General features: G+C 42.4%; 3 protein-coding genes across 3 annotated transcripts in view; all 3 read left to right on the top strand.

Moving 5' to 3' along the window:
- Positions 1-23,339: 23,339 nt before the first annotated feature.
- On the top strand, positions 23,340-31,050 carry LOC147416243 (granulocyte-macrophage colony-stimulating factor receptor subunit alpha-like). The gene is made up of 9 exons (XM_086463430.1): positions 23,340-23,363; positions 24,768-24,897; positions 24,990-25,165; positions 25,949-26,088; positions 27,664-27,702; positions 28,627-28,765; positions 29,329-29,416; positions 29,920-30,001; positions 30,979-31,050. Exons 2-9 carry the CDS (start codon positions 24,770-24,772, stop codon positions 31,048-31,050), a joined length of 864 nt encoding a protein of 287 aa, XP_086319556.1. The 5' UTR covers positions 23,340-23,363; positions 24,768-24,769.
- Positions 31,051-38,496: 7,446 nt separating this feature from the next.
- LOC104347958 (granulocyte-macrophage colony-stimulating factor receptor subunit alpha-like) lies at positions 38,497-51,972 on the top strand. Its single transcript, XM_086464469.1, has 9 exons — positions 38,497-38,529; positions 42,031-42,160; positions 42,253-42,428; positions 43,803-43,942; positions 47,547-47,585; positions 48,974-49,103; positions 49,538-49,634; positions 50,509-50,590; positions 51,743-51,972. Exons 2-9 carry the CDS (start codon positions 42,033-42,035, stop codon positions 51,815-51,817), a joined length of 867 nt encoding a protein of 288 aa, XP_086320595.1. The 5' UTR covers positions 38,497-38,529; positions 42,031-42,032; the 3' UTR covers positions 51,818-51,972.
- Positions 51,973-69,908: 17,936 nt separating this feature from the next.
- The window catches only part of LOC104347957 (granulocyte-macrophage colony-stimulating factor receptor subunit alpha), an 11,772-nt gene continuing 9,886 nt past the window's right edge, over positions 69,909-71,794 (top strand). The window contains exons 1-3 of the mRNA XM_086481956.1: positions 69,909-69,986; positions 70,949-71,066; positions 71,242-71,375. Coding sequence (XP_086338082.1) covers positions 69,909-69,986; positions 70,949-71,066; positions 71,242-71,375 — 330 coding nt within the window. The remainder of the gene's footprint in view (positions 69,987-70,948; positions 71,067-71,241; positions 71,376-71,794) is intronic.

Raw genomic sequence — 71,794 nt, forward strand, 5'->3', positions numbered from 1 at the left:
AACAGCCTTTATTTCTAATGCCTTGTATCCAATCGCTCCTTTATTCTGGAGTTTATCAGACATAAGCTTAAGGTGGGGGTGTATAAAAACCATACTTTTCGAACAATGAACTAGATAAAGGGAGGTAAATGTTTCTTGAGAACTTTGACTATATTTAGAAGTACATTTTATTTAAGTGAGAAGTGTGGCTTAGAATCTCAAATCCAATGGTAATAGTAGCAAACCTGACCACAGGCCCAGTACTTAATTTTTAAAATGTAGAAAATTTACTGTCCTGTTGTGTCTTCTGCTTATTAGCAAAACAGGTAAATTTTACCTGGTTTAAGTGTGCTTTGTACATTGAATTGATAGTATCATATTAGTAATTGCAGCATGTTTCTTCCTGCGTTCTTACACTAATAACATACTACCACTGCTGACTTCAGAGAAAAGCCATTCATTACCGAGTGGTACGCATTATGGAATTTTCTTATAAGTTAAAAAAATCAAAGATAAAAAGGAAGAAACTACACCTCAGGAATTTTTTTTTCTTTAAATTTTCACACGTTGTTTATTTATTCAGAAAAGCAAGAATAGTAGGAATTCAACACTTTTTTCTGTCCTTAGTAGACTGTCTCACTGAACGAAATAATAGTTCCAGTTCATCAAAGTGCTGCACTGGAATGGATTTGGGCCGATCAAAACAGCGTGTCATATAATTAAAAATATCCATAAAATCAATGCACTCTGCAGTACTTCACTCAGGGTTTAGCTGCCTGCAATAAGGAATGACTGCTAACACATCCATAAAGCCAGCGCTCTAAGAAACTCAGTACTTAGCAGCCACTTCTTTCATAGTCATCTGAAGCCTATGTTGAGCTACTTCCAGCAAAGTCCCATGCGTGTGACTAAAGGACATGGGGTTTCCCTTCTCACATTCCCTCAAAGTCTAGTCTGTTGTGTTAACACCACTAAGGTTTGCTGGGGGCATTTGGGGTGTTCTTTAGTTCCACCTCTGTTTACATCAGAGAGGAAGAGGGGGAAATCTCATCTTTTGTTTAGCATTGATGTGAAAATGAAGTTTCAGGGATTTAGGCTGTTGAAGATTAAATGTTTCACTACAGAGGGGTAGTGAGGCAGGCTTAAAGGATATCAGTAAGTTAAAGGGAGTGTCCTGACAGTGGTATGTACTTGTTTAGCAGAAGGGAATTTTGACATCACAGTTTTCTACTGCAGTGACTGATTTACCACCATTTGGGTCTCTTAATCATGTTTTGAAGCTGGTCTCATGTTTCTGTTTTAAATAAAAGGGATGGCAGCTGTCCATATGAGCTTCTACTCTGATTCTGCAGTCTCAGAATGTAACGTTTCTTTTGTTGTGGATTACTTTTGTAACACTTTTCAAACTAGACAGATGCATAGGTACATGTATCAATACAAGACTGGTCAGAGAATGTCATTTCTTGAAGAAAGTGTCTCTTTCCTTTCCCAAAACTATCAGCTACAGCAAATAGCCATCTGTTGACAGTGAAAGTAATCTTCAGATACAATGCCTCTGTTCTAGTTTCTCTGCTTTTCTACATCTGTAAAGGTTAATGTCAATTACAGTCAAATCCTACCTGCAGAGATTTATGAGACAGCAATGTGCAGGTTTGGGCTACACAGCAGGGTGTGCTGACTTTGTGTCAGAGGTGGGAATCAGCTCTATAAAGGAGTGCGATATTATATAGGTATGCTTGTTTACAGATAGGGAATCAGCTCTATAAAGGAGTGCAACAGTATATAGGTATGCTTGTTTTCAGCTAATCAGGAGGAATCAGCGAAAGGTTGGAATTATAAACGTAGTGCTGATAGTATTGTGATTAAAAATCCATTAGACTAAATCAGGCCCTTTTGACACTTACCTTAGGATATGCACTGCTTTTAATGGGGGAGAGAAAGGGGGGGGGGGGGGGGGGGATGGGAGAAACCAGACCCATAATCTTTTCTAAGTGAGGAATTGAGGCAGGGAGAGACTATACAAGTTTTCGAAATCACACCAGAAACAGCTGAAATAGCTAGGGTTTGTTACTATTCTGAAATTTCAATTTTAAACTTTGTGAACTACATAGAAAAATTCAGAACACTGATCAGGAGCTGGTATCTCAAACAAATTCCCTCAGGAGTGGTGGTGAGATCAGTGATGAATCAGAATAACTGTGGTGACAAGCAGCTTAAGACACTAAGGCTTGAAAGAATAATTTATCTTTTAGCACAAAAACAATAGATATGCATCCTGAATATTTCTAGGAAGAGAGCCTGCTGTATTATACAAGATAAGCTGTATTTCATAACCATTTTCATTCTTTCAAGGGAACTGGTGAAACATAGCCTACCACAGAGAATGCAATGTCTGCTTCCCCTGTTTCGATAAAACCTTTAAAAATGTGCAGATTGAAAAAAGCAATGGACTCTAAATAAAAAAAAACAACATTTTTTTTCACTCCATTCCTTTAATGGAGCACTGTTAATTTCTCTCCATGCTTCCTCTACACAATTCATTTAAGAATGTCCTTCAAAATGGTTCATTCTATTTTCCTTCCCAGCTGGTATTTAGAAAACATTACAGGTGCTCAAAAACAATCCTTCTAGCTCCTTTAAACTTCAGGTCTTGTTTTTCATTCTTCCACCATTAAGACCTAGGACTGGCACTGGCAAAGCTTCTATTGATTCACAAATGGTTATCAAAAGACTGCTTCCTATCTAGATTACTGAAGACATTGTAAAGTGTTACCTTCTGCATTCTCCATCTGATTCTTTCAGCTCACAAACTGGTATTCTTCTGGAGTCTTCTATGTTACCTTGGGGCGCTCGTTACCTAACCAAGATTTACAACGTGTATGTGCAGATGACATTCTCATATCAGTGTCCTTTACACAGACAAATCTGAAGGGGAAAAAAGTCTATTCACCTGCTATAGCCATCATTTTAGGAAGAACTTTCTCACCCTTGTGACACTCCTCCCCTACCAAACTCTAGTTGCCCAACATCACAATAGTGAAGAACAGCTGAATTTACCACTCAGTTGAAAGAAAATTAACTCATTGTCAAACTGTCTAATGATAAAAAAATCACTATAGACAGGCAGAGGGAAAATGTTTATCCATCTGCCAAGCACAAGTAAACAAATGACTTTTTTGTGAAACAGCTTTTGCTAATGCCAGTTCCAAAAAACGTCAACCTCTTTACAACTGACCCATCTAACAAAATAATTGTCATTGGCCACTTCATCTAGAGAGATATTAAAAAATTAATTCTGTATTAGAGAAAGATACGTTCCTAGGTGGTCTGCTCAGCAACCTTAAATAGTGGTCGACATTGATAATTGTGCTTGTTCAGACTTCTATCTCCTTATTACTAATCTGGAGCTCATCAACAAAAATTATTCCATTGCGTTCCTCTGGTCTCTCAGTCTCCTATCAGTGAGAAAACACTGAGCAAGAAGTCACACTGAAAGGCAGGGAACCGTGTCTCTTCATCACAACACTTCTGACTTCTGAAGCATTGCTGCAGCTCAGCTTGGAGCAACCATTACACATGCTCTTTGTAGCAGCTCTATTCTGACTCAAAGGACTGACCTGTCGACAGACACTGTTACATGTCATTGGTAAAAAAACAATCAGGAAATATTTTTATAAACTCGTAAAATGTTAAACATTTAATGAATCTGATTTATTCTAAATTTCAAAAAGTTTTGTAAGGAAAGCCTTCTGAAATCAACAACTTTGCCTGAAAATAATTTGAGAGTTCTGGGTTTGGTTTTTTTTTGCAGTTTCCCAGTGGAGGGTACTTGATTTTTCTGAATAACATTAAGTTTTTTTCTTGAGAATCACTGGATAGAAAACAGAGGTGGAGCAGAAGCTGAGTTAAAATCTGCCAGTCAGAGGAGGGCTGCGTTAGCTCAGTCCTGACTTCCTCGACAGAGGAGGAAGTGAGGGTTTGTGCCCCTGGGAAGAATTTGAAAGAAGGCAATGAACTTTGCCTGAACTTTAAAAAAGGAATGCTGTTCGGATCTACCTTTGGCAGAGGTTCACAGCTGTTGCAGTCCATCGGTGATTCACTCCTTCACTCCCACAGGAAGGACACACACTTTTCTGATGGAGAAGATGAGAGGATACAGGCCTTTATGGTGCTATTTCCAGCTGTGAAGCTTAGGTAATTCCCCATTTAACGTGCTGGAGAGTCCCAAAGAGCCATGCTTCTCCTTTTGATGTGATTTCTCAAGGCTGCAGCTTGCACTATGGATCAAGCTTGCCTAATATTGCTAAATCCTCTCCTGCACTCAGTCCAACGTTACTTGCCCTTTTCCCACTGATCAGCTTACTCACCTCCCTGTTGCAACCAGATCAGCTAACTAGTAAATCAGTTAGATCCCTGTTCAGTCCCAGGCGCTACTTCCTTTTCCAGCCCTTACTAGTGCACTTGACAGTGCAAGCAGTACCAGCTCTCTTGATGCAAGAGGATGCAGTTTGCCCAGCTGAGTCAGGGTTGTCATCACTGTTAAACTGCTCCCTGTGTTAGTCTGTGTCACATTAATTTAGCCACTTCCGTTTCATTTTATCTGACTAGTGTATGTGGCTAGATGTTTTCCTTCCTTTTAAGCAGTTGTTCCTTAGTTTAGCAAAGGTTTATTTCTGAAGAATCACCATAAGCATTCCAACAGCTGGAAAAACCTAAGCGGATGATAAACACACTGCAAATATGACAAAGCTATTTAATTTGTAGTAAGCAACCTCGCCACTGAAACTACCAGTACGAGTGTCAGCAGAGAAGTCATTTGTGACACTGTGCAAAGATCTATCTCTACATCAGGAGGATAAGATTCGTCTGTTATTACTTAGATATCTGTCAAAGTTCAGGTTCATAATCTTGGGTTCCCTTCACAGAGAATAAGGATTAATGAACCTGTCATGACTTAGGGGCCTGTTACAGGTTTAATCTCATCACATAAGGCAAAGCTAATGAATTCTCCCCTGGATAATTCAGAGTTTTGCCCTCTTTGGTGAGACTCTGGGTCAGACTTGGATATAATTTTTAGATGGTTAACATTAGAGATGAATCACACTGTGGATTTGGAATAACTTTTCTAGTAACAACTGACATGTAGATATCTATTAGGATCTGAGCTTTGGGAAAATAACCCCATAATTAAACAAAAGCCTCTTTTTAGTACATCACATGAAAGCTATTCAACAGTTCATCTTCTCCTGAAATCGGTAGTAACCTGTCTGGTTAACTGGGTCATTAACTGGGTCATTATTTCTGTTAAGCATAGTATCTAAGCTAAGTAGCAAGAAATGTCCCTGCATACTCTGACCTGCAACAATTTTGCTGTTGAGAATGACTGTAACAGGTGACGTCCCAGAGAAAGTGTTTTGGAGCTCTAGCTCAATTTTAATTTACTCTTCTGTTTATTTTGGAAAGAAAAAGCAAATCACTAGAAACTTATTTTAACATGCATTGTGTGTAGGCGGCCAGATGTGTTGGTAAATGTGGCCAGGACTGTAGAGGTGGCAACCCCTGTGAGAAAACACCAGGGGCTGTCCTGTATCCTTTTCCAGCCAGCTCTAACAGACCCACAGCAGGACAGATCTAAGCGCGGTAGCCAAGGTGGTGATACCTGTGGGAAAACGTATTTAAGAAAGGCGGGAGGGAAATGCTAGATAAAGAAAGGAAGAGGGAGCAAAAAGAGTGAAAAAAGGCAGAGGGAGCACCAAGGTTGGAGGAGGAGGAACTGGAGATCCTCCATCATGGAGCAGAGATTCACTGCAGCCCATGGAGGACCAATGCTGGAGCAGAGAACAAGCATGAAGAGGAAGGGGCAGTAGAGATTAACCATTCATGTGTTGATCATGGCCCTCCAGTTCCCATTCCCCCTGCACCACTCGAGGAGAGAGGACTGTAAAGTGAAGGAGTGAGGTGGAGCCTGGGCGGGGGGGGGGGGGGGGGCGGGGGGGAAGTCAGATGTTGTTTTAATGTTTGTCTTTTTGTTTCTCACTAGCTGTATCTATTTTAATTGGCAATAAATGAAAGTTAATTTTCCCCAAGTCAAGTCTGTTTTGCCCACAGTGATAACCCGTAAGAAATCTCCTTGTCCTTACCTCAACCCATGAGCTCTCATACCTGTTGTTTTCCAATTTTCTCTCCCTGTCTCACTAAGGAGAGAGAGTAAGCAAGCAGCTGGTTGGGAGTTTGCATGTTAACCAAAGCTAAACCACCACAGTATTGCACCAAAATACGACTTTCAACAGATTTAGACCATATAGTGCTACAGAAGCAGATGACATTTGCAGCTGGTGTACATACTTTTGCCTAATCTCACCCAGAGTTACCAATACCTGCAGGAGAAACTGCTGAAGAGGTGCCTTTCTTCCAAACCCAGCACTTCTGCTGAGTGGAAGACTAACATTGATCATCCCCTGTTAGATCAGACCTGTGATCATGTGGCTGGGTTTTTGACATGTCCTGTTTGAACAGAAAAGTACACTAGATAAATCTAGAAAAAATTGTGATCAGCAGGCCAGTAGAGAAGGCTGCTAAATTTGAGAAAGACGTGTCAACATGATGATGTCGTGGGTTGACCCTGGCTGGATGCCAGGTGTCCACCAAAGCCACCCTATCACTCCCCCTGGACAGGGGAGAGAAAATACAACGAAAGGCTGGTGGATTGAGATAAGGACAGGGAGATCACTCAGCAATTAGTCACGTGCAAAACACACTTGACTTGGGGAAAAACATAATTTATTACCAATCAAATCAGAGAAGAGTAATGAGAACTAAAACCAAATCTTAAAACACCTTCCCCCCACACCTCTCCTCTTCCTGGGGTTAACTTTATTCCTGATTTCTCTACCTCCTCCCCACAAGTGGCACAGGGGGACAGGGAATGGGGGTTGCAGCTCATTCATCACACATTGTCTCTGCCGCTCCTTCCTCCTCAGGGGGAGGACTACTCACACTCTTCCCCTCCTCCAGTGTGGGAACCCTCCCACGGGCTGCAGTGCTTCACAAACTGCTCCAGCGTGGGTCCCTTCCACAGGGTGCAGTCCCTCAGGAACCAACTGCTCCAGCGTGGGTGCCCCGCAGGGTCACAAGTCCTGCCAGCAAACCTGCTCCAGCGTGGGCTCCTCTTTCTTAAACATGTTATCCCAGAGGTGCTATCATGGTGCCTGATGGGCTCGGCCTTGGTCAGCGGTGGGTCTGTCTTAAAGCCGGCTGTCATCGGCTGTATCTGACAAAGGGGAAGCTTCTAGCAGCTTCTCACAGAAGCCACCCCTGTAACTCCCCAGCTACCAAAAGCTTGCCACACAAACCCAATACATATGAAGATAGACTGCAGCCAGGCCTGGGTTCTTTTCTATTAAAAAATAGTCTGGGAATGTTTCATGCTGTAGATATTATGGGAAGCTTTATGGATTTAGTAATGATAATGCAGAACACATTACTGTTGTAAGGTTGTAACCTAATCTTTGGAGAAGATTTGTTGGCTTCATTTGTCATGTGGCTTCGGTCATTGCTCACCCTTTCAACTTTGCTGTACAAGTATTATATTTAGACACAACTCCTGTAGAGACTATTGCCAGTAGTGTTCAGGGTGTCTGGGTTTGACAAAGACTATTTAGGCCTTTTCAGTTGGTCTTTGCATGTAATTTGGACTAAATAAGCATTATAACTCAAACAAAGGCTGTGTGGTAAGAAGGGATTCTCAGAGTTTGAAGTACAGGAGAGTCACTGAGCAATTATGTCTTGAAGAGCGTTATCGGTATCATGCCACTGCTGAGCATAGCAACGCCACCAGGTGTCGTATTAGAGATATTCATACACCAGGCTACTAACTGCTGTCCCAACGGCTCCCCGAATTGAAGCACCATAGAAACAAACAAGGGCTCCTTCAAGAACATACTACCTGTACTGCACCCATTTCTGTCATGTTGAAATAGTATCCCATTGCTGATACAGCAAAGTGCATATCATAAAATCGTAGAATAGAATTATTTGGGTTAGAAGAGACCTTAAAGATGATGTAGTTCCGCTCTCTCACCACCCTCACAGCAAAGAATTTCTTCCTAATCTCTAATCTAAATCTCTCCTCTTTCAGTTTGAAACTGTTACCCCTCATCTTATCACTACACTCCCTGATCAAGAGTCCCTCCCCACCTCCCCTGCAGGCCCCCTTTAAGCACTGGAAGGCCGCTATAAGGTCTCCCTGGAGCCTTCTCTTCTCCAGGCTGAACAACCCCAACTCTCTCAGCCTGTCCTCACAGGGGAGGTGCTCCAACCCCCTGGTCATCTTCATGGCCCTCCTCTGGACCCGCTTCAGCAGGTCCATGTCCTTCCTATGCTGGGGGCCCCAGAGCTGGACGCAGCATTGCAGATGGGATCTCACCAGAGCAGAGTAGAGGGAGAGAATCACCTCCCTCAACCTGCTGGCCACGCTGCTTTTGATGCAGCCCGGGATATGGTTGGCTTTCTGGGCTGCGAGCGGACATTGCCAGCTTATAGAATCCTAGAATCATTAGGTTGAAATAGGCATCCACCAGCACCCCCAAGTCCTTCTCCACAGGGCTGCTCTCAATCTAGTCATTGCCCAGCCTACATCTGTGCTTGGGATTGCCCTGACCCAGGTGCAGGACCTTGGACTTGGCCTTGTTGAACTTCATGATGTTCGTATATCAGAGAAACTGGGGCAGTCTCACAGGGTCAACAGCTCGGTATGTGCTGCTTTACTGCTAAAAACAGAGTTGCTGTAATAGAGAGACTACCCCCATATGGGTGGAAAGTGTACTAACAACTATTAAATATTTAGGGTTTAAAAAGTACTATAACTTTTCTGAATATCTCAAAGGAAAAACTACAACAACTTGAAAAATAGAGGGTTAATAGTTTTTAAAAACACTCAAAAGAAAAAAAAAGAAAAGCAGAATTAGCTTGGATAGTATATCTCACAAACATGAAGCACAGATCAATGAATGAAGTAATTCTAAGAAAATTGCTCTAATGCAAAACCTCACTAGAAAGTAATGATTACAACATGATAAGCCCAAGTTTACTAAGAAATACAGAAAGACAGAGGAAGAACACCATTAATTTCCTTCCTTCATATTTTCTTACACAATATTCAGCGTAGCCTAGGCTGGAAACGACTGAAGAACTTGAGCACAATTCTCTGTGAGTCAGAGCATAATAGTAAGGGGAAAGAAATAAAAGTACTTACTTTACTGCTGCATAGCCACAATTTCAGACTGATGCATATCACCTTTCTTGGAATAATCATATGATCATCTTTGCAACCTAAAAGGTAAAGGATTTCTGAAATAAAGAAATGCCTTTTCAGTGGAGATATTTATATCTGCACAAGTAAGGTTCAGCTCTCATTTTTGTCAACAAAAAGAAATACATGCTGGCAAAACAGCATTCCCCTCACCCCATTCATTTTTACCCACAGAGTATCTATTTCTCTTCACAGAGTCTGAAGTGAGCACAGAGTCATGTAAGTGAAGTACAGATGACAATAGCATGCAGTTTTAATCTACACTTCAGACATGAATCCCATCCTTGAAGTCTTGTTTAATATTCACTGTATGGAGCTATAATATATAAAATGACTGTAAACAAAAGCATAATTTAGTCTGGTCTGTCAGCCTGCCTGCAAATTCAGCATAGATCTCCTTCTTGTCAGTATGTAAACTCTGTTAACAGAATTTATGTCTTGGTGAAAAGGTTCAAGAGCTTTAATTCTGGCAAAAATAAAATAAAATAAAATAAAATAAAATAAAATAAAATAAAATATAGGACCAGCAGTTAACAATGCCTGCAGCTAAAAACTTTTATCTAAACTATCTCAATTTTTCCATTTCTTAAACACTTTGTTGTATGTGGAGAAATAGGGCAAGGTGAAATGTTAACACCATAATAAACACAACTTGTGATAGACTCCGACATAGACTATTTCCTGATTAAGAGCTCCAACAAAGAATCCAAGCCCATTCTGCAATGAATATATCAACTATTTAGTTTCTTTTAAAATGCTATTTCAATTACTAAATGAATAAAAATTACTGCAGTACAAGAGCCTTTATTTGGTACAAAGTTTTGCTTCACAGTATAGGCTTGTATTTGACCTGGAGATCCCGGTTCCTACCCTGACAACTGCGAATCTATAGCATCAGATGTTTCCATATTTGTCTGCTTTGATCCACAGTCTGAAATAATAGCTCAGAAGCATGAGCTTTGGAGACTGTTTACTACAATCACATTTTACAGAATCTCAGAATCATAGAATGGTTTGAGTTGGAAGGGACTTTTAAAGGTCATTTAGTCCCATCAGCAGGGACATCCTTCACTAGATCAGGTTGCTCAAAGACATATCCAACTTACCTGACCTTGAACACTTCTAGTGAAGGGGTAGCCACAATTTCTCTGGGCAACCTGTTCCAGTGACCCACTACCTTCATTGTAAAAAATTTCTTCCTGTTACTAGAGGTCCTCGAAAGAGTATCCCTCCATCTTTCTTATAAGCCCTTCTACGTATTGAAAGATCAAATTCAGGTCTCCTCAGAGCCTGCTCTTCTCCAGGCTTAACAACCCTAACTTTCAGCCTTTCTCAAAGGAGAGCTGTTCAATCCCTCTGACCATTTTTCTGGCCCACCTCTGGACTCGCCCCAACAGTCCACGTCTTTCTTGTGCTGAGGATCCCAGAGCTGAACACAGTACTTCAGGTGGGGGCTCACGAGAAAGGAGTGGAGGACCATATTAAAGGCCTTAGAGAAGGGATTTACATAGGGATGATTTGAAACTCTGATTTTGGAATGTGTGGGCAGAAATGCCGAGCATAAATAAACCTGTATCTTAGAGTTTAATTTATGAAGTGCCCAATGCTGCTACTTGCAGCAAAATGTGCACCTTTTCCTTCTGAAATTAGGGTATGTTTTCTCAGTATTTGGCAGGGAAGAAGTAAAGCAGAAGAAAACAGACACAAACCGAAGGGCAGACTGTCTAAGTAAGGGATGACTGAGTGCAATCAAGAAGCAAAATTAACCCTCTGAAAGCTACATGTGGCCTTCATCTTGTACATAGGCAGTACTTTGCTGCTTTTCAGGCTGAGCAATCAGTCTTTGTTTCTGTTACTTGGGAAAATTCTCAAAGTGACCACATGATGGTAGCCTAGGATCAGAGACAAGAAAGCTAAATCGTGAAAGTAAAGGAAATGGGGTGAAAAACTACTTCTTGTAAACTGAAGTCAAAACAAGCATCAGGACCAGTCGCCACCACACTGTGAGAAGCTGAGCTATGTTCCGTCTTCCAAGTAGCGTAAAATCCACGATAGGGCTATCTAGTGTACATACTGCAATGGATGGCTATAAGCTCTTCAGAAGGGACAAGCAAGGAGAGGTGGTGGGGTGGCTTTGTATGTTAGGGAGCATTTTGATTGTGTAGAGCTTAACGATTGCAAGGACAAGGCTGAGTGCTTATGGCTAAGGATGAGCAGGAAGGTCAACGAGGCAAATATCCTGTTGTTTTTACAAATTCATTAACAACAAAAAGAGAGACAAGGAGAAACTCCATCCTCTATTTGACACGGAGGGGAACATTGTCATCAAGGATGAGGAAAAGGCTGAGGTATTTAATGCCTTCTTTGCCTCAGGCTTTAATACTCAGACAAGCTATCCTCAAGGCAATCAGCCCCGAGCTGGAAGATGGGGACAGAGAGCAGAATAAACCCCCCATAATCCAGGAGGAAGAAGTTAATGACCTGCTACGCTACCTGGACATTCACAAGTCTACAGGGCTGGATGGCATCCACCCGAGAGTACTGAGGGAGCCGGTAGAGGAGCTGGACAAACCGCTCTCCATCATTTATCAGAAGTCCTGGTCAACAGGGGAGGTCCCAGATGACTGGAGGCTTGTCAATGTGATGCCCATCTACAAGAAGGACCGGAAGGAGGATCCAGGGAACTACAGACCTGTCAGCCTGACCTCAGTGCTGGGGAAGATTATGGAGCAGTTCATCTTGAGGGGACTCATATGGCATGTGCATAACAAACAGGGACTCAGGCCCAGCCAGCATGGGTTCATGAAAGGCAGGTCCTGCTTAACCAACCTGATCTCCTTCTATGACCAGGTGTAATGGGTTTGCGTGGTGAGGTTTTGGTAGCTGGAGGGTTACAGGGGTGGCTTCTGTGAGAAGCTGCTAGAAGTTTCCCCTATGTCCGATACAGCCAATGCCAGCCGGCTTTAAGACAGACCCATTGCTGGCCAAGGCTGAGCCCATCAGTGATTGTGGCAGCGCCTCTGCGATAATGTAAGAAAAGGAAAAAGTTATTGTGCAGCAGTAATTGCAGCAAGAGAGAGAATATGTGAGAGAAATAACTTTGCAGACACCAAGGTCAGTAAAGAAGGAGGGGGAGTTGATGCTCCAGGTGCCAGAGCAGCGATTTCCCTGTGGCCTGTGGTGAAGGTCATGGTGAGGCAGGCTGTCCCCCTGCAGCCCATGGGCAGTGGAGCAGATATCTGCCTACACCTGTGGAGGACCCCACGGCGATGCAGGTGGATGCCTGAAGGAAGCTGTGAACCCATGGGAAGCCTGCACTGGCGCAGGCTTCTGGCAGGACATGTGGACCCGTGGAGAGGGAGAAGTCCACGCTGGAGCAGGTTAACTGCTAGTGACCCCATAGTGTGGGGAAAAGCTGGAGCAGGTGGTTCCTGAAGGACCACACCCCATGAAGGAGACCATGATGGAGCAGTTCATGAAGAACTGTAGCCCATGGGAAGGACTCACGCTGGAAAAGTCATGGATGACTGTCTCCCATGAGAGGGTCCCCACATTGGAGCAGGGCAAGCAGGTGATGAGTTCTCCCCATAAGGAGGAAGGAGCAGCAGAAACAACAGTGTGATGAACTGACCGCAACCCCATCCCCTGTCCCCCTGCACCACTCAGGGAGGAGGAGGGAGAGAAATCGGAAATAAAGCTAAGTCTGGGAAAGAAGGGAGAGCTCGGGGGAAGGTGTTTTAAGATTTGGGTTTTTTTCTCATTACTCCTCTCTGAGTTAATTGGTAATAAATTACATTTTTCCCAAGTCGAGTCTGTTTTACCTGTGATGGTAAATGTTGAGTGATCTCCTTGTCCTTATCTCAACCCACAAGCCTGTTGTTACATTTTTCTCCCCCCTGTCTAGTTGAGGAGGGGGAGGGATAAAGGCTTTGGTGGGCACCTGGCGTCCAGCCAGGGTCAAAAGACCACACCAGGTGACCCGCCGAGTAGATGAGGGGAAGGCTGTGCGTGTCCTCTACCTGGACTTTAGTAAAGCCTTTGACACCGTCTCCCACAGCATTCTCCTAGGAAAGCTGGTGGCTCATGGCCTAGACAAGTGCGCTCTGCACTGGGTTAAAAACTGGCTGCATGGCCCAGCACAGAGAGTGGTGGTGAATGGAGTTAAATCCAGCTGGTGGCCGGTCACAAGTGGTGTCCCCCAGGGCTCAGTATTGGGACTGATCTTGTTTAACATCTTTATTGATGATCTGGATAAGGGGATTGAGTGCTCCCTCAGTAAGTTTGCAGATGACACTAAATTGGGTGGGAGTGTCGATCTGCTCAAGGGTAGGAAGGCTCTGCAGAGGGATCTGGACAGGATGGATCGATGGGCCGAGGCCAATTGTATGAGGTTCAACAGGCCCAAGTGCTAGGTCCTGCACTTGGGTGACCACAACCCCATGCAGCACTGCAGGCTTGGGGAGGAGTGGCTAGAAAGCTGCCCGGCAGAAAAGGACCTGGGGGTGCTGGTCGACAGCCGGCTGAACATGAGCCAGCAGTGTGCCCAGGTGGCCAAGAAGGCCAACAGCATCCTGGCCTGTATCAGACATAGTGTGGCCAGCAGCACTAGGGAGGGGATCGTGCCCCTACGCTTGGCACTGGTGAGGCCGCACCTCAAATACTGTGTGTGGTTTTGGGGCCCTCACTGCAAGAAGGACATTGAGGTGCTGGAGCGTGTCCAGAGAAGGGCAATGAAGCTGGTGAAGGGTCTGGAGAACAGGTCTTATGAGGAGCGCTGAGGGAACGGGGGTTGTTCAGCCTGGAGAAGAGGAGGCTGAGGGGAGACCTTATCACTCTCTACAACTACCTGAAAGGAGGTTGTAGTGAGGTGGGGGTCAGTCTCTTCTTCCAATTACCTAGCAATAGAACAAGAGGAAATGGCCTCAAGTTGCATCAGGTGAGGTTTAGATTGGACATTAGGAAAAATTTCTTTAATGAAAGAGTAGTCAAACATTGGAACAGGATGCCCAGGGAAGTGGTGGAGTCACCATCCCTGGAGGCATTCAAAAAACATGTAGATGTAGCACTTGTAAACACGGTTTAGTGGGCTTGGTGGTGTTGGGTGGATGGTCGGACTTGATCTGAGAGGTCTATTCCAACTTAATGATTCTATGATTCTATTGGATAGCCCTATACTGAGATATGCTAGGTCTCTGGATTTCTGCACTCTTATGGACATATTTGTATCTAAAACCAGTTCTAAGCCATATCCATGTTGCTAATACCACTTGCTTTCTGCTTCTCATTCTGTTGTGGTTTGAGCCCACCCAGCTGGCAACAAAACCACCATGCAGCCGATTGCTCACCTCTACCCCATCTCCTGAGGGATGGGGAGCAGAAAATACAACCAAAAAGGCTTAAGGGTTGAGACAAAGGACAGGGAGGGCTCACTCACCAGTTATGGTCACGGGCAAATGACAGGCTCGACTTGGGTGTAACATAAATTTAATACAAACAATCACCACCATCAAGGATAAGGAGAGATACAACCATATCTTAAATACAACACAACTTCCCCCTACGCCGCCTGTCTTCCCGGGCTCAGCTCTGCTCCCTCTTCCCCCCCAGCAGCGCAGGGGGCAGGGAATGGGGGTCACCGTCCGTCCGGCACAAGGCGTCTCCGCTGCTCCTTCCCCCTCAGGGAGAGGGGCCCTCGCAGCCCTCCCCTGCCCCACCGCGGGGTCCCTCTCCCGGCAGACATTCCTCCTCCCGCTGCCCCAACGCGAGTCCTTCCCGCGGGGCCGCAGCTCCCCAGAACCCCCCAGCGCGGGTCCCTCCCGGCGCTGCCGCCCTCCCACCCACGGGCGGCTCCAGCGCGGCCGGAGTCGCGGCTGCTCCGGGCCCGGTCCCTGCCCCTCCGGCCCGGGGCCCTCCGCGGGCTGCAGGGCGACCTCTGGGCCGCCGCTGGGCTCCGGGGGCTGCAGGGGCTCAGCCGCCCCCCCACCGCGGGCCGCGGGGGAACCTCTGCTCCGGCACAGCTGCCCCTCTCCTGCCTCACTGACCCGGGTGTCCGCAGGGCTGTCTCTCTCCCATCCCCCTTTGCTCACCAACACAGACAGAACAAAGAACCACAATCAACTGCTTCTTTCACCCTTAAATAGGTATTCGCAGAGGCGCCATTAGCCTGGCCTTGCCCAGAGGCAGGTCCGAAATTGGAGCCGGGGGAGCTTCTCAAACCCTCTTACAGGAGCCACCTCCGTAGCCCCCTCCCCCACTACCAAAACAGCGCCAGAGCACTGCCAGACACCAAACCACCACACATACCTCCTATCAAAGGTGAGAAATTTGAAATAAATTAAACCAGAGAAGTAAAAATAAAAATGAATCAAAGGTTCTTTTTTGATTATCTGCTTCTTCTTGACTATAACAGCAATGTTCTTTCATATCATTAACTATGAAGAAGACTAAATGCTTAACCCAAAAATTATGTGGTAAAAGGTGCTGGCCTGTTAAAGTGTGCTGAAGTATGCTTTTAGACTACTCTGGCATGCAACTCCCCTCCCTTTCATTAAGCAAACCAAATCATCCTTCAGACTGCATAGCAGCGGAAAGGAACGTCGTCTTCAAGTTGATTGGTTTGTTGAAAACATCCATGTCTAAGTCAAATGCTGATTATGAGACTCTGTATGACAAGACTCTGATGCATATGTAGTACCTCAAATCCTCTGCAGACGTGATCTTGGGCAATTTGTGAATATCCATGAAGTTATACATTCCATGTAGCTAGTTAAATTGCCTATACTGAAACTGAAAGCATGATGTTTACTCTATATAAATATTGAAGGATTTAACTTTTCCAATCTGTATGAAAAATTCTCATAATTAAGGAAAACTGTTCTACCAGCCCAGTTTCCTGTATCCCAATTCACTGTAGCAGTTGCATCATGACCCAGCTTCTCCAGTGCCTGGAACTCAAAGTTCCAAGAATAATTCTCTTCTGAGAATCTGCAGGGTCCAGCTTCAAGAATTACAGAAGCTGAGCAGACGCAAAAGTCCCGGTGCTATTTGTATCCTTTAGCAGGTCTCTTTCAATTCCTCTAAGAGCAGCAATCAGAACAACCCATTTTTTTTTCTCTCCCCTTTCCTGTTTTATAAAGATAATAACTGTACTGAATAAATGCATTGGTCCATAATTCACAAGGTCTCTCAACCTCCCAGGCATTGCCAGAATTCAATTTGTCAAAATAACCTTTTGACATATTTGTGGACTCCTGTATAGCCGCTGTTTATGAGCATGCTTGATGCAAGTGTTTTTCAAAGAACTATAAATAGCCACCTAACATAGCTCTTTTTGGATCAGTGCCACTATTGTTCCACATGGTCTGGCATGTGTGTGCTTCAGCCCCTTAAAGCTTCAGGAGGGTGTTTCTCTTACTGAATGGACTTTGGAAAGCAGATGCATCAGCTTTGGAAGACTAAGTAAATTCTGTGTCTTCTTCCTGACACCCGTTGGCATTCTCAGCAGTTTGCTCATTCTGCCAGGCTCAAAGAGGCTCTCTTGATTTCTATTTGAAATCACAACATTATCCTTTCTTGGCATGTCTATCCTGTGAAATGTTTTGTGCAATCAGCTTCAGTTCTAACACAAAGCCATCACTGAAGGAGAACCAAAACCTAAACCATAAAACCCTCCTGGTATCAGCCTCACCACTGGCAATATCACATTTTTTGTTCAGGGAACGGCTTTTACCGCAAGACAAACACACTTGAAGTGCCAGTTGTCTTTTGGGGATCCACATTAAGTCTCACAGAAATCAGTTTGCTGAATGATTCTTCACACCTCTGAAAGTGAAGCAGAGAATTTGTTTTCTTTTGTATTTGGATTCTTTCTGTTGTTATATTTTCATAGTATTTCTGCATACCTTTTTGCATCTGTTCCCACAAGCTTCCAAAAAGAAGTCCCTTGCAGAGTCTTTTATGCAAACTGGTAGTCTTTAGAAGTAAGGGAATAAAAAAGTTGCAGTACTTTCTCTTAACTAAGAAGAAACTGATGACTGCCTTCACTCATACTGCATTCCTTCATCTGCTGTTAATCCCAATACCTGCATGAACACCATACATCTATCTGCTTTTTTTGTTTGTTGTATGGGAACCTAATCAGAAAAAAAAAAGGGAAATAGTTACAATTTAAGTCAAATCTTTAGAGTAGCCACTGATTACTCAATTTGCTCTTTTTCCTTTATTTCTCTGTTTCTATTCTGAACATTTTGATCTGTTTTGACAATCCAGCTGCCCCTTTAAAGTGCAGCTTTACAGTGAACTTTTAACGTCTTGTCATTCATTATTGCAGGGAAAGTATCCCAGCCAGAGCAACTATTACAACCAAGGGGCAGTGGAAGAGCCAATTTTAAAACTGTTTCTTTCCTTGAGAGCTTACCAAGGAGAGATTTCCACCATTCCATTTGGAAATGAATTGCAAGCCTAGATAGAGCTTGAAAACTAGTTCTTCCCTGAAGAAAGCCAGTAGCCCAGCATTCCCAGAAGTTCTCTGAAAGACAGACAGGCACAACCAATTCTGCGTGCTGTGCTCAAGGTGGAAATCTTGAAACACTGGTAACATGAAACATACCTGCAGTAGCTGCAACCATTGAAAAAGAGTGTTGTTCTGTGGACCTTTGCAAGGGTCTTGAGGGAAGCCATTCCAGGAACCTCCTTGCCAAAGCACGCCCTTCCCACACAGATGCTTAGGATGCAGAAATGCCAATACAAAAGAGAAAGGTAATAAAATTGGTGCTTTGTCTTGCAGCAGTAGACTAACACTTGATGCTTGGGATTTTTTCATTGTCTCATCAGTAAACGGAGTATGAGTAACTTGCATGCTGGATTGTCATGACAGCACTTGTCTTACAGTGTTGCAGCTCATCTGATACCAACCTGGCATCTTGCCACAGGTGCTACAGGCAGAGTTGCTTTGACTGAATTTTCTCTAGTCACTGCAAGTTGCCATAAGTAATGAGATTTCCTCGGTGGCTAAATGCACACTAGTCTCAAGATCACCCGTTAGCTTTTGTCCTACCTGAACATAGTAATATAAAAGCACACTTCACAACTTGATGGTTACCTTTCTGTACACTATAGAACAGTGAACATGAAACAGCGCTGAAAATTTTGTTTTCTGTAAGACCTGCCACTTGGTCTGAAAGATGTGCCAGTTTGTACTTTACCTAGAACTCTCATCATGAAAGCTATTTTGCTTTTATCTTAGCAGTTTGTATTATTTTGTGAGATTAGGTCATGGTCTGGGAGGTGTAGTTGCAAACAATTCATATATTGTTTCGGGGGAGATATAGTGAGTGCAACTCAAGTCCAAGTTCACCAGGTACCACATCTTGAAGCTATATTAAATGCTGAGGTCTGAACCAAATGCAAGGAAAAGTTCTTCCTCTGTCGCTGCTGGCAAAGAAAACATCCCTAGTTTTATTCTGCATGAACCCACTCTGCTGTTTTCGTGAGCGTCTTCACTTGAAGGCTCGTGTGTTCAATGATGGAGTAACTAGTGATGCCTAATGTTCTGGATCAGGTCCCACATTTTCACTCCTGGTTGGCATATAGACAGTGCCTATCAAGAGCCTGGTTGTCTAGGAGTCTGTATGTACCACTGATCGGATTTGGACTCTTTACTGCTGTGACCTTTATAAATCCTTCCGTTTCTTCAACTTCCTTATTTTTCCTAGGCAATAAGCCCTTAACAGCTTCAAGGGCATGGTGGCAATGTGCTTTGTCAGTAGTTCTTTAAAAGTGAGCGTAGAATTAACTGACACTTTGGAAAACAGCAATCCTGACAATGGACTGAGGAACATAGTCCAAAAGATCCAAGAAGTCACTGGACTATTACAGTTGTTTTCCTGGATAATTCATCCCTCTACAACGTTAAATGTTCTAAGAAATTCTCACTTATGAAATTAGAAAATAATGGGAACAGGGTTGCAGATTGTGACCACTACACACCAACTAGTATTTCCTGCTGCCCTGGTTTCAGGTGGAATAAAGTTAGTTTTCTTCCTAATAGATGGTATAATGCTGTGGTTTGGATTTAGGATGGGAATAACGTTGATAACACACGGATGTTTTAGTTGTTGCTAAGGAGAGTTTACACTAAGTTAAGGACTTTTCAGCTTCTCATACTGCCCTGCCAGTGATGGCTGAGAGGGCACAAGGAGCTGGGAGGGGTCACAGCAAGGACAGCCAATGCCAACGAGCCAAAGGGGTATTCCATACCGTATGACACCATGCACAGTACATAAACTGGGGGGAGCTGGGACACTATGGCTCAGGAATTGGCTGATCATCAGTCAGCAGGTGGTGAGTAAATGAATTGTGCATCACCTGTTTTACATATTCTATTATTATTGGTGTTGTTGTTGTTATTTCCCCTTCCTTTTCTGTCCTATTGAGCTATCTTTATCTTATCTCAACACACAAACTGTACTTGTTTTTTCTGATTGTCTCCCACACTCCAATGAGGGAGTGGAGTGAGCGAGCAGCTGTGTGGTAGTTGATTGCCAGCTGGGGTTATACAATGACGGTCATTTTTGATGCCCAATGTGGGGCTGTGTTTCCACCCCTGGGGCAGTTGATTCCAGGCTTACTGTCAAGCACAGTCTGATTTTTTGCCTTAGACAACTTGTTTTGCAGATTTTATCTATGTGTCTTGAACAAACCTGGTTTACAATGCAAGTTTTATATATTAGCCCTAAAAACAGCCTGCTTTGCAGTACAGCCTGCTCCGGGGAGGGAACACAAGCCCTGCAAAGGTGGAGCAGTGATCCCTCGTTGGAGACAGGAGGGTGGAGCAGTGTTCTCCCTTCAGAAACTTTAATTGGGGCGATTGATAAAGGGAGGCTTCAGCTGGAGTGGCTACCCAACCTCCCCTATCCAAACGGACAAACCCTGCAGAAGAGGGGTGTTTCTGGACTGTGGGAGGCCCACTCCCTTATCTGTAGTGGACAGAACCCCCTTGGAACCCCCAAAATGTTATATACTGCGCCTGCATCCTAATTAGCATGAAAAGTGAGAAGAGGAGGGGATAATGTGAACAGGGCTCATGAATATTAATGTAAAGGGACAATAAAAATTCCAATAATAAAGACACAGGTGTGCACCCACCACTGAAGAACCAAAGATCAAACCGGACCTGCAAGACATCACTCGACCCCAGGAGTGGTGATATTTCTTTCTCTCTTTTCTTTTTTCTATTTTCTTTTTTCTTTTCTTTTCTTTTCTTTTCTTTTCTTTTCTTTTCTTTTCTTTTCTTTTCTTTTCTTTTCTTTTCTTTTCTTTTCTTTTCTTTTCTTTTCTTTTCTTTTCTTTTCTTTTCTTTTCTTTTCTTTTCTTTTCTTTTCTTTTCTTTTCTTTTCTTTTCTTTTCTCTTCTTTTCTCTTCTTTTCTCTTCTTTTCTCTTCTTTTTTTTCTCTCCTCTCCTCTCCTCTCCTCTCCTCTCCTCTCCTCTCCTCTCCTCTCCTCTCCTCTCCTCTCCTCTCCTCTCCTCTCCTCTCCTCTCCTCTCCTCTCCTCTCCTCTCCTCTCCTCTCCTCTCCTCTCCTCTCCTCTCCTCTCCTCTCCTCTCCTCTCCTCTCCTCTCCTCTCCTCTCCTCTCCTCTCCTCTCCTCTCCTCTCCTCTCCTCTCCTCTCCTCTCCTCTCCTCTCCTCTCCTCTCCTCTCCTCTCCTCTCCTCTCCTCTCCTCTCCTCTCCTCTCCTCTCCTCTCCTCTCCTCTCCTCTCCTCTCCTCTCCTCTCCTCTCCTCTCCTCTCCTCTCCTCTCCTCTCCTCTCCTCTCCTCTCCTCTCCTCTCCTCTCCTCTCCTCTCCTCTCCTCTCCTCTCCTCTCCTCTCCTCTCCTCTCCTCTCCTCTCCTCTCCTCTCCCCTCCCCTCCCCTCCCCTCCCCTCCCCTCCCCTCCCCTCCCCTCCCCTCCCCTCCCCTCCCCTCCCCTCCCCTCCCCTCCCCTCCCCTCCCCTTTCTCCCTTTTTCTTTCCTTCTCATTTTCACTCTTTTTTTTTCTTTCTCTCCATGTTGTTAGAATTAGGGAAAGCCATATGTTTATCTGATCTGTGAAATATTATTACCATTAAAGTGCATTGTTGCTGCCAATCTACTGACCAAAGAGTGTTATTAACTCGCTACCTTTACTGAGCAAAGGGTCTCTGCCATGCAGATGAAAACCCCTTTAAAAGGGAGGACACAAAAGATTCACATACCCCAAAACCCACCGAGTGGGACGGGGCACCATCCAAGTGAAAGCAAACTGTGGCCTGCACTCTGCTGCCAAAGGGGCATTAGCAGTACCAGTTGTGGCATACCACTTGGCTGCTGTTGACTCCAGTTTGAATTGAAGTTTAAGCAGTTCCAGCTGAAACCAGGACAAGTGCCGTACTGAAAAGCTTTGATGTCAGTGGTATTACATACTTACATCCTTCCCATGGAAGACCTGTCATTCTGTGCAACTTATGGATGCATATAAAAATCAGTTGTTTAGTTTCCAACCTACCCAGCATTATTGTCGTCTAGCTGGGCAGGTTGCACACACCGTATAGAAAATGAGGTTTCAGATTCACTGATACAAATCTATCCCAAAACCATAATTCACTCCAATTTTATACAAGTGTCTACAACAGAAAGTGAGAAAGAGAACAAAAGGCCTTACTTCTGCAGGGCGTGAAATGAAGTGTCTCACCAGTGCTGATGTCCTATTGTCTACTCTATGAAAAATTGAGACCTGAAGAAGAGGAAACATCTCAAGAATCCACCTGATTCCTTCTCTTCCCAGAAGAGTCACAAGAACAAAGGCTGATGTGAATGAAACTGTACAAGGTACAGACAGACAGAAGCAGAACAGATTTGATCTGATTTACCACTCCTTCAGTGAGATAACAGATAGGCATAGTAAGACTAGTACACTCAGTGAACACTATAAGTAATCAGATTTAAATGCTGTTGTCCACTTTAACAACTTCATTTTCCTGTTCAAATTATTTAAAGGTGAGAAAGACAGAGGGCTCTGTAATCAGACTGTACTATGGGGTACCTGAAAAGGCAGGTGCTGTGTTTCTCAGTTCACAGAAAGTTGCTGTGGTGGACAAACATCTTTCAGGACACAGGCACAGTCTTCAGTGTCAAAAGCAGTCAAGATGGCAGAAAAGCCTTGGGATTACTCGTTTTGCAGCCTGCTAACAAGGGCAGTTGTGGATGTCCATGCCTGGGCAGCGCACAACCGACTGTGTTAGCACCACACTGTGCGTGTTCTCATGTTGAAGTTAGTTGGAAAGAGGATGACCAGACTCTGCAGCCAGAGGGCAAGGGGGACTGCGCACCTTCCTGGGACAAAGGCAGGAGCACAGATGAGTGATGTAGCGTTGATTTGGCACACTCGGGGAATTTGCATGCCTGAAGAAACTTTTCCTGGTCTGTGTGTTGACTTCACCCAGCCTGGAAAAACGTGTACATGTCAAGTGGAAAAGCTGTGGAAGCTGATGACATTGGTTTGTTACCCATCTACAGGAAATGAGGCTGGCTAGTGCAAAGCTGGTAACGGTTGTTACAGAGTCCAGAGCACTAGGCTTATTCTCCTGTGCAGGGCAGTGACCCTAAGCAATAAGCAGAAAACAGTGGCGTGCCTTGAAACAATGGTACCTAACCTACACCTGAGCCAGAAGGTAGACTCATATATGTACCTGCCTTTGAGGTTGTGCCCTGTACAAACACCTATTCAAACAATGTGTGATGGAAATGAGTGACAATGATGTGAATGGGGTGATAAAGAAGGTGTTCTTCTCTTCTGATCTGTTTGTCTCCCTGTAAATAAAACATGGCTGTAACCATGCTTTTCCCCATTACATTAGAGAAGTACAGGGTAAAGGAAATGAGTAAGACGTAGGCGGGATTTTTAGACCCTGTTACTTGAGCCGTTCAGAAGAACATAATAATGAAATCACTTTGTCAAAGCACATAAAAATACGCCACCAAGGCAAATTCACAGCTTCCGTCCTTTTTGCGCCACACTACTGTAACTGTCACAGGGAAACTGTTTGTCAAGGAGGAGGTAAGTTTACTTTTATCTTTGTCTGTCGTTCTTTTTTATTTTCTTTTTTATTTTTCTTTTATTTTACTCCAAAGAAGCTAGGCAAAAAAATACTGCATTTTGTTATTTGTGCTAGTTTTAATGTTGTTAAAATAACTGTGAGGGCTGGAAAGACACTACCTGCACATGTAAATTTTTGACTGATTCATGTCTTAGACAAAATGTTGATGGTGTGGCTTTTTTGGAGTCTGAAAATAATTATATAAAACTGTTTTAAAATGAACAGATTTTCCAGTATTACTGGCCTTATCGGCATATCTGTATTCCATCATATATTACCCCTGACAGAAATAAATTTTCCAAGTGTTTCAGAGACGTAACTGGGAAATAAAGCTCAGAGGTCTAGTCTTAACTACTATAGCCATCAGCATGTTATCGGATAGTTTTTATTCTCATCTAATCAACTTTCTAATCTACCTGGGGGAGAATAGGCACTGCAGCAGGATTTCAACCTTGCTGATATTTCCACATTCCTAACATGACCATCTTCTGTGGACAGGTGTCAGGATTCAGCATTCTCTGAGGTAACTGAGAGTGGCTTGTGCTGTAGCACAGAGTCTAGCAGTAGCAAATTTTTTTGGAAGGTTTATAAATTACACTGCAGAAAGAGGACAACATCACACAGAAATACGTTAGGTTACCTGAATATTTTGATCTGCACAGGAATTATTTGAGATGTGAAAGAAAGTTTGGACCACCTCTGGGGAAAATAAAACTGTTCTTCTGCAACTGTTCTTACACAGAGAAGCAGCACGTGATACTGGCATAGGTATAAGAAAGAGGAGGAAAAAGCATTTTCAAAAATAAATTTACAGTTTTCTGTGAGAAAAGAAGCTTTTCTGTTTAGTACTTACCTGTGAATTCCAGAGGATGTAAGAGGGGAAAGGAATGAATCCTCCTGGATTCACCTGACCAAGGTGGATAGCTTAATCTTAGAAGGATCCCTCTGGGCTGGTCACCCTGGGCTATCTTTTCAGTCACTGGCAGGAAATAAACATAGTGAAGCCTTCATTCTTCTTGTTCTAGACCAGGACAAACAAACTGTGTCTTAAGTAGCTCTTTCTTTCCAGCCACTGCTAAGGCAGTGTAGAACTACTGGTTCCCCTGGGGCATATCTATGTAGCACTTGGGTAAGTTTAGGTAAGGCATCTGTAACAATGGCAGGTAGTCCTCATGGCTCAACACAAATAAAATCTTTGCTAGCTTAAAGTAAGCATGTAACTGCAAGACCCAAACAATACGCAGTTGGATTTACTAGTCACCTGGTTAAAAATTACTAAATGAGCTTGCAGAGAACTGCATAATTTGAGAAGTTATACAGTCTTTCCACAGAATGGACATGGGATATTCTTCCTACATTTGCAGGCATGAATGGGACAGCCACTGAAAATTTTGTTTGTGTCATTTTTAACGTTTCCTTCATGAACTGCAGTTGGCATGTGGACAGAACTGCCTCAGGAGATACCCAGTATTTCCTGTATTGGAAGACCTCAGGGTAAGTAGGTCTGCTTGGACCTAGGGAATTTTCATTTCTGGTCTGACATGTGACATTGTCAATATTTAACTGGTGCAGTATGTCTTGTAAAGGGAAGAAGATTTCACAGGATGCCAGAATTACATCAAAGATAATTATGGAAGGCACACAGGATGTAGATTCCAAAATGTGATAATAGAAAAAAGGAGTGCTTCTTTCCTAGTAAATGAATCTAGAAATGGACAAAACATTCAGCTGTATAAGAAGATGATTCATCTGTATGAAATTGGTAAGGATTTTTTTTTTTTTTCAATTTTATTTCCAGTTTTATGCTAAGGGAATGAAGAATTCATCCCTGGAAAAAAGCATACATTTTTAAAATACTGCTCCTCAGAACAGGTGGTTTTTTCCTTTTCCCCAGCCTTGATGGCTGAAAAGTCAAAAGTATAAGAATGAAGAAAAAAAAATGAATGCAGAGACAATCTGAAATCATAGGTTGGACAACTGTGAGCATTTCAGTCAAATATTTATTCTCTGAAAGAAAGGTGTCATCTTTTGGGATCAACTAGCTAAGGATGCCTGAGTGGGACCATCTAGATGTTGGTTCTGTTATGATTATCTCGTAATTCTGTTCATCCACATAATACAAAAGAACCATTTACCTTAACACTGTGAGCAAAAGGTTTCTTTCTTTTTTTATTAATGGAAGAATGTGGCTAATTAAAAAAAATAAAGAAATTACATCTGTTTAATACGAACACATTATAAAAAAAAAAACAACCAAAACCCAAACATGCCTACACAGATTACATGCTCAACTCAGTGAAATCTAACAAGTAGTTTGTCTTTTTTAATTTTCCCTGCTGTTGCTGCCGATACTTCAGGCTGCTCAACTGGAGTGTTAAATCAGGAAGTCCTGCTTCAGGATATGGAGGGAATATAATAATGGTGGTAAAGCTGCATTACATCTTTCTTGAACATTACAGTTTCTTGAACACCTACCTATATTTTGAAAAGGCAGACTGAAGAGAGCTGATTATTAATCAATAGTATTTTGATTATATTATTGTAGAAAAACTCACTCCTCCATTAAATGTCACTGTGGACTGTAGAGAAGATTCTCATGCTTGTGAAATTCAATGGCAACCACCTCGCACAAGTCATGTGAAAAGACGTGCTTGTTTCAAATATGAAGTTGTCATAGAAAACAAGGTAAGAATAATTATGACTGTTAATATCATTTTGTATGCTTGTATTTCCACACATACTACCATACAACCAATACCCTGTTCTCTTTCCCTCCTTAGCTAATCTCTCCTTTTTGATCTGTAGTGTCCCTCTTGCACATGAGCTCAGGACTGCTGTCACTCACAAAGAGGAGCAGCAAAGGGAGGCAACGCTTTCAGTCCACAGCTGGTCCTTAAAGAAACTGGGAAAGAGATTCCCCATGCTATGAGTGGATAGCTATTCTACCACGTGTAGGGGGATGGACCTTATTACCTGACAACTCTGTTATGAAGAGTTATAGGATGAACTCTAAACACATTACAAAAAAGCAAAGCCACGGTTAAATTGTATACAACCAGTTTTACGTGGCCCTGTAAGGCAGTTTGGGTCCCAGTGTGGTCTCTCAGTCCTACTGCTGTTTTTTTGATGAATTTAAGTCAGGGCTGTTCTTAGGGTTTCCTCTCTGCAGTCTCCTATCCCATCAGTCACTTTTACCTTGTCTTTCACAAACTCACTTTGCATTCATTCCAAATTCTTGTAGTCATCACCACTGCTCAGTCAGGTTTATGGTATTACTAAATGAGGTCCAAAAAAGCAGCATGTGCTTTGTTACAAAGGCGCACCTGTAAGTTAGGATGTGCTGCAAGAGCTCTTGGGTTTCTCCACCTGGACCCCTGTACTTTCCATCCTGCCCTTTGTGTGTCTAACCTTGCCTTCTTCTGCTGTTGCCTCCATTTACTGACATCACTGTGGTGTTACTGAAGGAGTTCAGGAGTTTAGGTTTGTCTAAGTAGGTCTGCAGCATACACAGTCAGGGTGGTTGCACCACAGCTGTCACAATCAGATGTAAGGGGCAGTAATAAAACATCTGTTCATCATGGGATCTTATTAAGCTCTGTGTCCTTTCTTTTTAAGTTAAAGCAGAAAGAGCCATCCACATCTCTGAATAAAAAGAAATATCCTGTCAAGTTACTGAAACAGTATTCAGGGTCTCCAGGTCTTAACTGTACATGGTTCTTATCAAACATTTCAGTAATTGCACGTATTTTGAAAACTAGGATGTATATGGAAAGTATTCTTACATCCATCAAAAACAAAGTTTGAAATATTTGCAGAAATATTTGTGAGTTCATTGTTCCAACAGTGAAAAATAAAAAAAAAATTGAGACATCCCATAGCTAAATTAAATGCTTAAGAATGTAAAAGCTACACAGACAAAATTTTAATGGAAAAAACATTGCCTGAGTATACTAGTATTTTTTTAGGTACTTTGTTTTGTGCAGGTAACATGTAAAATTTTAATTGATGGCAACCTGAGCTTTTTTTCGTTTAGTTCTTTGACATTGAGTGCTGTAATCAAATTAAAAGAGCACCAGCGGTGAGGAAAAACCTTTCAGTGGAAGAACAGCTTAACTTCACAGTCTTTAAGAGAAGGCATTTAAAATATTTGACGTACTGTTGGTTTTTTTCCTGAAAATCAAACATTCATAAGGCAGGACCCTTTATTACATAGTACTAAAAAGAACAATCATAAAAACTAAAATTTTCTCTTGTTGCTAGGCTGATGCTGACAAAAACATCAAAACCACATCTAAAAGAGTAAGTATTTATTACCGTATTAATCTAACGTTTATGCTGGGTTGAAATTTCATCTCTGTCAGAGCATCCTCCAACCAAATTTTTTTTGGTTTCTCGCTACCAGTTTCAGCACACTTTGTATGCTCCTTATTGACAAGTCTCCTAAACTCAAATTTTTAAACTCTTTTTTATAAAACATGGCACGGAAAACACCTGCACATGTGAAACTTTATACTACTTCTATGCAAGTCCCAGAATCTTCCATTTTCAGTCTTTTGTATGTCCTACCAAATTCATATATATGTAGAAATATAGATCGTAATTCCACATTACACTTAGACATAAAAAACTTGAAGAGTTTTTTCTTGATTAATGGTCTCTGAAAGGGGTTGAGATGGAGGAAGCAAGAAACTATTACCTGGAAGATTAAGCCAGTATAAAGAAGGAAGAAAAAGAAGTAACCAAGTTTTCAAGAAGGCTCAATATTCTTCTGAGAAGGATTTCAATTTATGGCACTTTTTTCCCTTCTGTATAATCTGGCTGTTAAACTCTACTTCAGTTTTGAAAACATCCACAGGAAGGGAATGCTAGATCTTTAAAGAATTACCTTCTATTAAAATAAATCATTTACAGACTGAAAATAAACTATTGACTTTTTCTCAGAGTCCTACTGTTTAACAAAGGCCCAGGATCCAGGGAAGCATACTGCAAATTTCATCTTCCTATCACCAAAACCAAAAATATTTCAACAAAAGGGATTAGGGTAGAATAAGCTAATTTATTAAGGGATAATTTTCTGTTTGTTATTTCACTCTAGTCTGTTCACAGAAGTACATATAAAATTCTCTTTTGTAATTTTTTGCATCATTAAATGAACGTGAAGAATTCTTAACATCTGTATATCTAGTGAATAAAAAGTTCTCAGTCTAGTTGTTTTGCATTTAGGAAAGAAGCGTCAGAGGAAACTCCTATATATTTGAGGGCTTCAGCACAGGAAGAAGGTACAGCGTCAAAATCAGAGCAACTGACAATGGTTGTTTAGTGAGCACAAGCTGGGGAGAGTGGAGTACACCTGTAGAGTTTGGTAAGAATGAAAATCACTTCCTTCACCTATTTTTCCCTCAGTTATTACTTGTCTGCCTCATTTATTACTTCATACTTACAGGTGGAAACACATTGATATCTGCACATTAATTTGCTAGGATGAAAAGGAGCAAAGAATTAGCATATTTCTTAACAGGAGGGAGGTCTTTAAGCGTTCTACTGTGACAGTGGGTGCTTTGTGCAAGGAGACAGTGAACAAAACAGACCTTTTTGAGGTCTGTTGCCAGCTCTTTCCATCTTCGATTTCTACTTCTGACTTTATAAATGTCTCCTTTCCCCTGATACTCTCTTCCACCTTGGATTTTGAAGTATTCAAAAGTAGGCCTCAGTTCCTCACAAAATGCTTGGTAAGGTCTCAAGCTACCATAGACAGCCCACACACTGTCAGCCATCATGCTTCTTCACATGTTACAGGTGCTAAACTAAAGAACCACTCCATACTGGTGCTTGACACCATCATGCAAGGCAGATTTTACATAGCTGTATAACCATTTTCCTGTTCCATGATACTAAACAACACTTCGATGATTGCTTGTTTTTCAGGAAAAGAACAGATTGCTTCTACTTCATCATATGTGTTATTTCTTATACCAGTGCTGGCAGCAAGTGTAGTACTTCTTCTCTGCACAGTGTAAGCCTTACTTCTCGTGCAAAATTTTTGTTCTACAGATGAAATAACACCTCCTTCCCCAACAGAAAATTTCTGGCCTCCTTTTAGAGGATAGAAGAGAGGGGGAAAATTAACACTGAGCTATAGCAGTAATCATGACCTGCTGGGTGTTCCTCAAGTGGGCTCTATATTTCTGATTCCCAGCCTTATCCTTCTTCTGCCGCCAGAGTCTGCCATGTAGATGGGTGGTACATGAAATTTTTTTCCTTGTTTTGAGAATATTTCCCTTTCAGATACTTAAAAAGCAACTTCCTATGATTCTTTAATTATTCATAAAATAAATTACTACCATCCAAATACTGAACAATGAAATGATACCATTGTATTCAGCCTACGTAATTTTTAATTACTTTTTCGTTACTTTTATCTTAGAGGAATTAAATAATACCTCGGAGGCGTTATTATATGTGTTCATATGTTTGCATACTGCTTTTTTTCTTCACTAACCCTTTTTGTCACCATAGAAAGATTTATTTGAAAAAAACATCTGCTACAGTACCACAGCCAAGAGACCCATTCCATGAGCTCTCTCCAGCAGATGTCCAGGTATGGTTTCTTCCCGTTTGCATGAAACATGTTGTAAATAAGGATCCATTGCAGTCTCAAAGGTATGACCTAAATATCAGAAAGATGCATAGAAGGATAAATTTTCTTTCTTGTTCTCTGGGTATTGAAAGAGAAGGTACATATACAAATTATTCTTCTGGTTTTCATTCTGAAAAAAAATTGTCATCTGTCTACCTGGAGCATTGAAGAAAATAAACACTTTCACCCTGCTCTCCCTATAAGCCATATGCTACCACGAGAATCATGCTGAGCCTAAGCTTCTCAGCCCTATAATAACACAGAATCAGACTGTTGGTCAGCTATGGGGAGAGAAGGGACAAAGAAATCTACTGATGGCCAAAAATAGTTGTGCCACAGCAGATGTTGGGACCCATGTTAGTATTTGGCAATGATGCTGAAGCAGGAAAAATTTCTAGGGTATGGTAAGCAAGAAAGTATAGGAGAGAGCTGAGAGGTTGTAGCTTCTGTAGAGAGCTGGAGAGACTTATGAGAAGAAGGAATAGATAGACAGACATTGCAGAATGTCTCTCATCTAGATAGAGAGCTGACCATCTAGAGAGCGTGTTGCAAAGTTTGCCGCAATTTGCAAAGTCTTTAAGTTGGCTGCGGCCAGGTCTGGAAGTAAAAATGTGTCTGCAAGGACACACTGGGTCACTGGTGAGCCTTTATAAATCCTTTTTACTTTCTGTTCCTTCATCAGTTCACTTTTCCATATTTCCATTAACTTCATAAGATGTGTTTTCTGGCTTTTGAGTTGAAATGACTTTTGTTCCTCTATGGGGAGCTTGTCATGGAAGGAAGACCTAGAAGTGTCTACTTCAGTCCTCTCCTTGACCGAGTCCCACTGCAGCTTCTATATAACAACTGTCTGAATAACAGGAGAGTCATAAATTGTAAACTTGTGGCTAATCTCTTGCACGAAACACTAATGAAATGTTTTATTTTTCCTTTAATAGACAGACTGTAAGAATCAACTAATAAAGCATGAAGCTGAAGAAGTAGTAACAACTATTGAAGACATGACATAATGGCATGCAAGTGAAATGAGAAACTTGAATACTTTGAAAATATATATCTTGCTGGCAGTAATTTACAGGTTTTTCATATTCTCTCTTGCAAGCAGAGTGAATAGTGTTGTCTGTAGACACAATTCTCCAAAAGCCTATCTTTAAAAGCCTTTTTGTATTTGATTGCATTATCCAAAATAATTTGAGTTGTTTGGACCATACTTGTTTCTTCTTATAATGAGTATTCTTGGAACATTTCAACAGAGATATTTCAGTAGTGCTTTGGAAGTTGTTATACTGCTTTTCCACACCTTAAGGATCACCCGTGCCTACTAGGCAATTCTGACTAGTTTTTCCAAAGCTTTACCTGAGGGTGCTAAAATTACTTCTTAAATTGGTTTGATCTTCGATTCTGCATTTCTACCAGAAAAAAAAAACATAGGACAGACTCTTGCACAGAGAAATTTCTCGAGTGATTTGCATGTTCTGATAAGCTGAATCCCTGAAAAACAGAAGAGGTACTGCTGAGGTTGAGAAAAGACTATGCTAGGTGAAAAACTCACTAAGGTGGCCCTTAAACTGAGAAGCTGGAGTTATTTGACCTCATCAAACCAGAGCTTCCTATGGGAGTTTCAATTCTGTCCAGAGCAGAGCCCTGGCTAGAGGCAGGTATGCCTTGCGCCATCCCATGCTGCAAACTGAGAATAGAATAGCATAGCATAGCATAGCATAGGACACAATAGGATAGTCTAGGCTAGGCTAGGCTAGGCTAGGCTACGATAGGATAGGATAGGATAAGATAGGATAGGATAGGATAGGATAGGATAGGATAGGATAGGATAGGGTAGGGTAGGATAGGATAGAATATTTCCATTGGAAGGGACTTATAACAACCATCTAGTCCAACTGCCTGATCATTTCAGGGCTGACCAAAAGCTAAAGCGTGTTATTAAGGGCTTTGTCCAAATGCCTCAAATGCTGACAGGCTTGAGACATTGACCACCTCTCTAGGAAGCCTATTCCAGGGTTTGACCACCCTCTTGGTAAACAAATGCTTCCTAACGTCCAGTCTAAACCTCCCCTGGTGCAGCTTTGAGCCATTCCCGTGCATCCTGCCACTGGATCCCAGGGAGAAGAGACCAGCACCTACCTCTCCACTTCTTCTCAGGAAGCTGCAGAGAGCAATGAGGTCGCCCCTCAGCCTCTTTCTCTCCAAACTAGACAAACCCAAAGTCCTTAGCTTCTCCTCACAGGACACTCCTTCCAGCCCTTTCACCACCTTTGTTGCCTTCCTCTGGATACATTCAAGGACCTTCCCATCCTTCTTAAATTGTGGGTCCCAGAACTGCACACAGGACTCAAGGTGAGGATGCACTAACACTGAATACAGGGGGATAAATCACCTCTTTTGACCAGCTGGTTAGGATGTGTTTGATGCATCCCGGAATGCAGTCTGCCCTCTGGGCTGCCAGGCCACACTGCTGGTTCCTATTGAGCCTGCTGTAGACCGGCATCCCTAGATCCCTTTCTGCAGGGCTGCTCTCCAGCCGCGCCTCTCTCCATTTGTACTTGTGCCCAGCGTTACTCCGTCCTAGGTGCAGGGTCCATCACTTTGACTTGTTAAATTTCGTCCTATTAATCACTGCCCGAAGCTCCAGTCTATCTAGATTCTACTGAAAGGCTTCTTGTCCCTCAAAAGAATCAACAGTACCTCCAAGTTTGTTATCAGCCCCAAACTTGCTAATGCTGCGTTTAACTCCTGCAGAATGTTGATATATATATTGAACAGAATGAGGTCTAGAATTGAATCCTGAGGAACACCGCTGGTGACTAGCCACTATAACCCTTTGGGTTCTCCTCTTCATGCAGATCCACAAGGTCAGGAGGAAGCAAGTGGTGGCAGAAGGTGCAGAGACCTGGGTCTGTGAGGTACTCAAGGACACCTCTGGCATAGCAAATTGTGTGCCAGGGCAAAGGTGGAAGATGTCATGAGCTGTTTAGAGAGGTTACTTGGGACTGCAAGGGATGAGCTGTGGTATGTGTCATGGTATGCAAGACAGGAAAGAACAGGAAGGATGTGCTGGAGACTAAACCCAAACTGCTGCCAGGAGTCGAGCACATTCATAGTGGAAGTCTCTGAATTACTGCCAGTCTGTCAGCTAAGAGCTGAGAGATGGGCGGAGCACTAGATCTCACATCCTATTCTGCTGTGAGGAAGCTGAAGTCTGCTTTCATGACATCCAATGTATAGAGCATGCTATTTGCCTTCCTCCTTTCTCTCACGATCTTAAATCATGATCACATCATGATCCTTGCAGTCAAGACTGTCAATGACTGTCACATCTGTGGTCAGTTCTTTGGCGAGTTGCATACCTGGCCGAGCACCTCCTGCAGTCATCTTGTCCAGCATCTGTATCAAAATATTGTTCCTGATGATCTCTGTAATTCTCCTGGCTTGCTTCTACCCTGCCATTTTGCCATTCCAGCAGGTCTCAGGATGGTTAAAGTCATGTCAGGATGGTTAAATTCATCTCAGGTGGCTGAAATGGTAGAGAAAGTTCTCTCAGGGTGATAAAACTATGCTAGACCAGATTACCTCCAAGAGGCCACCTTTGAAACTAAATTTTTCTCTGTTTCCAAATAAGCTTTCATTAACAATTTCTTTTGAATAACTTTTTAAAACACAACCAGAGTACTTTAAGTTCTCCCTTACATCCGCACTGCTTGCACTGTGAAAGCTGCTGAGACTCCAAAGACATTCAGAAAACTTGTTCACTACCAGACATTTGCTAAAAACTAGAAAGTTCTTGCTGCAAAGACCAAAGAGAGGGTCTTGTCTCCCATTTGTGTTTTTGCAGTCTGCACAAATGCTGTAAACCACCGGCACAGCAATACGCCCAGGCAGTTCTTGTGAGCACTTGTATTGTTGTTAGAGTAATAAAATATTCTTCAGGATTTTGAGACTTTTAAGAAAGGTTGGTTTTAATCTTGTTCCTGCAGTGACTCCACTCCCTGTAGAGCCAAAAGTTTGCAAACAGCCCCAGTGTCTCTGCCAAGATTTCTCTTATCTCTCTCCTTCTTCCTCTTTCTCTTCTTCTTCCCATTTCCCTTCCAGCTCCTGGGTCACAGTGAGGCCATTCAACACTAGTTTTCTGGACTCCAAACGTAACAGACTTTGGTACTACCATCCATAGCACTGCTTTGCTTGGAGATTTTATTTTTAATTATTTCTGTGAATTTTTTTAAGCCTCAGTTGAGGATTTGCCTTAAATAAAGGCAAGCAAAGAAATACCCTGAGTAGGACTGTTCCTTTGTCTGTGGTAACGCCACTGTCCTTGTGGGCTGTTTGGATTGTTCTGCTGCATTATATCCCAGCTGAAAAACAACAAGTACTCAAACCCCAAAACCTCAAAACCCAGACTTCCTCATTGTGTTACAGAGGTGCATAAACTGAGAGTGCTCCAGAGAACACACTACCTCTCTGCTGCCTGCTCTACAGGCTCATGAGATCTTCAGAGTGGGAGCACGGGGCTTTGCCTGTGGTGCACAAGTAGCCACACATTTGAGAGTTCAGATGGAGACAGAGAAGCCAGCACTGGGCAGATGTGTTTGTCCTTGTCCACCCATTGCAAGATGCGTAATCGGGGTGACTCAAAGGCTGGAAGTTGACAGTACTTCCCTGGACCAGATTTAGGCACAGAAAAAACACACAGTTGCCGAGGGCACTCAATGTCCCACTGCAACAACGCTAAACACTGTGATGAAAGGGTGTCTCAGATACATACACTGCCCAGCAATCCAGCCACAGCCATCAGTGGGCACAGCCTTTGGGTCCAACTGCTTCTGCCAAGAAATCTCCATAAGACTGTGGAGCTACAGCCCCCTCACAACAACAGCTGCCCTTAAACACCATCTCTAAAGTGATGTAGGATCAGCAAATGCAACTTTGATGCAATTGATCCTAGCCGTCCTTCCCAGACCAACCTCTGGGCTCCCTGGCTCACCTCAACTCACTCCCTTCTCTACTTCTGCAGTGTGAGATTCCAGAGGGTGAGCAGAGCTCCTGGTTTGGATATGTCTGCTGATGGAGTGGGTGGGAGATTGCTTAACACTGTGGGAACTGACCTATCGGAGGATGGAGACCAAGGGAGGTGAAAGGATGGGGGAAACGAGAGAGAAAGATGGATGGAAACTCTGTCTTCCTTAATTTTTCAGAACCCCATTTGATTCTCCATGACATCTTCTACGCCTCTGATTTTATTCCCCTGGGCACTTGCCCCTCACTCTTCTCCATGAAATGCAGTCTGTTACCACCAGTAAAATTGAGTGCTTTCTTCCAAAAATGAGGACACAATAAAGTGCGAGTTTTTTCATTCTTTGTAATTAGAAGTCCTTTCTTCCACCTTTACAGCACAGTAAGTGTTCAAAAAATACCTACATGGATAAGTATGGAATTTCTTTAATCTGGAAGTACAATGAAACATTTGAAAATGGACTACTCTTTCCGCTGAATGATTATCATAGGCCCAGACCTGAAGTCTAAATTTGAGTTCCATTGTCTGTTGACACCTTTAATGTGATAGGGGTAGTCATAGTGATCCTTATCAAAAAGAGTGTCTTCCATGACTGAATCTGCTTTTTGGTAGAATACTCATCTATTCTTATTTGCTCCTTATTCCCACTATTTGCTTTATAACTATGCTTCAGAAAAACTGTCTCATTTTTATTCTTTCCTAGCATATGAAGAAAATGAATTTCCATTAATTGATTCTTATAAAGCCACATTACCTTAAACCTTTCCCTCTGAAGCCACAAAAGAGCAGGCCAGGCTCTGTTGATTTTCTCATTATTACTGTTTCTAGGGAAGATTGGAGTTTTTTCTGTTATGGATGCACAAGGTGAGTTGTTCATCTCGGCAACAGATATCAAGTTACTGACAGACATAATCAAATGCATGAACACAACATTAGGCTGTCACTTAATACATTGTTTTTCAGATCATGCCTTGCTCTATGCTGCTAGTACTGCATGTGAGCAGAGGAGGAGTTGGTTCAATTTTTATTTTTGTAGAAAATACTTCTGCAGTCAAAAAGTTGCTAATATGGTGAGTAGACTTGCTGTGCTACACCTGTTCCCTTTATACTGTGTGAGTTGCAGGGAAGAAAGCAAGTCAAAAATCCACTTTGGGGTGTTGGCTGGTCTCAGTGACAACTCAGTATCATTCATTTTTACAAGCAATGTAGGAGAATGAACCTGGAAAATGATGGTCCACTTAGAGCTCATCAGTCATCAGTTTCACACTCCAGCAGGAATCCAGGAAGAAGAAATACTCATGAGGATAGGCATTTCTTGGTCTCTAGAAAGTAAGCCCTCTTTGTCTCCAAAGACAGTTAGCACTGCACTATCTTTGGCTATCTCTTTTGGAAATAACTAGATCTCCGTTATGTGTGAATTGCTGGTATATGGACTACAGCTAATATGGTTATATCACTCCATACATCAATAAAGAACCAGTAGAATAGGAATAACCTTGGGATTTTGATGAAGGCAAATCCTGGAGCATCCTGAAAGGGTGCTGGGCAGCAGGAGACTTTTTCCAAATATAGTAGGCAAGAAATGGGAGTGGAAGAGAAGCACACGGACAGTTCTCTCTCCTACAAATTTTTAACTCCAGCAGAACGGATATGCCTGTCTTTAAGAGGAAAATGTTGACATATGTTGCTGTTTGAAAAATATTGCATTTTTGAGTGATGTTTCAGTTTCAACGTGTGAAGAAATGAAATTACTTCACATGGATTATAAATCTCCATATGAAGTACGTTACATTGTCTTCTGTGAAGCAAAGCCTTTCAGGATAAAAGGGAGCTTTTCATGTTTTATACCATTTATAATAACCCTCTCCTTTAGAAAATGCACAGCTGTGATCCAAGAAGGGAACAAATGCTTGGCAGCAGGCCCCGGAGTGGCTTTTTGTAGTTGAATGCTTACTACATGCAAATTTTCGTCTGTTTTGCAGTGGTTTGTGGTTTGGGTTTTTTTCATACTGTGAGAAATGGACTGAGAACAAGTCCAGATCACAACTTTTGATAGTGATAGAATCTATTAGAAAACTTCATATCCAAGATTTGATATCCTCTATTGAGAGAGGCTTTGTACTACTCAGTATTATTTAGACTTAGAGAGAAATACCTGTAAAAGAAAAGATTTTTATGCACTTGCTGGATTCCCAAGCACCAGTGTACTCTCTGCCACAGAAAGGAAAATTTAACCAGCTAACTGCTTGGTAATGTTATATGAAATCATGAGTTGTGCAATGACATGAATTTGGTAAGAATCAGGAGGGAAGTGATGAACATCGAATCTTACAACACTTCCGACAGTACAACAGTTCCCCAAAATGCAAGCGGCAAGGGAGACAGACCTATTTATAGCTATACAGCCATTTAAAACACGAGTCTTCCATGTTCTCTGAGCCTGAAGACTATAATAGAAAGATAAATGAGATGATAAACAGATTTTGAAATAGAAGGTAGGTCCATCTTTGTCTTTCTAACTGCTTTGTTTGCTGAAGTATTCACTGAGACTCTAGGAAGTCCAGGGCTGGAGGGGTGATGACCCAGGCAAAATCTAAAAAGCTGTCAGAGGAATACATGGAGCTAAGCTGAACGAAGTTTTTTTGCAAATTTTGATAGGACCTTAAGAAAGGTCCTAGCCACAATTTTGATTTTCTTGCTGGCTTTGGTACTGAATTTGTAGAAGTTAAATACTGCTTCTAGATCCACTTTTAAGCATACACTCAAAAATGTCCTTGAAAGTCCATGAACTAACGCCCTCACCAAATTTACCATATTCACCATTGGGTAACTCGAGCTGATTGATATTGTGACTCATTTTGATATTTTCTCTTTACAGCTGTTTACCCACCTGCTGGCATGTATTTATCCCAACCTTTGTGTATAGCAGATAGATAAATAATCTTTGACTTTTAGATAGCAGTCACTGAATATATGTATCTAATGTTTACACAGTGCTCCCGAGATCATCAGCTTTATGAATCATCAGAAAATTGTTTTGTTGCAGAAAAGGACAATTTCTTTAACTTTGTTATTGTTAACTTGAACATTTCTCTGACTGCTTGAGAAGTCTATCTAATCTTAGAATCATAGAATCATAGAATCTTCTTGGTTGGAAAACACCTTTAAGATCATCAAGTCCAACCATTATCCTAACACTACTAAGCCCACCACTAATTACCCTAACACTACCAAGCTCCCAACAGAACTGAGAGATGGTTAGATGGTGTAGAAGGTGGTGTATGAGCAGGTCAGACTACACAAATTTAGGTGAGAGTTGTTCACACTGGCATCTTTCACCTTGAGCAAGTTTCACTGTTCTCTGTCTCCAAGGAGGAAGAGATGGTTTCTCCTTTTGCACTCATCTTCATGACCCAGTGGATGTTGCTGATCACCCAGTTGTGTGTTGGCTGGCACTGCACAGACTGTGAGTATAACAATTTCATCAGGCAATCCTCTGTGGTGGAGCGAAACATCTTTCTCATTACTATTAGTTGTGCTTAAGTTGCCTAGCACCTTAGATGTGCTAGGTGGTAACAACTGCACCCAAAAATCTGGGAATCAGTCCTGCACCTTACTGATCCTATTGTGTGACACTTGCAGCAGAGATCTTAGATTCATCCATTAGAAATGTGATACTGAATCAGTGGAAAATGGAACTGAGGTGGATGAGCAGCACGAATTTCACTGAGGACTGATGTTCAGTGACAGCAGGAGATCTTACTGAGACTATAACGGTACATTTGCTGTATAAATTTTTAACAGGAATAAATCATTACAATTCCTTCTTTTTCTTACATATTCTTAAGTGACTGAAAAAAGTATCCTTGGTAGGAACAAGATAGTCTGTATTTACTGATTCTATTATGTGACACTTGCAGCAGAGATGCCAAACTCTGTAAAGTTTTAACAGAGGTCAATCGTTACACTTCCTTCTTTTTCTTACATATCCTTAAGTAACTGAAAAAGTATCCTTGGTAGGAACAAGACAGTCTATGTTTTAGCAGACTTTTCTAGTTTTTGTTGAAGCCTATCTTGGTACTGAGGCTTATCTGCCCTCTCTAGCTGTTCTTGGAACATTCTTGCCTTCAGAGGACTCTTATGGATTCACGGTGTTGATGGGACTGAAGTGTAAGATTGTCTCTTTTCCTGGTCTCAGAGGAACTTTCATGAGAAGTATCTCATGCTGTGCAGATGGGAATTTTTAAGTACAAAGGATAGATTGAATAAGATACATGAGTCGTTGCTGACTTACCTAAAAACATGATATAAGCATTCACAGACATTGGAAATGCAGTAATGTGCTTGCTCAGGGATGACTGATGTGACACAGAAGCCTGTGAAAACATGTTTGTGGAATGACTCTTGAGGGCCAAGCAGGTTCATACAATCATAGAACAGTTTGGGTTGGAAGGGAGCTTTTAAAGATTGTCTGATTCAACCCCCTTGCCATGAGCATGGACATCTTTCACTAGGTCAGGTTGCTCAAAGACCCATCCAACCTGACCCTAAACATTTCCAGTGAAGGGGCAGCCACAACTTCTCTGGGCAACCTGTTCTAGCATCCTACCATCTTCGTCATAAAAAAATTTCTTGCTTAAATCCAATCTAAATCTACCCTCTTTCAGTTTGAATCCATTGTCCTTTGTCCTGTCACTACAGGCCCTGGTAAATAGTCTCTCTCCATCTTTCTTATAAGCCCCTTTTAGGTATTCAAAGGCCACAATAAGGCCTCCTCAGAGCCTGCTCTTTTCCAGGCTGATCGACCCCAACTCTCTCAACCTGTCCTAATAGGGGAGGTGTTCCAGCCCCCTGATCATTCTTGTGACCCTCCTGTAGAAATGCTTGAACAGGTCCATATTCTTTCTTGTGCTGGGGACCCCAGAGCCAATTCTATCAGGACCCTGGGATGCATATCGTTGGGTCCCAGGGGCTTATGTACGCTCAGGTTCTTCAGGTGGTCTCAAACCTGATCCTCTCTTATGATGGGAGGGACTTCATTCCCCCAATTCCGCATTGAGATTCAAGGACTTGAGAGATGTGGGAAGAGTGATTTCCAGTGAACAGTGAGGCAAAAATTCTTTGAACACCTCAGCCTTGTCCATGTCACTTGTCACTAGTTCTCCTGTGTTATTTATCAGGAGCAGTACACACCTGCTTTATCTTTCTTTTCTGACCATTGTACTTGTAGAAGTCCCTATTATTGTTTTTCACATTCCTTGCCAAATTCAGCTCCAAATCAGATCCAAACTTCTGATAGCAGACAAGTGATCTAGGACTCAGATCTTGTGTAAATGGAGGAAGCTCTGAACTCTTCATCTTACGCTGGTAAAGGTTCATTATCCAAAACTTCTGGAAAGGGAGTTCTTGAGCCAGGGAAGACATCAGTACCTACTTCACTAATGTAGTGGTCCCACTGTTACAAACCAAGCTTAAGCCTTTTCTACTGGGAGCAGCGCTCTGTAAACCAATAGATGAAAAACTGAAAAGTAAACTTCTGCATGACATTTTTCAAGCAGAGAATATGAAGTGCATGTTTGGAAAAATAGCACCTCTTCTGCACAAGGGGGCAAGCTTTTCTATTACAGCAGTGAACATGAATGGCACATATTCAGGCATATGCAGATATATTGCTCAAGGTAGTATGCTAGACTTTGGGAAAGGATTTGTGTACTTCCAATGGCCTGGGAGTAAAATAAAAACTGAAACCCTTCATTCCTTAATTCATTTGTTTCCTGTAGGATGAACAAATTCTTGTTCACAGCCTTATGGCAATGTTTCTGTGAAAAAAAAAAAAGGAGTTTCCTACTAGTTCAGCAATTCTTTAGTCCTCAGTTGACACCTTTCTTGGTGCTGTCTTTTTAATTGCCAACTCTCTTTTAGTTGTCTGTGCTAATATTATATTGGCTGCATTTGAATATCTTTAAAATGTTATGAAAATCCAAGTGAAACAGATTTGTGGCTGTAGTTTTGAAATTCTTCCTTGGGAAATCTGTGACACCTTGAATTTTGCCATGGTGTAACTTACGGTGTAAGGCCCAACATTTTGCAGTGTCCCACACACGATAATGAAAGATCTGACAGAATTTACTCCTCTTTGTATGAGAAGGGTAATATATATGAGACTGTTGAGAGAATGAGGTACAAGATCTGTTCATTTAAGCAATATGGATTTGGCATACATAAAACGGCACTACTTCCTGCCTCATCAAGCTCAAAGTATTTGCTGATTCCTTATAAAAGGATGGATAAGTCATCCTTCTTTTTAAAAGGTATTTTTAGCCTCCTTATTGGGTTTTTTGGGAGTGGAGTAAGTTGTGATCAGGAGAAGATTCCTGATGTTAATCACAGGTGGAAGAAGGTATCACTGCAGATCACAAACACCTCACAAGTTTGCATCTATACCTCCCTGAAGTCTTGAAAAACTTCACAGCTCTGCACTGGGGTTTCTCTCCCTCTCTGGAGTCCACAAGGAAACTCCACATGCTCTCCACTCATTTGACAGGGTGCTGAAGAAGATCCTTCAAATAGAAATGCTATAGCAGGGTGCTGAAGGATGACAGGCAAATGTTTCATTTTGTGGCATTGTGGCACCAGCATCTCTTTTTGAATAGGAACAATCCAAAGCACAAGGGTAGCCACTTAGTTGTCAGCCTGTACTAGAGCAGTCTAGGCTCCCTTGAGATTTATTCTACTAGATGCAGCTATAAGTGTATTTTTGGAGGATTTATCCATGACTAATTTTTCATTGAATCTGACAATGCAAATATCTTCCAGTGTTACTACATAAATGAAGCAACTCCTTCCTAACCCAAGAAATAACCAGCTGAAGCTGCAGGTGACTAACATATTTAAGCATGTGCTATGATCCTCCAGCTTGGAGCAGTCACACAATTTGTCTGCATCAAGGATATTCCTGTGTTTGCAGGCATGAACGGGTCGGCCATTGAAAACTTCTCCTGTGTGATTTATAACATTTCCCTCATGAACTGCACTTGGCAGGCAGGCAGGGATGCTCCAGGAGATACCCAATATTTTCTCTACTGGCAGAACTCAAGGTAAGTAGGTCTGCTTGAGTCTACGGAAGTCTCAATTCTCATTCGATGCATCACACTGCCCACGATTAACTAAAATATCTTGCTATATACAGAGATGACGATGCGATGGAATGTGAGCTTTATATTAAAGACAAAAATGGCAGAAACATGGGATGTAGATTCCATAATGTGAGGATAGAGATTGAAAAAGCTTACTTCCTGGTGAACGGGTCTAGCAAAGACTCCCTGATCCAGTTCTATGATGAGTACATTCAACTGTATAAAATTGGTAAGGAAATAATTTCTTCATGCTTTATTTTCCTTATTGTATGAGGGTAGTAGAGCATTCATCCCTGAGAAGGAACCGAATACTGTGTCTCACCTAGAGTTGAAAGTAAGAGACTATGGCCTCTTCAGGAAAACCTATTTCCCAAGCAAAGGAGCAATGACAGAAATCAAGCAAGAAAGCTTCACAGCTGCAGCCTGCCTCAGGTTCTTTGACAATCTACCCTTACTGGTTTTAGGTCTTTCCCCAGCAAGGTCCACAGGACTTAAGAGATCGTGCTTCCCCCTGCTGTCCTTTCAGTGATGACCGAAGACCTTTCAACATAGGAGACTTTTCAGGACAAGTTTATCTGAGCACTGATTTCTCATTCTCATTGCCGGAGGGGATGGTGTACACTGATACTATACCCTTGATTAAAGAAATTAGTATGTGTACAAAGTAACCTAAGGTTTTCATATGTTCTTTCACTTGTGGTGCTCTACTTCAAAGCATCCTGTGTGATTACTTTTACTGTGGCAAAGCCTTTTTGGCAAAGTCCCACTGTTCTTGGTGTTGCCTCAAAAATGAACAAAAAAGGCTTCGTTCTATAAGCAGAAGGTATTGAGTTGTTATATCACTCACAGTAGATGAAACAAGACTGTTTTTAAGCAAGTAGCATATCACAAATAGGCCAAGCCTGTCTCTAAATATTGATGTAAAGTAGCAGCCTAGCTGAAACTAAGGTTTCTTCTATCAGCCTTTTATCACCCTTTATATCATGAGTGACTGTCTTTTGCTGTTACAATAATCAAGTCCTTGGCGATGACCAAAATAAAAAGGTCCTTATATTTTTACTAATATCTGTGAAATTAGGGGAGATATGTGAAGAAGTTGGCTAGATTCTTAAAACTGAAGTGTCATTCTTAAATTTGTATGGCTAATTTTTTGGAATGGGGGAATAAACTCCATATTTTGCAACACCAAGCAAGCAACACCATCATGTCACAGAAGCATCATGTGAGGAGGCCTGAAGAAAGAAATTACTTTGGATTTCCTACATTAGGGTTAGCATAATTTTACTCTTCTGCAGTTAAAAACATCATTATAAAAAGAAGACAAACTCTACCTTATTCATCTAGAAAAGTAAATAGAGGGGGCTTGTACATTTGTATACACCTAAGTCATGTTCCCTGGCTTAGTCCCTGTTTTTTTCTGATCTTGGGGACAGGATTTAAAGAACTTTAGTCTTCCAATTATTTCTAACAGAGTTCCTAAAAAAAATAGATACAAATTAGTATCTTTCTTCATAGACTTGTTGCTGGCAATTGCACGCTTTTTTACCAAAGCAAAAAGATGTGGTGATCTTAATTATTTGAATTCTTGATTATATCATTTCAGAAAAACTGATGCCTCCATCAAATATCACTGTCAACTGTGATGAAACTAAGAATGATTGCATAATTCAATGGCAAAGACCCCAAATAAGTCATTCTAACAAAGACAAGTGTTTTAAATATGAAATCAACATAAAGTATAAGGTAAGAGGAATTTCTTCACCAACATTTAACATTAATACATTAAATGTTTACATTTACCAATACACATGGATAAAAGGAAAATCAGTCTCTCTTGTATGGCATAGCCTTCCTCATGCATAGCACTATATTCCTTTCTGGTTGTGCCTTTCAGGCACCCTGTTATGTCATACTGCCCCACATTTTTATCCTGTTCCCCCATGTGAGATGTTGCTTCAGATACACTGGATGACTGTGACTGTGTGGCACTAAGAGGAAAAGCATGGTTAATCAAGACTTGAACATATCGCAGTCTTGGCTGTGACAAAACTCAGAAAAGTCACTTCTTTTGCTAGAACCTGAGGGAGTTGTCCTGCATTGGAGTCATTCCTGTGTTGACTGCACTTCTGTGAAAGGGCAGAGCTGGGCTGTAAATACTGAATAGAGAAATGTGCATCTACTTAACAAGTATGAGTTCATGGAGGTGAACGAAATTTCTGTATATATACGAAATGTAAATAGCTTATCCAGGGATCATATATAAGCAACACACCTGTAGGTCCAAAAGTTGAAACCATATAATGTTAAATAAAAGGAAAATAAATGTGAAAGAAAGCAGAATGACAGTGTGCATAAGCACAAGTTATTGAGGGAATGATTTAACCTACTGAAAATTAGATTCAGACCCTGGCTTTGGAAGTCTTTTTACAGCACTAATGAAAGGATGAGATTGCTGTGTTCTGCTGCAAGAGGAGTAGACCTAAAAACTACTGCAACTGTGGCAGAATTGCGTGAAATGGCCACAGGGTGGCAGATAGTGACTACAAAGGAAAAACCTGACTCTACTACAACAAGATTCGGCCACTTCGTGGCTGATTGAAGGAATTGCCTAGGTTTCAGTTATTTGGAACAACTTAATCTGGATCGGGCTTGCTATTTCATTGATAAGTTTTCTTGTAAGCCCAACTAACTGCTACAAAACTGCATTACTTCTCTGAATCCCTTGGCGGTTGCAGCAAAGAAATCTTATAGAAAACTCTGTGTGACATTGGAATAAAAGTACATTGCAGTAAAGCAATATGCCTAATATTCGGTTTATAAAGAATATTCAACTCACACGTAGTCTGAATTGCCTAGCATTTTTGGAATAATTATTAGCAATTTTCATGTTACTAATTATGTCAAGGTCCAGCAATTACTGTATTGCAAAATTTGTTGCTTTACCACTGCCTGGTGTAATCTTGCATTGTTTTACTAATACACTGTGACCAACATATATTGTATCACAGTTACCCTTTAAACTTTATTTTCACAATTGTAAAGTACTTTTACTTGCATCGGGAGCAGACAAAAAAATGATAACACCATGAGTAACATAATTTCAATCACATTTTTTCATGTCTGACACAGATAAACTAAATTTGCTGCGAATCTTGGATTCATCCTTAGCAATGTTTTAAGTTAAGGCTTTATAGACCAGGATATCTGGGAAATAGGAAGGCAAACTTTACCAGCAAAAACTGAGCTAAAAAGGCACCAAGTACCTCAGCCTTTTCCATGTCCCTTGTTACTAGGTTCCCTCAACTCAGTAAGCAGCAGGCCTGTATTCTCCTTAACCTCCCTTTTGTTGCCAGTGCACTCACAAAAACCTTTCTTGTGTTCACCTCCCTCACAAGTCTCAACTCCAACTGAGATTTGCTTTCCTGACTGCATTCCGGCATGTGCAGATGATGTCTTGGTATTCCTCCCTAATCGCTTCTTCTACTTTCTGCATACATCCTTTTTTTCTTTAAGCTCCGACTCAAACTTCATGTCCTGTCATGCTCACCTGGCACATTTGCTCAATTTTTCTGCACACCAGAATGGACCATTTTGTGCTCTGAGGAGGCTATCTTTGTAAACCAACCAGCAACTCTGCCCTCCAGGGCACTTTCCCCAGGGTACCAGGGCCTGCAGCTGTGACACTTTCTCAAGCTGCCTGAAGCATCTCATCTGCTTCCTTTTCTTGATCGGGAGATCTGGAACAAACACCTACTACGTTGTCACCTGTGTTGGTCTGTCCTCTGATGTCTACTCACAAGCTCTTATACTGGTTCATCACTTGTCCCAAGACAGAGCTCTATGTATTCAAGGCACTCCTTTACACAGGGCACAAGGCCCAGATTAGTAAGCCTCTTTGCAAGGACACTCTCACCCCACCTGGTGAGATGCTCCCCATGCCCACTCAGTAGCCCCCGTTTCTTAAAGAGTCCCAAGGTCGTAGAAGTCAACTGTTGCTGTGACACCAGCCACCCAGGCATATGTTAACCTGCTGGATGAGAGCCATTCTGCTCAAGCCTTTCCCTCCCACTGGAAGGACTGAGGACAAACCATCCGGGCTTCCTGCCCTCCACCATTCCCCAGCGTTCTGCAATCACCCTTGACACCATGCAAGTTAGCCCTGCCCGTATCACTGGTGCCCACACAGAAGAGCAGGAAGGGGTAATAGATCAATGGCCAGATAAGTCTGGCATTCTTTCTGCAGCGTCCTAGATCCTGGCTCCCAGCAAGCAACAAACCTCCATCAGGTCACGTCAGCAGACTGGTGCCACCATCCCCTGCAGGAAGGAGTCTCTTTTAACTGTCATACACATTTTCTTCTCCACTTTTTTAAATGTAGTACCCTTTAATACATCTCTTCTTCCAAAATTTGCAAAAGACCAGCTGTCCTTCTGGAACTCCACGTTCTGAAGTCTTCCATGACCTCATTGTTTTCATATCTCATATATTATTTTAGTATAAACACAAGAAAAGGGAGAGTATATTGTTGCACTTTCTCCTAGATTGATCACTGTGCTGAAGCTAGATTGTTTACAGATTCTAAAAGCTGTCCTGTACAGCAGCATGCCTTGCAAACTCATGTTCAGGTGCCACATGAGCATGAATGCAGTCTGATAAATTTTCATTTTGTTTTAAAAATAGAATAATACAGAAACCAAAATAATTTCAAAAATACATAACTGACAGGCTAATGGAGATCACTAGTTGTGTGTGGTCACCTCATTACTACTACACCTCATGGTAGTCATTATGGCTATTCAGAAGAGACGAGTGAATTTTATTGTGTCTACCAAAACTGTAGTTGGAGGGCAGCCTAAAATATCTGTGAATCCATGTCAGTCCTGAATATTTTTATCTGAGGGAAAGGAAACAATATTTACATAGTATTTGCAGTTATATATAGTGACATTTATTGAAAATATAAGCACTAGATGTAAACTAAAAAGTTTATTTCACAGATTTTTTTTTTTTTTTTTCTGGTATGTGTAAGAATAAAGTTACAGCTTTCACTGATGTCTGGTTTGCTTGTGTTTCAGTTTAATCACCAAACTGAAATAAAATTTATTTCTCAGCTCTGGTGGTAAGGAAGACAACTACTTTTCCGTAGAAGGATTAGCTACCATATAAACTTGGCATTGTAGAAGAATTATGTATTAGATACTAAATGTTAGATAAATTACTAGTTCTTCTGAACAAACTGCCAAATAGATAAGAGTAATGCAGAAAAAGGGGACAGTAGATCAAAATGACTGATTATCTAAACACAAAAGAAGAAATCGTAAAAATAGATTTTTTTCTCAATTTACAGAATAATCCAATGGGAAAAACCAAATATACTTCTATACAAGTAAGTCTACTTGTTCTATTAATAACCAATATATGTTAGTTTCATAGACACTTGTGAAAAGCAAATAGTATGCAAATGTCTTTAAATCAGTACATGTTCAATGTCCTATGCTTTATGGGATCCTTATTTAGAAATTTCATGAATGTGTCAAACTGCTGAATCATCACAGAATTTTATTATTGTTCTGTCCTGGTTTCGCTGTGACAGAATCACAGCCCAGCCATGCCGGGCAGCCTATTGGCAGTTTTGAGTCAGCCAGGGCAGCTGCCCTGAGTCAGCTACAGGTGTAGCCCGTACGGTAGTGTCATGGTCATTATAAAGGGGGAAGGTTGGCTGAGGAAGGGAGTTCCTGGGGGATCCCTGCTGGGGATCCTTCTGCTCCTCCTGCTCCTCCTCTGGCTTCTCCCTGCTCCTGAGGACTGCTCTCCTGGTGATTGTGACTGCTGCATATTTGCTGCATATTCATTTGGCTGAGTATAACTTTGTTGGTGTTAGTGCTGTCTCATTAAATCTGTTTTTGCATAAAACCATGGGTCTCCTCTCCTTTTCCTAATTCCTGGCTGGTGAGGGATCATCATGTGATATAGCAACTGTTAGACTTTGGACCTGGGTACAGGCTAAATGTGGACAATTCTGTAAGTATATTGATAATCTTCCATTTTACACTGTATTGTCCACTCTCTCCCTCAAATATTTGGAACAGAATTTGGCACACATAAGTGACAGCAGAGAAAAGAGACACAGAGAAAACACCTCCTAGGAATCTAATTCTGTAGATGAAAAACAAAGGCCACAAAAACCCTGTGGGATGGAGGCTATCCTCCAGGTATGCTGCACCTCCTTCTAATCAATGCACATCCCACATCCATCCTGAAAGTCCCCAAGAGCAAGCACGTTTCAGTAAATTCTACTAACGCTAAGTACTGCAGTCCTCTATTGTACAGGTTTGGCTGAAAAGTTATAAGCAAAGACTGAGGAAGGTGACTGCACACAGGCAGTTTATTTCTCAAGTCACCCAGTTCTAGCAGTATTGAAATGAGATAGTTGAAGATATTTTTCTGCCTCTGTCCATGTGCCAAGGGAAAAGAAAATCAATAAATCAGACTATATGATAAGAAATTACAGGATATAGTGTAAAAGATTAAAAGATTCTACACTTAAAAAGTTTACCAAGTGACAGATTATTTTTGAGGAACAGAGATGTATGCATAATATATACATAATAAACTTGAATATGGTCATTTCTTTCTCCGGAACACCAGTTGACTTTAAGAAGAAATGCTCTCGTAGCCTCATAGAAATTTTACTGGTAAATTACACTTGCCTATTAACACCTAGATATGCAACAAAAAAAACCAAAACAGAACTCAGTTTTGCTCTGTTTTTAGGAAGAGGAAAACAGTCACACATTTCCAAGATCCAATACAAGAAAGAAATACCTCTTGAAAATGAGAGCAGCTGGCAGTGCCTGCTTTGTGAGCCCAGCCTGGGGGGAGTGGAGCACACCCGTAGAGTTTGGTAAGAACAAATCCATGCCTAGGGCTACTCTTCCTCCAGCAATATTCTGTCTGCCTCACACATTGCTGCATACCTACAGACACACAGATATATAAAGGATTGGCAAACATTTTGTTTCACTCCACACTACAGAGAAGAAGGTAAAGAGGTTTAATATATCTTTTAACACTAAGATTGGAAATAAATACAAAAAGTAACACATTTGCAGCTGAAGTGCATACATGTTTGCTGCAAGGGGTGGACAAACAGGCTCAATGTTAATCCCTCCCAGAAGACATTACTGCTAAAGTGCTAAATTAAAGAGTTGATTTTCATACCAAGTGAAACCTTTCAGACTGACATTCACCAGTCAGACACTAGAGTAGATGTTTGACACAGCAGTGCATCTATTCCTCTTTATTAACAATAATACTTGATGGCTGTCTCTCTTTCAGGAAATGAAGAAATTATTTCTTCTTCAGTATGGATTTTACTTGTGGTAACGGTTGTGACACTCTTAGTGGCAATCATAGCAATTCTGTTCTGCAAAAGGTAAACGTAATTTATGCTTGTATTTTATTTTGTGTGGGTCTGTGAAACATCTGCAGTTCTTAAACAAAGTAGAGGTGTCTCTGTAGTATAGACAAAACTTTTTCACTCACACTGTAGTAGAAATCAATCCAAATGAGTGATCCTCAGGCAGGTACTGTTAAAGGTGATGCCAAAAGTAGCTCCCCAGCTGATCCACACAAGTTTTTCCAGTTTTTTTCTTCTGTCTTTCCAGTTCTATTTTCTTCTGTCAACCTGGCAAGGAGAGCAATTATATGCAATTACTTACATTATCAGTACAGCTGCTTGGAATATTTGTAGTGTAGACTGTCTACACAATGGGTTTTTTGATTTCTTGAACTTCTAAATTTAATATGAACACACAGGCTGATTGTACTTACCGGTAAAGATTTTGCAATGTTCACTAGAGTTGTCCTAGCAAACTGAATGCATCTGAAAGCACATAAGGTAAGTAGCTTGCTTCTTCCAACAAACCGTGTAAGTGAAACAGAAAGAAAAGGGATATTCTGCCATATCATGCATTTTGTGTAGAAATACACAGTAATTCAGAGAAGATACCTTTCTTTCAACTTGTTAAATTTTTATACCCGCTTTTTACTGGCTGTAGTGACGTAAAGAGCAGGGCAAATTAATTTTTCTTTCAAAGAAGAAATATTTTAACAGAAAATGAACCAATTTCCATACAAATTCTTAGTGTTTTCCTGATAGGTGTTCATTTGGTGCTGAGATGATGTACCTTCTTCGTTTCTCTTCTATTCTAGAAGAGGCAGATATGCGCTGTTTCAAGGGTGAAATGGTTTTAACACATGAAAGTTGCTTAATTTTTCTTTTCTATTCCATCCCTTTTGATATCCAGGACTGGCTGCTGGAAAGCAGCATTTCCACAAATCCCAGAGCCAAAAAATACATTTCATGGACTGCCTGATACAAGTCCAAAGGTATGTTCTCTTGCTATTTTATATTAATGTACGAAATACATACAAGACTCTACTGCAGATATTTTTTAAATCATAAGCAGATTAACGCAGAGAGTAACTCTTCTTTTTGCCATATTTTGAGAAATTACAAGAGAAAATCAGCAGGCAAGTCTATTGAGGGAAGTCAAATGCAATGCTCTTCCAGAACCAGAGGGTTTCTCTGTTTCCATTCTCACAGATGTAGAGGCTGATGCTCCCGTTAGTAGGTCCAGACAGCAGCAAGGGCTCATTCCCAGGATGAGGCACACACATGTACAATGACACACACAGAGGACACTAATGCACCCAGCCACAAAGACCAGCACAGATGCCTTTACCAGCGTCGTATCAACACCAACAGCAGTCACAAAAATAGGGTCACAGACAGCCCAGTCCTCCTGCTCATCTCCAGCTGAGCAGGGCTGAAGTTTGCCAGTGGTACGTGCGTACACCCTCACTTTCTTCATTCACAACAACCATAAATTCACAAGTTACTCACATCTGATCTTGTGTCCAGACCCTGGGTCCCCCCACCAGGACACCAGCTCTCACCTTGAGTCTCTCCAGGTGTAGATCTCTCACGCACATCCACTAGTCCAGCTTCTGCGAAGTTCACTAGCAAGTTACACACAGGATAGAAAGCAAGGTGACACAGAAGACAGTTCAAAATAGGATTTTGTAAGGTAACAGGACAGACTGCAGTGGTCACACACAGCGTTTGACCAGACCAACATACCAACCCTTTTCTTGTCCACCAGTTTGTCATGTCATGTCCAGTAATTTCTCACAGTCTGTTCAATTAGCTAAATTCAGGTTAATGTGTACCCATGTGCTTTCACACATTAGCGAAGGTACTCTTTTTGTATTGATTCATTTGAGACTATCTGTCGTAACCTGTGTGCTGCATTGGAGAAAAGCACGCCTTCTCCCTGCCCACTTCCAGGCCATTCAAAAACCATGTGTCATTATTACAAAGTTGCTGAGACCTCACTGTTATGTTCAGCTAAGGAAAACTTATCAGCTAAGGAAAAAAAGAAGTGAACTATTTCTATAAAACATTTAACAAAAGTTGAAATACTCTCAGAATTGTGCATAAGTGTACAAAACCAATGGAAGCTTTTATTTTCCTTTCAGCTGATGGAGAGCAAAATTCAGTCAATACCATCTGAAAATGAAGAGATAACACTAGTTGCTGACGTAGTGAAATAACCAAGCAAAACTGAGGAATTTGAAAGTGCCTTTCTTAGCTCAGGCAACTGTGTGTTCCTGTGGAAAGTCTGGAGTAATATATCTGCTTTCTTCACTTTCTTCCTTTTCTTGGCAAAGACAGTAGTACATCCAAGAAAGAATGATACATCACACATAATGTTTTTAAATGCCATTGTCTTTTCTTTTAATTTTTGCTAAATTTAACTGTTTGGGTAACTTGTTCTTATTGGATATCTTCCATTTTGTGAATACAGTTGATATATTTCAGTCAAGAAATTTTAGTTACATTTCAGTTGTTTAAGAAAAAATAATGGGTTTGTCTCATATTAAAAATATAAGAATGAATTTATTAAGACGAATACAAAAATTTTAAAAAATGCCATTGTTCTGCTGTCATGAATGGGGCTATTCATACTTGAAGTTTCCTCGAAGCCCTTAAAGCACACATAGGCAACTGAAAAATTGAGAACGGGATTGAAAGAGGCTGACACATTGAGTAGTGGTCTGAAATCAACAGGAATCTCAAAGGACAGGAGTATGTCTAAAACTCTAACTGCAAACAGAGGACACTGCCTGATACACCGGAGGGCAGGCCTGCTTTTCAGAAGACTCTTGGCAGGCTGAAGAAATCAGTTGATAGGAACCTCTTGAAGCAAATGCAAAGCCAAATACCTGGGAAAAACTAACTGCATGTATCCTAGAGAATGACTGACTGACAGGTCTGCAGAAAAGGGTCTGAGGTCTGGTGGGCAGCAAACTGAACATAAATCAGAAGCGCTTCTTTATGGCAATGAAAACTATCCACATACTAGGCTATACTGGGAGGAGAGGACCCAGCAGATTAAGGGCAGTGATTATTCCCTCTACTCAGCACTCATGAGTCTGCACATGCAGTTCCGTGTCCAGATTTCAGCCTCCTAGTACAAGAAAGACATTGGCAAATTGGTTAAGTTCAGAAGCAGGGCATCAAGATGATTAGAGGGGTCTGAAGGAACTAGGATTTTTCAGCCTGGAGAATAGAAGCTAAGGAGATCTAGCACTGTCTTCCACTGTGTGTACAGAAGACAGTCAGAGTTGTCTGGGAGGTCCACAGCAAGAGAAAGTCCAATTTGATATAAGGAAAAAGAATGATTTACAGGTGAGAGTGGTTGGGTGGTCTCTGGAATGAGTATGCAGAGAGGCTGTGGAATCTCCATTCTTGGCTACATTCAAAACACAACTGGATGAGAAACTGGATCTGACACTAAAGTTGGCTCTGCTTTATGTGGGAGGTTGGACTCAATGACCTTCAGAGGTACATTCCAACCTAAATATTTCTCAAAATGGCTCTTATTGCAGCTGGACAGCCTTTCTAAGTTCCTGTTGTGAAACAATGGTATCCATTTGTACACTTAGAGCAACTGTGGGAGCTGGAGTCGTACTATGCACTGGTACAGTTGCCTAGATAACTACTGCGTAACACGTGCCTCTTCCACTTGGGAATAGGGCTTGACTCAGAAGGATCTTTGCGTTTCTGTTCAGATGCTGAGCTGTCAGTTTGAGACAGCACCACTTCTTCATTTCCTGATGCATTCTGCACCTAATATATAGCCTTAGGGTTAGGGCTTGGGGAAGTATAGGAAAGCCTAGTATTGGAAAAGATGAGGAGCTCATGTGTTTTGGTGGTCCCTCTGGGGTGGGAAAAGGAATAATGTCCTTTAGAGCCAGTTCTTTGTTTTCTGTTTCACTGACTGGAAGGGTCCTTTGTCTCTCATGAATCCCAAAAGGACTACCAGTCTTTGCAGTCAGAAAGCATCATAAATTGTGATTCTTATTCAAAGAAGAAAGAACCGAGGTGTAGTAACAAAAGCAGAGTGCTTAGGTCTTCTTATTGTGGAGCAATGTAATCATCTTTATAACATGCTCATTTTATATATATGTAGGAACGTGTTTCTTACCTTCTGATCCAACAATACTGCAGACCAAAGAACTTAAGAATTATGCACATGATTAGCAGAAGGGAAAGGGACTAGTCTGGTGAGAACTTTTGTCCTGTTTTAGGTTTCAGACATTTCCAATAGCATTTACAATTCCCAGTATGAGGTGAGATCCAACTGGAGAAAGCAGCCTTGAGGGGGCCTAGATTCTTCTGAGGGTTTTCAGATTTATGAAGAAGTATAGTATCTGCACAAGACAACGCCTACATGTATTCTCTTTAAAGTGCTATACCTAATGCTGAGACTTTGAGAAAAGCACCTACATTACTATTTGAGAAAGATCAGACCCTTGTGCACACAGCAATGGTTCATCTTGGAGGATGGGTACATTAGATTTGGACCAACTTTTTTCCTCTTTCATTTTTTATGGGAAGTATATACCCCACCTGAGAGTTAAAGGCTCAGGTTTCTATACTGGACATTTAAACATAGCTGTTTAATTATTAGATTTGTTTTATAATAATACTAGACATTTGATTATTAGACTAAATACTCCCAGGACTACTTTCTTGCACTGAGGCCAATTACCACGTAAAAGCCCAGAAACATTTTATTAAACCTCTAAATAAGATGGACACATGCAAACTGTCTTTAGAAATTAGCCCTGACCTGAGCTAACCTCTGGACTATATCCAGGAGTTGTTCAGGACATTGCCTGCAAATCCTGGCCAAACCAATGCTGGGAATAGTTGATCCTGGACACGTGCTGGGGAGCCTTCCAGTTACCAATGCAACCAGGGGCCATCCCCCACACTGCCCAGCTTCTACTGAAGCTGGATGCAAACAGCTCTTGGCACACCTACCATCTTTGACAAAGTTAATGATTGCCTTTTTGTCAAAGACTCACCTGGGAAGATTTTTGCAGCAGATCAGAACACAAGGCCAATTTCTTAATGAGGCCAAGTTCATGCTGGATGCACATATGTAAACATCTTTGTATTTCTCTGTTTCAGTATGCAGCAGAGGCCGGAGTTGAAATGCTCACAACCACTTGCTAAAAGAATGATGGGATTGTAGTAGACTACACTAGTTTATACAACTTTTCACAATATCTTTGCTCTTGGGCAAAATTACCACAATGAAGCACAGTTTGCCTTTAATCCCCCAAAACCTAGCCATGAGCTATGAACAATTCATTGGCTCTCTGTAGGGAAGGGAACAGGAAAGTATAATAAAGACAGCATCGAGACACTCCGGAGATGGCTTTATGATCTTGCTGAATAGAAGTTAAACAAACTCCTAATTTGTTTCCTGTTTTCTCCTGGAAAGGGATAACGTACTTCAACTTACTCAGGAAAGGTGTTACACCCACGTTCAAAAAAAGGCCAAAAGTTCAACCCAAAGAACTGCAGGCCTATCAACCTGGAAAACTCGTGGCACAAGTCCTGTTGGAGCACATTTCTAGGCACATTAAGGAGAAGAATGTTACTGGGAACAGTCAGTATGATTTTACCAAGGGTAGATGCCTGTGAAAAGTGGGGTAACACAGGGGGTCTATCCTAGGACCTATCCAGTTTAAAGTCTTTATCAATGACCTGGAGGAGGTGATGGAGTGCATTGTCATCACATTTGCAGATGACACCAAATTGGGGTGAGCAGCTGATTTGCTCAAAACAACGGCTGCCATTCAGAGGGACCTAGACAGTCTGAAGGAATCGTACAAAAAGAACGTTGAAATCGTCCACTACTCACTTGAATTCACGTTGTCAAAAACAATGTTTTGAAAAATTGTGCTGTGTATTTCCAAGAACTCTGTGCATTGCAGCAGCCCTTGTTAGTCCATTACAAAACAGCTTCATACCACATTTGGCAACTTCTTGAAGAATATGAACACTATTGTTCCACCTACTACTTCCTTATAAAAGGTTGGTAACATTTCTGAAGCTTTTGTTAGTGTGGTGTTTTTCTCAGACCTCCTCCTAATGCTGCAAATGTTAATGCTAAACTGAGATGTTATTATTAACAGATTTTTCAGACCATGTAGAGTGAATTTCCTGTCTTTCATTTATGACAAGCTATTCATCAGTTGGCTAGCAACATCTACATCAACAGAGTGGAACACCACCTGCAAGCGATCCCAGCAGACCACTCTACATCTGTGAACAAGAGCTCTGGTTCTGGAAGTGGCTGTCTTGGGAGAACTGGAGAGGTCTATGCCCACCCCTGCCTACTAGGGAACATCTCAGCTGCTCACATTGCCAATACTGAACTATAGAGAACAGTATATTAAACAAAATCAAAATCATTGCTGGCTTATCATAAACACCAGGCTGCACACTGTGGCAGTTCACAAGCTGTCGTGATGACTGTTCCCGGGAGAAGGTGAGGCCTGTTGAAGGGGAACACAGGGCATTTCATATGTCCTGAAGGAAGCTAGTGCCCAGGAGTGTCAGGGTCCTGGCCTTGCCCAGGACCTGAGAGCAGCCATGGGGCTGGCAGGGCCATGCCCTTCCCATCCAGGGCCCATCCACACTGCCCAGCGAAGGAGCACATGTAGCCAGGCCCCGAGAAGAGGGGAAGAGTGGCTGTGCCAGTTCGTGCACACAGATCCCTGTCAAATTAGTCCAGAACAGAGTTTAAAATTAATCACTTAAAACTAATTCAGCCACTAATTGGGCAGCCTGAAGGCACTGGTCAGATGACAACATAAGACCACAATCAGGTTACCCAGAACCTGACCAAACATACCACCACAACAGGATGCAAAGCCCTTCATCAAAACTAATCGGTGTCTATACCGACACACACTTTGCATCACAAATATGTGTGGCACAGGAGGATGGTGCTACAGAAAAGTTACACAAGATGGTAGGTGTCACTGAGGTGGCTGGTGGTACCCAAGTAGAGCATATTTAATGAACAGGCAATTTCAGACCACACTTGACACATGTACTGTACTAACTGTGTTCTTTCTAGGCTACATAAAATAAATAAATTAAATCCTTTAGCAAGTAGGAGATGTGAAACATGCCAGTCCTGTTCCCAAGGTATTGAAAAAGCTGCCAAGGACTGAGTCAATCCTAGGTATGTGGTTCTAGAGACCAATTCTGCGGGTGAGCCACTGCCTCACATGTGCTCTGCCTTCAGTGTTACCCACTTATCTATAGTTTTTTTCTTCCATAACTTCAAGATCTTAAAATGGAAAATATTATTAACATGGCCTTCTGGTGGGAATCACTGAGTAAAGGAGGACAAGACTCAGTGTGGACTGAAAAGCAGAGATATTTAAAATTTGAAATGTCTGTGAAGTGATTTGCTACTGGTGGATCTGAGCACTTACACTAGAAGAGAAAAAAAAATGGTTCAAGGAAAGAAGGATTAAGAGCGGTTCTTCCTCTAACAGACTAAAGATCTTGAGAAGGCTGGGCAATTCTTCACCTTCCTGCTATTGTGCCTGTGTCACAATCACTCTTGTTACAAGCATTTTAGAACAGCAAGAAATAAAAAGAATCTATATTAGATGAAGATTACATATCTGCATGCCAGATACCATGTAAAACAAACTGGGAAATGTTTAACACTCAGCATGACCCCAAGGCACATGTAAAGTTGCTGGAAGTTAAAGCCAACATCGTGGCTTAGACTCTCGTATTTATACAACTGCAAAGTCTTTTGCAAACTTGACATTACTGAATTTAGTAAATTCTTTGAATATTTTCTTTTAATCTGAATATTCAGACACTTTTGCACCTAACCCATGATATTGTAGCTTAAGATGAACCAAACAAAACCAACCCATAATCAGGCAGTGAAAAAGTTCAGAAATATAGATATGATATTTTCCATGCCACTTTGCCTACAAATACGCAAGACCTAATTTTCTTGGCTGTTTGCAAATACATGCTAAGGATTGATTTCCCTCAGAGGAGGACATGGGCTGGTGCAGGGATCATAAACAACATATACAGCCAGTCGGGTCCTGACAGAAATAAGCGGCCATGTTGTAAGCACTGTAAACACGGACTAGTCACACAACACTGCTGCTATTTCCAGAACATACTATTTATGAAAATGTGTTTATTTATAGGAGAGGGATTCCTATGAGCATATTTATGTACTATGACTACTGAATGTTTATGGTTTTTTGTATAATGAGTTTGCATATTGTGACTTAGTTCATCCAGCATAACAGGAAGGAAGAGATAGTTGCATGATCAGTTTGTTGAAATCATTAACATCTGCAAATTAGGATATTTAAGGAAGTTTGAAAGCAGTAAGGGAAATGACAGAGTCGCTTTCTGACTTGCAGCATTTGCTACTTAATAGTGGCATGCAGTAAAAGTAACCTTAACTGGCAGAGCAAAACACTTACTGGAGACTGCATAACCACAACTACAGGTTCAAGCATCCTTGCTGATGAGATCCAAAATCAAACAAGACAAAGGAAGAGACTTTTTTCAAGAGGAGGTATGTGTCTCTATGTTTTCTATTGATTTTTTTGTGCCACAGAAGATTTTGTGCAGAATACAAATGTTTGTCAAGGATTAAGTTCAGTTATACTAACACACATACAAAATCTGGATTAGCTTTCTGCTTAAGAAAGTCTAGGCAAAATTTTTGTGATGCTTTAGCCTATTTGATTAAAAATGTAAATCTATGTATATATCGAATTTCTAAAGATTTCTGCAAGATTCAAGGAAGACTATGAAATGCCTATGACGTCTGTTGCACTATTTGATGTTTGTTATATTACATCTATTTTGCAATAGCTGAAAAATGCTATTTTCTCTACCCTTTCTATGAATTATATAACTAGTAATATATATGGATTTCTATTTCTTGAAAAAAAGTAAAGCACGGAATCTTGGGATGATCAAGGCTGGAAGGCACTTCTGGAGATTGTCCTGTCCACCCCTTACGCAGAGCAGGGTCAGCTACAGCAGGTTGCTCAGGGCTTTGTCCAGTCAGTATCTCCAACGTTAAAGAGTCCTCCCTGGAAAACCTGTTCCAGTGGTTGACTACCCGCACAGTAAAAAGTGTTTTCTTGTGTTTAAATTGAATTTCCATTATTTCAGGTTTTGCCCGTTGCCTCTTGTCGGGTCACTGGGCACCACTGAGCAGAGTTTGGCTCCATCTTCCTTACTCTTCTCCACAGTTTGTTATCTATACACATGGATAAGATCTCCCTGAGCCTTCATCTCTCCAGACTGAACAGTCCCAGCTTTCTCAGCCTCTTCTTATATGTCAGAGACCTTCATCATCTTTGTGGTTCTTTGCTGGACTCTCTCCAGTAGCTCTATATCTTTCGTGTACTGGGCATCCCAGAACTGGACCCAGCACTCCAGGTCTGGCTTCACCAGTGCTGAGCAGAGGGGAAGGATCACCTCTCTTGACCTGCTGGCAACACACCTGCCTAATGTAGCCCAGGGTGCCTTTGGCCTTCTTTTCTGCAAGGGCACATTGTTGGCTTATGGTCAGCTTGTTGCCCACCAGGACCCTCAGGGTCTTCTCTGCAAAGCTGCTTTCTAGCAGGTCATCCTCAGAGTGCACTGGTGCCAGGAGTAGTTCCTCCCAAGGTGCAGAACTCGGCACTTCACTTTGTTGAGTTTCATTAAATTCTTGTTAGCCCATTTCTCCAGCCTGTCCAGGTCCCTCTGAAGTGAAATACTGGTATATCAACCACTTCTCCCAGTTTTGTATCATTTACAGAAATTAAAATACTGATCTAAAGACTGAACTAGTTCTGGGAAAATTGTATTTAGTCAGCAATTTGAGAGTAATATTTCATTGCCTGGTATGCATTGTGAGGACTCCTCACACTCTTCCCCTGCTCCAGCGTTGGGTCCCTCCCACAGGCTACAGTTCTTCATGAACTGTGCCAGCTCTACAAAAGACCAGCATGAGTCCCTGCCAAGGGTGCAGTCCCTCAGGAACAGACTGCTCCAGCATGGGTCCCCCATGGGTCCAGAGGTCATGCCAGGAGCCTGCTCCAGCACAGTCTTCCCACCGGATCACAGCCTCTTTCGGGCATCCACCTTCTCCGGGTTGGGATCCTCCATGGGGTGTAGGCAGACATCTGTTCCACCATTAACTTCCACAGGCTTCAGGGACACAGGCTGCCTCGCCATGGTCTTCACCACAAGCTGCAGGGGAATCGCTGCTTTGGCACCTGGGGCACCTCCTCCGCCTCCTTCTTCACTGATGTTGGTGTCTGCAGACTCTCACTCCTCTCTCTGACTGCAGTTGCTGCTGCACAATAACTTTTCCCTTTCTTAAACACGTTATCCCGGAGGTGCTACCACGTCGCTGATGGGCTCCGCCTTGGCCAGCAGCGGGTCCATCTTGGAGACGGCTGGCATTGGCTGTTATCAGACATAGGGGAAGCTTCTAGCAGCTTCTCACAGAAGCCACCCCCGTAGCCCCCTCACTGGCAAACCCTCGCCACACAAATCCAATACAGAACTGAAAGTGCTTAAGTCAGTATTTAATGCATGCTGTCTGAAAAAACTACTATAGGCACAACACAGCTTTTAAATGTGACTGTATTTTCCTTCTGACATATTGATACTGAGATTATTCTAGAGCAGATTGAGCTTGAACAGGCCTTGCTGCAAAAGACCAAACTGACTCATGTTTCCTAGCACCCAATTTACCAGGAATATGATCACTACTGCTGAGTAAGACACATCATACATCTGATAACATTAGCTAATAAGTTTAGAAATATTTTACTTGATAAGATTTTGCTATTGAAAAAAATAATCATACAGCCTAGGCACATACCTCTAAACAAAAGAAAGCTCTAAGGCCAAGTATCACTGGCTGGCTCATACTCACATTGCTTAGGTTGATATATTAGGTTTATAGCAAACTTGTCTTGGAGAGAGCTAGGGAGTGACCTAAGAATTGAGGAGTGTGGAAACCAGGTGCTTGAGTCCCTTCTGGGGCCCTCCTCTACATAGCGCGATAGACACACACTGAGAGGTCAAGACACTTATGAGGCTGGCCAGGAGACAAAAAGAAAAGAAGCAAAGCAGAAACAAGCATAGAGTTAAGGATGGGGGTTTTCATCTGAATAGAAACTATGCTATCTCTTATATTAATGAAACATGAGGAAATGCTACTTACACAAGAATATATATGTTTCTTCTTCCTCCAAATAACACTCCCGACCAGTTTGACATAAGTATGTGTTCCTTCTGACTTCTTCAATACTGAGGTCTGTTCAGAGCACAGAGAGTTTTACCACACCTATCTGTAGATGGGTTTGGAGGCACAAAGCTCCTACAGATGTGGTGCTGGAGACATTTTCTTGGCCACTGGGCAGAAGGTATAGATGGGTGAGGCAAAGGGCTTAGGGCTTGCCACAGCTCCTGCATCTCCAGACAATTGTTTCCATGAGAAAGTGTGGAGAGTACTTGCAGTATGGGGCTTCTGTCATGTGTAGGAAACCTGAGGGAGATTTTGAAAGCAGAGGAGTCATGAGAGCAAACAGAGGGAGATGCCAAGAGGAACAAAGCAAGGACTGTAAAGGAAAAGTGAGTAGAGAGTTGCCAGAAAACAGGAAAACAAATGCCTGAGAATGTAGTATGAGAAAAGGAAAGAAAAAAAGTCAAGAGTGACCAAACAGATGGCACAAAATGGAAGGAAATATGCTTCTCTGAAAGGGAGCAGACTAAAAGGACAACAGGTCTCCAGTTTCCTATGTGCATTACTGTGGAGAACACTGAGAGTATGGGAAAGTGGAAGTAACTGTTGAGATCAGTATCTCGCATAGGAGTTCATGGCCAGTCTTCCATACTGTTTGTACTTAAGATTCTTCAGTATCACTTCCCAGCAGCTGTGGCCACATCCTCACTGTAGCATGATGATTTACAAAGAAAGATTGATGCTGCAAGAGATAAACAGAGAAGACCCAGCTACAATGAAGACTCTGTCTCTGTTGTAACCCAAACATGGTGTCTTGTCCTGGCTTGATTCCTGGAGACCACGAGGGATGAGTCACTTCAAGCCAATTTCCATGAAATGTGAGGTGCCTTCTGGAAATATTCAAGACTCCAGCTTGCTTCGAGGGTCTGGGTGGGTTTTTGCTTTCACCACAAGAGGGGTCAGTCTGAAATCAGTACTCTGAAACGGCCATAAAAATTCATACAGAAGGACAGACAAGTAACAAAATATTACCATGTTTCTCTTTTTCCTGAGTTTGTAGGAACTTACCTCACAGTCTTAGAATTAACCTTAGTAATACCTGCACTCAAGAAAATTGCTACTAGGAAGCCACACTACTAGGTAATACTAAAACAAACAAACAAAAAAAAAAAACAAAACCCAAAACCATCAACCAGTGTTGCTTCTTCATCTAGGGAAAAGGAAAAAAAAAAAAAAAAAAAAAAAAAAAAAAAAAAAAAAAAACCACAGAAAAGCAAATTCTGGGAATAGAGAAATCTCTTCCAAAGAGTTTTAACTTTCTCTGAGAAATTGTAAATGGTACCTAAGATGCAGATATGTTTGACAAGTGCTGATGCCAGTGTTTGACCACCTTTGCTTAGGCCTCCACACCACATTAATGAATGTCAAGTTACCCTTTGCATGTACTCATACTTCCTTAGTGATTTAAATTCCCTACAGTGATCTGTAACATCTGATGACTCAGTTTCTGACACTGCAACAAACAAAAATTTGAGGTAGACTGTTCTGGGGTGAGAGGTGTAAATCTCTAAGAACAGAGGGAGTTAATGTAGTTCGAAAAGTGGAGAGCCATTTGTGATTGCAAACAGGAAAAAATACTGTGGTGGTTTGATCATGGCTGGCCACCAGGTGCTCACCAAGCCGCTCTCTCGTTCCTCCTCTTCTTTATTCTCTACTTCCCATCAGCAGGCAATATCCAGCCACTCCCCTGTGTGGTAGTTGCTTCAGAAGATAAACACCTTAATAACAAATGCCTCCTCCCATCACAGTCCTCCTTTCTCCCAGCTTTTATTGCTGAGCGTGATGTTATATGGTATGGAATATCCCTTTGGCCGGTTGGGGTCAGCTGTCCTGACTGTGTATCATCTCAACCTTTTGCCCACCCCCATCCTATTGGTCTTTGCGGGGTGGGTGGGATGGCATTGGAGAGACAGCCTTGATGCCGAGCAAACACTGCTCAGCAACAAACAAAAACTTGGTGCATTATCAATGCTGTTCTAGCTACAAATACAAAGCACAGCAGTATATGGGCTGTTCTGGGGAAGTTAACTCCAGCCCAGCTGGATCAAATGCAATCTCCACCACTTATTCCAAACCATTTGTGTCATGCTCAGGTCCCACATACTTTGAATCATTTACATGTCTTCTCACCATCCCATTGTACCTCTTTCTCATTCCTGAAATCCCCTCTTAATTTACACTACATACTTAAGCCATCTTTATATCCAACATACAGATTTATACATTCTCATGATCAATATCGCCTACCCCTTAACAAATAGACAGATATTATTTTCTGATTCCATGGGCCTCTGACCCTCCCCAAAATGTCCAAAAGAGCAGGCTATGACTTTGGCCCATCTGTCAAGGTGGTCACTCAGGACAGGGGAAGCACCATCTTTGATTGTTGACCACCACACCAGCTTGATTTGGTTCATCGCTGCACTCCCTGGTTCCTTGCGAAGCTTGCTCTTTGTCATTTCAGGTAGTTCCTGTTACATTACTTACTACAGCATACAATTCACATCATGGATTATGTTCCCCCAAGGTGAAGTATCCTTGAGGTACACACTGGATATCCCCACCCTTCTGCATTACCCACCAAGTATACCCAGGTCCTTGAGAAAGACAGTCTCACAAATGGGCTTACCTTTTTCTAAGCAGGAAGAACATGTACTGTCTTCCCCAGCTACTTCCCTATGTGCACTACAGGGACCTTATCTCCTCCCACAGTATTCAGGGGCTTTGTTTGGGCAGGACCAGGATGATTAGCAGATCCTCTGCTGGCTTCTGCTAAATTTAAATCCCACGGCTTCCATGCCACAGCGCCCAATGTTCTCAGCAGTCTTCAACAGTCCATTATAGAGCCCCATTTTTCCAGAGGCTTGTGAGTGATAGTGAATGTGATACACCCACTCAATGCCATGTTTCTTGGCCAAGGAGTCTATGAGGTAATTTTGGAAATGAGTCTCATTGTCTGACTCAGTTCTTTCTGAGGTATCATGTGGCCATAAAGCTTGCCTTTCAAAGCCCAAGACAGCATTTCTGGCAGTGGTATGGTTTACAGGTACCTTTCTAGCCCCCTGGTAGTTGCTTCCACCATGGTGAGTATGTAATATTTGCATTGGCGGGTTTGTGGCAGCGGCCCAACTTAGTCAATTTGCCAGGTCTCACTGTATCAATAACCCAGCCACCACCCTCTATTCCAGGGAGATTTTACTCACATCGCTCACTGGATTGTGGAAAATTTTTCATGTTCATGGGTGACCTGCGTGATGGTCACCATTGTCAAGTCCACCTCTTGATTACAAGCCTATCTGAATGTTGCAGATGTGCCAATGTTTCATGAGCCCATTGAGCTTCAAATAACTCACCCTTATGCTCCTAGTCCACATCCACATGAGCCAATTCAATTTTGGCAGCCTTGTCTACCTGATCATTGCTTTGACGTTCTTCAAGTGGTGTGGCTTTGGGACCTGTGAGCATCTACACGACATACCTTTAGAGCCACGTTTTCTACCCAGGCAGCAATGTCCTGCCACAATGCAGCAGCCCGGATGGGTTTACCCCTGTGCTGCCAATTGGTCCTCTTCCACTGCTGCAGCCATCCCCAAAGGGCATTAGCCACCACCCAGGAGTCAGTACAGAGATAGGCTACTGGCCATTTTTCTTGTTCAGCAATCTCTAGGGCTATCTGAGTGGCTTTCACTTCTGCAAAGTGACTTGACTCACCTTCTCCTTCAGTGGCCCTAATGACTTGTGTGGGTTTCCATGCAGCAGCTTTCCACTTCCGATGGTTTCCTACCACACGACAGGATCCATCAGTAAACAAATCATAACGCCTTTCATCTTCTGATAAGACATTATATGGTGGTGCCTCTTGAGCACGAGTCATCTCCTCAGGCAATGCTCCAGAATCTCTGCCTTCTGGCCAGTCCATGATCTCTTCCAGGATTCCTGGGTGGTTGGGTTTTCCTAGTCGAGCTCATTGTGTGATCAATGCTACCCACTTACTCCATGTAGTACTGGTTGTGTGATGTGTAGAGGGGATGTTTCCCTTGAACATCCATTACAGCACAGGAAATTGTGGTGCCAAGAGGAGAATTGCTTCTGTACCAACAACTTCTGAAGCTGCTCAAACCCCTTCAAATGCTGCTAGTATCTCTTTTTCAACCAGGGTGTAGCAGGCTTCTGATCCTCAAAACCCCTGGCTCCAAAACCCTAATAGTTGACCTGAGGTTTCTCCTGGCCTTTTCTGACAGAGGCTGCAGGTGAGACCATGCTCCCCAGCTGCAGTGTAGAGTACATTTTGCACAGCTGTTCCTGTCCAGACAGGCCCAAGAGCTACTGCACGAGTATTTCCTGTTTGATATGCTCAAAGGCTTGCTGTTGCTCAAGGTCCTACTCAAAATAGTTCTTCTTCCGGGTTACTCAATAGAGATGACTCCCAAGCTGACTATAACCTAGAATATGCATTCTCCACAACCACATAAGGCCTAGGAAAGCTTGTGTTTCCTTCTTGTTATCTGGTGGAGACGTAGTTGCTATCTTGTTAACCACATCCGTAGGCACATGATGGCATCCATCCTGTCATTTTATTCCCAAGAACTGAATCTCTTGTGCAGGTCCTTTGACCTTGCTTTTCCTTATGGCAAAACCAGCTTTCAGAAGAATCTGAATTACTTTTTTTCCCTTCTCAAACACTTGTTCTGCCTTGTTGCCCCACACGATGATGTCATCAATGTATGGTAGATGTTCAGGGGCATCACCCTTTTCCAGTACAGTTTGGATTAGTCCATGACAAATGGTAGGGCTGTGCTTCCACCCCTGGGGCAGTCGATTCCAGGTGTATTAGGACACCCCTCCACATGAAAGCAAACTGTGGCCTGCACTCTGCTGCCAAAGGAATTGAGAAAAATGCATTTGCAATGTCAGTTGTAGCATACCACTTGGCTGCCTTCAACTCCAGTTCATATTGGAGCTCTAGCATATCTGGTACAGCAGTACTCAGTGGTGGTGTCACTTCATTCAGGCCGCAATAGTCTACTGTTAACCTTCACTCTCTGTCAGACTTCTGCACTGGCCATATGGGACTATTAAAAAGTGAGTGAGTCTTGCTGATCATTCCTTGGCTCTCCAGTTGATGCATCAGCTCACAGATGGGAGTCAGGGAGTCTCAGTTTGTGCAATATTGCTGCCAGTGCACCATCCTGGTAGCAATTGGCACCTGCTGTTCTTCAGCAATCCCACAACGAAAGGATCTTTTGAGAGGCAAGGCAGGGTAGCTGTTTGATCTTCTCAGTGTTCACAGTGGCTACACCAAAAGCCCACTGATTCCCCTTTGAGTCCTTGAAGTACCCTCTCCTGAGGTAGTCTACAGCAAGGATACAAGGGGCCTCTGGTCACAATGGGGAGGTTTTCCCACTTGTTACGTGTTAAGCTCACTTCAACCTCCAACACAGACAATTCTTGGTATCCCCCTGTCACTCCTGAGATCCAGATGGGTTCTGTGTCCCTATACCCTGAAGGCAACAGTGTACACCATGCACCAATGTCTACCAAAGTCTTATACTTCTGTGGGTCTGATGTGCCAGGCCATCGAATCCACAGAGTCCGGTATACCTGGTTATCCCTTTCCTTCTCCTGGCTGAAGGCAGGGACACTCTGTTCCTGTTCCTTGTCAGAACATTCACTGTCTGACCTTTGCAGTGTCAGATCAGAAGTCCCCTCACCAGGATCAAGGAGGTGATTTCTGTTCTTCTGTGTCTGGGACATCACTGATTGCTTTCTCGTGTTTCTACAGCAACTGCACTGACAGCCTTCTTGGGTGACCACTTCTTAACAGCTGTCTTCCCTGTCAGTTCACATACACGAGCTTCCAGCTTAGAGATAAGTTCACCATCCTACTTCCTCATGTCCTCCCCCTGGTCATGCAGGAAGAACCAAAGTGCACCACATGGCATGTGTCTGGGGCTCCCTTTCCCTCTGATGGGGGCAGGAGAGGACTGATGTCTTGGGGAACATCTGACAGCCAAGGTGCTGTCCCATAGGGATGAGGAGGTACAGAGATTTTCTTCAAAGTTTTGGAGCCAAGAAGACACTCTTTCCACAGTTGGTGTATCCATATACAGGTAATACATTGCTGCCAAGTTGTTAGAATATGATGCTGGGGCACCTTCCTCCACATGGCTCTGCACAGGACGTCCTCTAGATCTTTGGAGACCTCATCATCATCTAGATCACTGTAGATGACTTCCAGCACCACTAATTGTCTCAGGTACAGGATGCCTTCATCTGTGGTAGTCCACTTTCCTTGGGGGTTCACGAGATCTTCCTTGAATGGATATCTTGCCTTCACCCTTGAGAGGAGCCGGGAGACCTGGACAGGCTAGAAAGTTGGGTGGAGAGGAACCTAATGAGGTTCAACAAGTGTAAGTGTAGGGTCCTGCACATGGGGAGGAATAACCCCATGCACCAATCCAGATTAGCGATTGACCTGCTAGAAAGCAGCTCTGCGGAGAAGGACCTGGGAGTGCTGGTGGACAGCACTGGTGGACAGCAAGTTGACCATGAGCCAGCTATGTGCCCTTGTGGCCAAGAAGGCCAACGGTGTCCTGGGGTGTATTAAGAAGAGTGTGGCCAGCAGGTTGAGGGAGGTTCTCCTCCCCCTCTACTCTGCCTGGTGAGGCCACATCTAGAGTACTGTGTCCAGTTCTGGGGGCCCCAGTTCAAGAGAGACAGGGAACTACTGGAGAGGGTCCAGCAGAGGGCTATGAAGATGATGAGGGAACTGGAACATCTCTCCTACGAGGAGAAGCTGAGAGACCTGGGCCTCTTTAGCCTGGAGAAGAGAAGACTGAGGGGGGACCTTATCAATGCTTATAAATATCTAAAGGGTGGGTGTCAAGAGGACAGGGCCAGGTTCTTTTCAGTGGTGCCCAGTGACAGGGGCAACGGGCACAAACTGAAGCACAGGAAGATCCACCTGTACATGAGGAAAAACTTCTTTCCTTTGAGGGTGACAAAGCACTGGAACAGGCTGCCCAGGGAGGTTGTGGAGTCCCCTTCTCTGGAGATATTCAAAACCCACCTGGATGCAGTCCTGTGCAACCTGCTTTATGCAAACCTGCTTTAGCAGCGGGGGTTGGACCAGATGATCTCCAGAGGTCCCTTCCAACACCTACCATTCTGTGATTCTGTGAGCGATATCCAGCAAATCTAAATTGCTGCCTCTTTTCCAGTTCCTCTCTCAATTGCATCGGAGCAGCCAAGCAGCAATCTACTCACTTGGCTGGCAGCTGTAATCTTTACGCATGTCTTAAATTTCTGACGAGGTCAAGGACTGGGTAGTTTCTGCTTCCTGTTTGATTTCTCTCACTCTTTCCTCCAATTTCTTTGTTGAAGGACCGGCTTCTTGATCAAACCCTTCTTCTCCCTCCTCCCTTACCAATCAGTGATATGGACCCATTGATCTCCTTGTCCACTGTTTCTTTTTTGCTACTGGGTTAATTACTGTGGTTGTTGTTGTTTGGGTCCCTATCTCAGCCATGATGTCCTCGGATGCAGTTTGGGTCCCTGCCTCAACCGCAGTCCTCTGAGAGTACTGAACTGTGGCTCAACAGGCACAGGCCAAGCCCCAATACACTGCTAGAAGCTGCTTGTTTTCATTGGAGTAGGCAAGTCACTCTTCGATCAGGTGGCATGTCAGTTTGCCAGGGTCGCTTGCCCGTTCAGGTGTAAAGTCCCAGGTTATGGGAGGTGATAACTGTCCTAGGAAGCTACCCAAATCCTTCCACACACACTGTCATCCAGGGACTGGCCACCTCAGGGCACATTTTAGTATCACCTCAAAGCAAAATTTGTCTTCTCTTACACCAGGATGACACCAGATTCCACAAAACCCATAATATGCCAATAGTACTAATTAGTAGTATTAAACAGCTCACATCAACAGGGTGAACAAGGACCTTGGGAGCCTGCATAATAAAACCATCCACATCCACAAATCCCAGGTAGGGAGAGGGAGATGCATTCCCTCATCTTCTTTACAACACAGCTCCCCCAGCACAGCAAGGTCATCAATGCAAGGGCAAAGCACATAGCCATTATTTGTATTAACATGTTCCCAGGATCAGCAAAATAAAGAGATAAGCAGTGCAGCAAAGAAATTCCATGAATTGCAGAGGAGCTTGTCACCTAATAAGTACTATAGCTATAGCACACCTAAGACAAAATTGCCATTGTCAAGCTCCATGTTGGGCACCAAAAAGGACTTTGGTGGGTTGACCCTGGCTGGACACCAGGTGCCCACTAAAGCTGCTCTATCACTCCCCTCCTCAGCCAAATAGGAGAGAGAAAATTTAACGAAAGGCCCGTGGGTCAAGATAAGGACAGTTGAATAAAGCCAAAGCAAAGGCTGCATGCAAAAGCAAAGAAAAACAAAAGGTTTATTCTCTACTTCCCATCAGCAGCCACGTCCCAGGAAGCAGGGCTTCAATATATATAGTGGTTGCTCCGAAAGACAAACATAAATAATGCCTGCCTCCCCACCTCCTCTTTTCACTTAGTTTATATGGCTGAGCAGACATCATATGGTATGGAATATTCCTTCGGTCAGTTTGGGTCAGCTGTCCTGGTTGTGCCCCCTCTCAGGATCTGGTCCACCCCCCGCCTACTGTTGAGGCGAGGAATGTTGGAGAGACAGCCTTGATGCTGTGTGAGCGCTGCTCAACTGTAGCCAAAGTACTGGTGTGTTATCAGCACCTTCCTAGCTACCACTACAAAGCACAGCATGGTGAGGGCTGCTGTGGGGAAAATTAACTCCATCTCAGATAGTCCAAGTACATTAGTGTATTCTGTTTTCTATAAAAAGAGGTGAAAATTGAGGGACACCATATAAAAATGAAAAATTCATTCAGGTTTGTCAGGAACTGACAGAAGTGTCATCAGGTTTATGGTAAATGCTGCTACTTGGGATATTCAAGGCAATGGAAAAACAGCTGAATCCAGGGCTCTCCAGTACCAAATGGCCTTTGGAAAGGCCCATCAAAATTCCATCTCCTAAGGTACTTTTCTGAATGGAATGCTGTTCTTAGCTGATCTGTGGTCAGAAAATAAAAGAAGATGATAGAAAACAGTGCTGTAATTGATAAACAGTTTATACAAAACCAATAGTATGTCTGCATCCAGCTTTGATCTTTGGCTCCAGGAAAAGAATAAGTGCTCCAAACAATATTTTAAGGGCTATCAAGGCCTTACTACATGAAATCTTGAAATCAGCCCGAAAACCCTTCCAAGCGAGACTGTAGATTTCCCATAGTCAGAAGAAGGCAAGCAGGTCAGCATTTAATTCCTACTAAAACCTGACAGAGAGTGAGACCTTTCTCTTCCTTCTTTGCTTAAACAGTTCAGAACTCACGGGCATTTCCCATGCACTCCTAAGACATGCTGGTAGGAGCAGGTACAGGCTCTGAACGTCCCTGGTGGTGATGCTGGCTTTAACAGAGCACTCACGGAGAAGTGAGTCATCCACACCCTGACTCAACCAAAAGCCAAACCATCCCCTTCCCAAGAGGTGCCTTCAACAAACGACTGAAAGCCAGCCTGATTGCTCGCTTTGCAGCAGAAGCTGGATCACTGCATAGGTAAATCTGACATGATTTCACAATGATGTTCACAGGATCAGAAAGTAAGAAAACCTGACTTCCTGATGGTATGGTTAGGATAGATGTGTGGGACAACAGCAATCCTAAGTCATGATCTCTGCACCAAAAACAGTGAGTGTATGTATCATAACGAGAGTTTGTGGCCTCTCTATCACAAACTGCTGTGTTGTAATAGACAATAGTGAGCCTACTCATTTCTTTCAAAGAACACCCTCTCCTTGGATTTTCTAAAGAACATTTTCTAGGGGTGAATTAGACAGCATCTTTGACTATTCCCATGAAAAAAAAAAAATGACGCTTTGCAGAAATCATAGTAAAAACTTGAGCATCACTTTTGTTTTTTCTTTTTTTCCCCCCTGAAGGCTTTGTTGTCTCTCTGCAGAGAAGAAAAGATGTTTGATACTCTTGGACTCATTTGCATGATTTGGTGGTGTATGATGCTGTTTCATCCCTTGCATGCTGACATCCAGTGCATCGGGGGTAAGTATGTTTTTTGCCTATATAATCTCAGAAACAGGGTTTAATTCCTCATTTATCGGAGATATTTGCAATTAATCTGACAATTGTCATCTTAAGCCTGACAGATGCTATCCTCTGCATTCAACAAAAACAATACCCTATCCTTACTGAACTTACTCTGTAACACTTTCCGCAGAGGCACAAGAATCACCTATTACAAATGTGAAAATGAATTGGAGAAAAATGGAACTGTCCTGGGAAAGCAGCAAGAATTTCTTTAAGTACAAATGTACCATCATGAACAGTGACATGGAACGTGTACCGAGAGAGGTAAACTTACTATTCGTTGAGATAAATAATTGCACCTTTTTCTTTACCCTTTATCAATTTCACTTACTTTGAAAAAATGAATCAGTTGTGGGTAAAATCTGATCAGTGATTGTTTGCAGTCTACTGCTTGATCTGTCAGAGTCTGTAGAAAGTTGTCACCAATGCCCAGATGCATTTACTGCAGCAGGAGCATCCCATGCATACCACAGAACTGAAGTTCTGGCACCAAAGTGGAAAGGAGGCGATAGCCTGAACTGTACCTACATTGAATCATGAATAGGGATGTAGCTGCTGAAAAAAAGGTGCTGTCAGACTAAGTGAGACTCCTAGAGAATTTAGACAGACTGAGCAAGAGAACTTTCAAATAAAATGTGAATTCCCCAAACACTGCCATAGATTTTCATTATCTCAAATTCTTC

The sequence above is a fragment of the Leptosomus discolor genome, chromosome 1 (assembly GCF_034619465.1).
Source record: "Leptosomus discolor isolate bLepDis1 chromosome 1, bLepDis1.hap2, whole genome shotgun sequence".
Taxonomy (NCBI): Eukaryota; Metazoa; Chordata; class Aves; order Leptosomiformes; family Leptosomidae; genus Leptosomus; species Leptosomus discolor.

Bases quoted from the DNA above. Each gene is read 5' to 3' on its own strand.
- LOC147416243 (XM_086463430.1), top strand. From the start codon at position 24,770: ATGAATGGGACAGCCACTGAAAATTTTGTTTGTGTCATTTTTAACGTT. The intron at 26,089-27,663 runs GTAAGAATAATT...TCTTGTTGCTAG, and splicing joins AAGTTGTCATAGAAAACAAG to GCTGATGCTGACAAAAACAT. The intron at 30,002-30,978 runs GTATGGTTTCTT...TTCCTTTAATAG, and splicing joins TCTCTCCAGCAGATGTCCAG to ACAGACTGTAAGAATCAACT.
- LOC104347958 (XM_086464469.1), top strand. From the start codon at position 42,033: ATGAACGGGTCGGCCATTGAAAACTTCTCCTGTGTGATTTATAACATT. The intron at 42,429-43,802 runs GTAAGGAAATAA...ATATCATTTCAG, and splicing joins CATTCAACTGTATAAAATTG to AAAAACTGATGCCTCCATCA. The intron at 49,104-49,537 runs GTAAGAACAAAT...TCTCTCTTTCAG, and splicing joins GAGCACACCCGTAGAGTTTG to GAAATGAAGAAATTATTTCT.